The sequence below is a fragment of the Hemicordylus capensis genome, chromosome 6, assembly GCF_027244095.1.
Source record: "Hemicordylus capensis ecotype Gifberg chromosome 6, rHemCap1.1.pri, whole genome shotgun sequence".
Classification (NCBI taxonomy): Eukaryota; Metazoa; Chordata; class Lepidosauria; order Squamata; family Cordylidae; genus Hemicordylus; species Hemicordylus capensis.
The window spans coordinates 142,052,864-142,124,773 of record NC_069662.1 but is presented as its reverse complement, the minus strand read 5'-3'; the positions used below and the strand labels follow the sequence as shown (position 1 = coordinate 142,124,773).

At 44.4% G+C, this 71,910-nt stretch overlaps 2 protein-coding genes across 16 annotated transcripts; one reads left to right on the top strand and one right to left on the bottom strand.

Moving 5' to 3' along the window:
- Nucleotides 1-46,365: 46,365 nt before the first annotated feature.
- THNSL1 (threonine synthase like 1) lies at nucleotides 46,366-60,185 on the bottom strand. 14 transcript variants are annotated; one of them, XM_053266515.1, is made up of 4 exons: nucleotides 59,925-60,185; nucleotides 52,816-52,894; nucleotides 52,070-52,201; nucleotides 46,366-48,714 (listed from the first exon to the last, which is right to left on the bottom strand). In XM_053266515.1, exon 4 carries the CDS (start codon nucleotides 48,670-48,672, stop codon nucleotides 46,453-46,455), a length of 2,220 nt encoding a protein of 739 aa, XP_053122490.1. In that variant the 5' UTR covers nucleotides 48,673-48,714; nucleotides 52,070-52,201; nucleotides 52,816-52,894; nucleotides 59,925-60,185; the 3' UTR covers nucleotides 46,366-46,452. The 14 variants fall into 14 exon arrangements, with proteins under 14 accessions (XP_053122490.1, XP_053122492.1, XP_053122491.1 ...); XM_053266517.1 differs by having other exon boundaries at nucleotides 52,089-52,201; XM_053266516.1 differs by having other exon boundaries at nucleotides 52,103-52,201.
- A 58-nt stretch (nucleotides 60,186-60,243) lies between these two features.
- ENKUR (enkurin, TRPC channel interacting protein) lies at nucleotides 60,244-70,422 on the top strand. Of its 2 annotated transcripts, XM_053265700.1 has the most exons (6): nucleotides 60,246-60,495; nucleotides 62,619-62,712; nucleotides 65,260-65,405; nucleotides 67,387-67,607; nucleotides 69,159-69,305; nucleotides 69,720-70,422. In XM_053265700.1, exons 2-6 carry the CDS (start codon nucleotides 62,636-62,638, stop codon nucleotides 69,891-69,893), a joined length of 765 nt encoding a protein of 254 aa, XP_053121675.1. In that variant the 5' UTR covers nucleotides 60,246-60,495; nucleotides 62,619-62,635; the 3' UTR covers nucleotides 69,894-70,422. The 2 variants fall into 2 exon arrangements, with proteins under 2 accessions (XP_053121676.1, XP_053121675.1); XM_053265701.1 differs by lacking the exon at nucleotides 62,619-62,712 and having other exon boundaries at nucleotides 60,244-60,495.
- The last annotated feature ends 1,488 nt before the right edge of the window (nucleotides 70,423-71,910 follow it).

Here is a 71,910-nt window from a genome sequence, read left to right as displayed (position 1 = left end):
GTCCAAATGTAGCCCATCTGTGCTACTGCTAGGTGAGATGCAAATGTGGCAAACAAAAGGAAAACATTTTCCCTCCCCTTCAGCCATCTGTCAGCTTGCCAGTATTCCATTCAGATGCAGGTAGTTTGGCATATTTTTATAGGCATTGAAATAGAATTGGGTTCATTATAGCAGCATTTGCCTACATTAGCATCACCAGTGGTACAGAACATACATATATTTATCCATCCTCATTTTCAACAAGATGTCAGTCAGCCACCTACAAACTTGGCAGAGAACTCCAGAGGCAAAGAGAATATTCCATCCCACCGTGCTACTGTCATGTATTTGACAAACATTATTGTATCAGGCAGATGGCTTATCTTACTGCCAAGCAGTTCCTTTGTCACTAGAGTAGGAAATCTCCATTTTAATACATATGCACACAGAAGAAAATACTTTGCAGCAGAATCTCAGAGTTATAAATAATCTTGGAAACAGGACTTCTTGTAGCTTTCTACTAATCAGTGCTCATCCCCTGAATGTTCTCCTATTGCAATCTCACCACCACATTCCCAGTATGCCCTTAAGCAGAGGCAGCAGCAGGGGGTGGGATGAATGTGAGGAGGAGCCAGAAGGGGCAAGGTATATTCCTGGGATGGCAAGTTTTGTCCCATGTTAGATTTTTTGGGAAAGAAATAACAGTGGAAGACATCCAGACTAAATTACTCCTGAATGGTCCTATCAAAATTAAATATTCCTTTACAGTAACTCCTGAGTAATAATACTGAGTCTGGATGTCAGCCAGAATATTTTGGCTTTGTTCATACAATAATTTGAATCTAGGTTTAATGTGGGATACCACATTATCCCACAAATATCCCACATTATTCCACAGGGAGAAGGCTGAAACGTAAGTGGAGGAAGACACAACTTAAATCCGATAAGACACGACACAAAGACCATTTGAAGGCTTATTCTGTGGCAATACGTGCAGCGAAGAAACAATTCTATTCTGCATGTATTGCATCCACAAGTTCATGTCCAGCAGAGTTGTTCAGAGTTGTGAGGGGATTGACTCAGATTCCCTCTTCTCTGAATTTAGATTTGAATTTTTCAAGCCGACTTGGACTGCATAATTACGGCGGGGTCAACTGCAGAGGTGTCCAGTAACTCCTCTGGTTCAATTAGAATGGATCAGTTTCAATTTGTGACTCCTGAGGATTCTTCTTGGAGCTGTTCAGCCTATCACCTGTCCTTTGGATCCATGACCAACATAGCTTATAACATCTAGCAGGGAAGGAATAAGTGGTACTGCTCTGCAGTGTTTCTGTTCCTAACTCTCAGGTAGATTCCAGTTGGTGTCACTCGGATATAGTTTCCCTCTGAAATGAGAATTATTAAGGTGGTTCCCATGATCAGTGGGAACCGCCAAACGGGGAGAGCGGGCTTAGCCCACTCTCCCCGCAGATGAGCACCTGCAGAGCCCTGGGCGGCCAGATCAGCCACCCACATGACTGCTGGCTCCATCACGAAGCCGTCACAGAGCCGGCAGGGGCTGCGGGGATTGGGGGCTGCGCGCCCCCGGAAGTTCCAGCATGTCCTGTGCATGCACGCAGGGCATTATGAAGAGACCCCCAAGCCGGAAGGGTTACCCGCTTTGGTGAGACCGGGCTCGGCTGCGAGCTAGGCTCAGCCCGATTTTGCCCGATCGTGAAAATCACCTCGTCGTATGGTGTCCCTTAGGGCTCCTATCTCCAGTGCTTTTTAACATCTACATGAAACCACTGAGTTATATCATCAGGGGATTTGGAGCAAGGTATTATCAATACGGTGATGAAACCCAAATCTATGTCCTGCCTCCGTAACTAGGAGTGGTGGCTTTTTTGTCCGCCACCACACATGCACAAATGGCCTCTGCGAGGCCTTACGGAGGCCCGAATGGGCCAGAAAATACAGTAAAATGGGTCGCACCAGTGATTATCAAGGCTGGCGGGTGGGAGGGGCAACCTTCACGGACACACATACCCTGCGGCCCTTAAGAAACCCCCCTGAAGGGGCTAGAGGTAATTTTTAAAAAAATAATTGGAAAAATAAATCACGAACTGGCTGGGGGGTTCAGTCCCAGTCCGGACAGAAAGGATGTGGGGGTCGGTTCAACCCCGAACCATCAAACCTCTGAACCAAACCCCCGAACTGGTTCGCACATCATTACTTAAGACACATCTTTTTAGACTGGCTTTTAGTAATCTGTGAATGTTTTAAATTGTTGTTTTATTTTGTCTTTATTTTATTTACTTTTGTGAACTGCCAAGAGCCTTCAGAGTCACACGGTATATAAAAAATAAATAAATAAATAAATAAATAAATAAATAATGCCAACATTCGTATGATTGTGTGAACCCTCACCAAGGTGGGAAACTCAGATTCATCTCAGGACGTAAAACACCTTAGAGTGGTTTCACATGATTATGCTAATGTCGGTAACACACATTAAACCCAGATTTGAATGATTATGAGGCTATTCACATAACCGCCAGTTGGTCAGGCGGTGGGTGGGGGGAAAGACTGCAAAGAACTTACCTTCCCTCCAGATGATCCTCCCTCATCAGTGGGACGTGCAGATTGTGCTCTGACACTGTCCGTGCTGCTTGGAGCAGAGTGGATCTTCGGAGCCCAAGACAATGTATCTTGGACTTTAGATATATCCAACAATGTGACGAGCACCATGGGAATCCCCTAGGAGTCGGGTGCTCTAGGCGCCCAACTCTGTGCATACCCGGGTTGCATGCAGCCCGAGCACCCACACAACCCAGGTGACAGGGTTAAGGGCACACTTGCATCCGTAAAGGCCAGAGTTAAAAGTAGGGTTAGGCAGGTGGGCAGCACCAGGATCGGCCCCATTCCCAGTGCTGCACATGAGCTGGGCTGTCCCAGCCTGGGTTAGGCTGCTTGTGTGAATAGCCTTATAGTGAACCAGGCCTTTAGATTAATACTTCCCATCCTAAACAGAACTGGAAGTGATCCCGTGGGGAAATGCTTGATCCCCACTAATGCTCTCAATGGCCTGGTTCACACAATTGTTTGAATCTAGGCTTAAAGTTGGGCTAAGCCAAACTGTGAATTTCAGCTTCACCACAGAGTGGTGTAGTGGTTAGAGTGCTGGACTAGGACCGGGGAGACCCGAGTTCAAATCCCCATTCAGCCATGATACTTACTGGGTGACTCTGGGCCAGTCACTTCTCTCTCAGCCTAACCTACTTCACAGGGTTGTTGTGAGGAGAAACTCAAGTATGTAGTACACCGCTCTGGGCTCCTTGGAGGAAGAGTGGGATATAGAATGTAAAAATAATAAATAATAATAATCAGTAATCTTGGGTTCACACAATTGTGCTAATGTCAGTTACCAACTTTAAATGCAGATTCAAACAACTATGTGAACCAGGCCTATATGTATTGATTGAGAGAATAAGGAAAAACAATTCTCAGAAGTGCCATTTCTTCAGGTAACCAAAGGAGTCCAACAACTGGGGTGGGGGGAGGAGTTACTTGCCTCAGGGTAATTGTTCCTTTCTGGTGCAACCTGTGTAGGGTTGCCAGCTCTGACTGAAACTATTCCTGAAGGTTCCCATGTTTTTCATAATATCAAGCTATTAACATTTCCAGGATTGCTTTCAATAGCCATGTGGGGAATTACGCCAATTCCTGCAGAGTTGAGGGCAATCCTGGAAGGTTGGCAACTCTACATGTATACTCTGAGGGCATCTAGAACCATCACCACCGTCCCTTTCCTCCATTAAACAAAACAATTTTCCTGCAATGATAATAGAAGAGTAATGGAGTCTTAATCTCTACTTCAGGTGAACTTTGTATTTGAAGCTGTCATATACTGAATGGACCATAGGTCCATCTATGTCAGTACTGTCTACAGCAGGCTTGTTCACATGACCCCAAACCTAGTAGGAGAGCCATGGGCACTCCCAATTGGTGGTGGTGAAAACCCAAACAGCAAGGTCAGCGGAGGGGGGGGTGACCAGTGTTCCCTCTAACAGGGATTCCCAGATGTTGTTGACTACAACTCCCTAAATCCCCAAGCAAAAGCTATTGCCGCTGGGGATTCTGGGAGTTGTAGTCAACAACATCTGGGAATTTCTGTTAGAGGAAACACTGGTGGTGATCATGTGAGAGGTGCAAGCTGGTTTCCAGCCCACATTCTGTCTCCAGGATTTTATCAAGGGTGGGCGGAAAACCGTCCTACCCAGTTCCCGCCTCCCATGCAATCACTCTCCCCTCCGCCTAACTCGTTGTTCAGGTTCTCACAACCGCTGGCCAGAAGTGTACACAGTTCTCCTACCCTAGCTGGGCACTTCTCCTCCCCTGTTTAGGGTCATGTGAATGAGCCTACTGAGTAGCAATGGCACCCCAGAGCTTCAGAGCATGGGTCATTCCCAGCCCTAGCTGGAGACGTCAGGGTCTCTCCATGCAAAGCGAAAGGTCTACAATTAAACTAGCCCCCTCTCGCCTTTTCTATTCTGATAAAGTGCTCTGTGATTCCACCTTCAATATGAAGGGTTCCATCAAAGTTGTGCCCTAGTCCTTGCACTGCATAATTGATCCACATATATGCTAAAAGGAAAACATCCATCTACTAGCACTGAAGGCTATTGTTCCTGAAGTGCCTGGAATCTTCCACCCGATTTTTCTGGACTGCTGTCTCAACACCACAGATCATCAGATCTTGTCAGCAGACGTGCTACTCTGTTTTTGATGTCTTAAGAAATAGGTTGTTGCCTGCATGTCTCATTATCTATGTATCACAAGATCACATCAAGACTCTTGACTTCAAGCTCTGCCTGTGGATTTCCCAAAGGAATCTAGTTGGCCTTAGAACATGAAACTTGAAGGACCTTTGGTCTGGTCCAGCAAAGTCTTCTTGTGCTGTTTGTTTGTTTGTTTGTTTGATTTTTAGACCACCCTTACAAAATAGCTCAGGGCGGTTCACAAACATCAAAGACCCTCTAAAACAATTTAAGAGCACTGGAAGGCCAGGCCGAACAGGTAGGTCTTTAGGGCTCTCCTAAATTCCAATAAAGAATTCAAACTACAGATGTCTGCAGGGAGCGCATTCCACAGTCTAGGAGCGGCTACAGAGAAGGCCCGCCTCTGGTCGCCACCAGACAAACTGGTGGCAACTGGAGCCGGATCTCCTCAGATGATCTTAGCATGCGGTGGGGATCAGACTGAAGAAGGCGCTCTCTAAGGTAACCTGGACCTAAGCTGTTCAGGGCTTTAAAGGTAATAACCAGCACTTTGTATTTTGCTTGGAAACATATCGGCAGCCAGTGCAGCTGTTTCAAAACAGGCATAATATGGTCTCTCCGGGTTGCCCTGGAGACCAGCCTTGCTGCCGCATTTTGAACTAACTGAAATTTCTGAACTAAGTACAAAGGCAGCCCCACGTAGAGCGCATTACAGTAGTCAAGCCTGGAGGTTACCAGCTGGTGCACCACTGTTCTGAGGACATCCTCCTCTAGGAATGGACGCAGCTGTCGAATAAACGCCATTTCCTGATGAAGCAGATGAAAGAGAGAAGTAGATTTGGGTGTCATCAGCATACTGATAACACCCAGCACCAAATCTCCTGATGACCTCACCCAGCAGTTTCATGTAAATATTGAAAAGCATTGGTGACAGAATGGAGCCCTGAGGGACTCCATATAACAGCTCTCGTTGAGAAGAGCAACTGTCACCAAGCTCCACCATCTGGGATCTGCCCGAGAGCCAGGAGCGGAACCACTGCAGAGCAGTGGCTCCTATCCCCAACTCAGCCAGGCGACCCAGAAGCATACCATGGTCAATGGTATTGAACGCCACTGCGAGATCCAAGAGAACCAATAGAGTCACACTCCCTCTGTCGATTCCCCGGTATAGGTCATCCATCAGGCTGACCAAGGCTGTCTCAACCCCATAGCCCGCTCCAAAGCCAGTTTGAAATGGGTCTAGATAATCAGTTTCCTCCAAAACCGCCTGGAGCTGGTCGGCCACCACCCTCTTGATCACCTTGCCCAACCAAGGGAGATTAGAGATTGGCCTATAATTATCCATCGCCGAGGGATCTAGGGAAAACTTCTTGAGAAACGGTCTAATTATTGCCTCCTTCAAGCAAGGAGGCACCTTACCCTCCCTCAGCGATGCATTTATGATATTCGCAAGTCCTCCTCGAATAATCTCCCTGCTAGATCGAAGCAGCCAAGTTGGGCAAGGGTCCAGCCAAGTCGGGCAAGGGTGATGTAATGGGTAGAGTGCTGGACGTGGATGGCAAAGGCCTGAATTCCTGACTACTGGTCTTCATGACTATATGTTGCCTCCAGGTTCAGAGGCAGTATGCAGGGGAAATATGACAGGCGTGCGGGAATACCTTCGTCTTCTGCTTGTGGATTCCCAGAGGCATCTGGTGGGCCAGGGGCGTAGAAACGTTAAAGCAACTCTGGGGCAAGCAGTAAATATGGGTTCCTGGGCCCCCTGCCTCCTCCTTATCTCTCTCTCCTACCCCATGTCTTTGCTGAAGAAGAACTATGGAGATAACAAAACAAAACACAGTGAAGAATAAAACATTCTTGGCATGCCTTTCCCCTCACTCCTATGTAAATAATTTCACACATTCCCCACACTCTGATCAGAAGCCAGCAGCTTGCCAATGAGGCGGGGAGGCAGCAGGGGACAGCAAAGAGCAACTGACCCCCTCCCTCTGGGGTTTTGGGACATCCCACCCCCTTGTTCAATTATAGCTATGCCCCTGTGGTGGACCACTGTGGGAAACAGGATGTTGGAGTAGATTGGTGTGATTCAGCAAGGCTCTTCCTATGTTTTTATAAGTTCAAATCCCTCCTCAACTATGAAGTTCACTCGTTGACTTTGGGCCAGTCACTCTTTCTCAGCTTAGCCTCCCTCATACAGTTGTGATGAAGATAAAAGGGAGTCGCCCTCATGTGCACAGCCTTGAGCTCACTGGAGGACAGGATATCTACAAATCTGCCTTCTCCTGCATGAACCTCCCGAAGCATACTGTTCTTCTGCAGAGGCCCTTTGCGGGAGGTGAAGTGGTTGGTGACCAGAAATAGGGCCTTTTTGGTTGTGGTCCCCTGATTCTGGAATGGTTTCCCCAGCGAGGAACGGCAGCCACATCTGTGAGAAGCTTCAGCCAGCACTGGGTTCTCATCCTGGCTGGGAATGCATCTCTCTGCCTTTCGAGGCAGGGAAAGGCACTCCCAGCCAGGCTGGAAACCCAGCATTGGTTGGAGCACCTTGCAAATGAGGCTGTGCAGCCCCATTTCTGCATATGGCCACCTCACCCCCTGCATCTGACATTAGGAGCCGATGGCCACCCCCCTAGGAGCTGGTGGCAGTGGGTTGCACCCACCCCGCCGCCCAGGGCTGTCCTTAGGGCATGGCAAGCAGGTTGACTGCCCCAGGCCTCACTCTTTTAACCCCCATTTGAATTAGTTGGAAGGGGCCCCGCACTGGCTGATTTGCCCCAGGCCTCAAACCCTGCCAGGGCTCTCTAAGGACAGCCCGCTGCCATCAGCTTCATACACCTCAGGTGTTATGGTTCCTTAACACTGTACGTCATGCCAGCCAGTGAGACTTACTGTGGAGCAGACATGCATAGGCTTGTGCTGTGCATGTGATAAAGAAATAGATATGAAAAGCACATTTGATGTGCTTTCATATTAGACAATGGGATTCAAGGGAATGTATGAAAGGAAGCAGAAGAGAGAGGGAAGAAACACAGAAGCAGCTAATTATCCTATGAGTAATCTCTGCCTCTTTGCAGAGAAATGACTTCCCTCTTTCCAAGCTGGAGACTTCATTGATCATGAAGTCCAGAGGCTCTCTGGAGACCAGTAATTGATGTCTGCACAAACAAGGTGGCTGATGAGCCTATGGTTTCTTTCCAAGACGCTGTGGATAACTGTGTGTGTGTGTGTGACAGCCTCTGCATTAACAGCCAAGCAGGCTCTGTTTCCACTCTCCTAATGGAGAAAAATCTGTTATAGGGGAATAATAAAAGAGGGGGTAGTGAGAGATCCTCTCAAATAGCTGTCAAAGCAAAAGCCAGGTGTCATTTCCCAAACAATGTTGCTGCATTCGTTGTGCACTCTCATATGGTACATTATGCAAAGCAGGCAAAAGATGGACAGCCTGGCAGAAATTCAGTTACCTCCGGCGGGCAAAATTCTGCCAGCTGATCCATAGGGTATCTGTGTTTGTTAATTCGTAGAAGGGAGAGAAAGAACGGGGTTGAAGTCTTCGTGCCATGTAGCAGATATGAAAATTCCCACCAGCTATGTTGTACTGAAAGATGCATGATAATTGGGAGAGATCTCGAGGGCAATGGGTCCAGCAGATCTGGCCCCAAAGAACAGAGCAAAAAATAAATGAGCAGGCCAACCGACTCATTGGAGGGGTGCTGTGCTGGGGCTGGATAGGGTCAAGTGCTCTCTCCCTACTAAACATAAGAGATGTCCAATCTATTTCAGTCAGGGATCTGTTCACTGCCACCAGAGCAATTGGGAGTCAGCTGATCCGGGTCTGTGCACACCTTTCTGATTACTTACAGTTGGTTTTCAAATCCTGTTTCTTCTCCTCTGTATTGGGCAAACAGATTGTAAAATGGCCTTCCTCTGTGGCAAGAGCTTTGAAGAGCCCAATGCAAAACAAATAAATGCTAAGTGAAAGGAAAGAAAAAGAAAAAGAAATAATTTCTGGCACATGGAAGGAAACATAAAATAGCATTCTAACTATTTCTCTAATTTCCCTTCTAGCTAATAAATAGGAATTAGGGCTCCCATATAAAAGAGCCCATATTTGGGCTCCCATTAAAAGTTATAGACTCTAGTTTATCAGGGAACAAAAATGCAATTTTATAACAGTTTGTCAGAGACTGACAATTAGAGAGTGTGGAGCGAAGCTGGTCAGCTAATATGAAAAAGAACTAGTGCACCAGGCAGACTCTTTCCTTCTCAAGGGAATAACAATAACCATCATGGGACAAAATTGTTCCCAGATAGTTGAGTATTTATATTGATCCGGAATACCTGTGTACTACCAGGCAGGAGAAATTACTTATTGGAATTTTGTTACCAGAACCAGAATTTGTCTTATAGTCATTATCAATCCAAATTATTCAGAAGGAAATTAGAGCTTGAGTTCACGTGAAAAACAAATAAAATATGAATTTTTCAAAATACATTTAGGGGGGAAACAGTAACATGTGAATGGCACAACTTTTGGTCCTATGTGATTGTATGATTAAGACAGCTGCAAGAATTAATGCAGAAAACTATTTTGCCTTTTCCAGTTTGTTTCAGGCACACAAATCCTGACTTTGTGAATCATGCTATTATTTGGATTTATTCTAAAGGAACATGAACAAAGTTCAGATTAAGCTGGCCTGAAGTGGAGAGATTTTACCAATGAGTAAAGATTTTGCTAAAAGCAAAAGCTAACCTTTGCAGAACTCTCCTCATTGTTTTGCTTAGCTTGGTCTACCCTGAAACTAACCAGGGTAGCTATCTGACATAGCAGCAGAGATATGATCACCACAGGCTTCACGGGTCAGAAATGCCAACTGGAGATGGTGAGTTTTTAAACAGGCACTGCTGAATGCTCTTCAAAAATGTGGTGTGTGTAGGAAAATGTCACAGTCCTCTTCTCATGGTGCCAATGGTTATTTTTCAAATGCCAGAGATAAAGAAAGCCCAGCTGCTCCAAGAACTGTCAGCAGCAAGGGTCAAGAGTCCTGAATCTGGCTGTAAAGAGAATTGTGCTCCTCCCCACCCCCCACTTTTTTTTGAATCACTGCTGAGAGCTTCAGCTGCAGGATGTCTTGACTTTTTAAAAAGGTATGGCAGAAAAATAAAGACACCGTGGAAAAGGAGACAAGAAGCAGCAGCAGCAGCATAAATTGGCTGCACAGTGTCTTAAAAAGAAAACAACATGAGAGATTGCTTTTGGTATGGAGCTTCTTACTCACTCTGGAGCCCAGGCAGAAAGATTACCAGATAATAATAAGCCCTATATAAAGGACTGCAAAGAGAATATACTGGCCAACAACAACAACAACAGGGCTTTCTCCAGAAGCATTTCTCTGTCATTTATTGATCCAGGGCATTAGCTGACAACAGATGTCTTCACTCCTATGTTGATCTTCACTTGCTGAAACAAATTGCTTCCAAGGTATCACACATATGCATAGGAAGGATATAAGGAATTCCCACTACACCAGTAGTTCTCCAACTCTGGGGCAACCTGCCCCCCGTCCGATGGTGGTTACAAGACTCTTGGAGAGTGGTTGAAGTTCCAGAGAAGAGGATCCGGCAGCAGATGGTGTTGGAAGTGAAGGACTCTGCACTCTCTCGTGACAGAGGGCGACTGATTAGTGAGTCAGAGTGCTAGAGGGGTCAAGACACTGGTCATCCCTTCTCTACTGCTCTGACACTATCCTTTTGATATGTAGATTGCTACTCTCAGGGACTTCCTGCCTGCCTGCCTCTTCCTCTTCTCTTTTCTTCTCCCTTGCAACACACATGCTCCTCTCTCCCTGCACTATGTGTGCAGAGATGCAGAAAAAACCATCCCTCTGCATCCAGCTAGCTAGCTAGATTAGAGATCCTATCTCTCCACTTTCCTATCTAGAATGGAGTTCTCCAGTAAAGATTCCTTATATTGATGTGAAACTATGAACTGGCTCCAAGTTTCTTTTACTCTTAGCAGACCCACATGCCTAGGCAGACTCCGCTGTGTTGTGCCTCAGTGCACTCTGTTGTAATAGAAGGGTATCTCTTACCAGAGAGAATTCCCAACAGATGGAACCAAAGGAACTTTCTTTCCAGCAGCCAATAGGCTTGATCCCATAGTCGTTTGAATCTCAGTGTAAGGGAGTCAATAGGTGCTTTCCCCTTTTATGGGCACCTGTGTGCCTGCCTGGGAAGGTGTTTGCGCCACCCTTTCCCTCCTTCAGGTTCCGTTCTGTACCTAATTCAACCCCTCCGTGGAGGACCTGGAATTCCCGCTGCTTGTCATCACTGGCACAAGCCCTCCCTTAAAGATGACTGTACATCTGTGGCGGCCCTTAAACGAACACTCTTCCTCCTTGCTTGTCTCCCTCTCTTTGGGCTCAGTCCACCCCTACTCCCTGGTGGCTAGTGGGGCTGGCCTCCAACCACCAATCAATCCCCTTTCCCTGGTGGCCCGTGGCAGCTGGTCTGGCTGGAATTCAGTTGCATCAGGAAGGAGTGGCTGCTCAGTCTCTCCTCCCTCCCACCCCACACTGACTCCCACCAGGCCCACCTCCTCGCACTGCAGCTGACTGTCAGGGGGGGTGTCCCCCCCAACATAAGCGCTTCCTTCATCGTGTCTTCCACTATGGCTGGCAGGGCTGCAAGGCTCAGCAGGACTCTATCCAGTTCTGGGGAAGTATGCCCCAGACACTTGGTTTAGTGTGGGTTACCAACACTGAAGTGATTGGGTAAACTACTACTAGGACATATATACTGCTTTTCAACAAAAGTTTCAAAAGTGGTTTACACAGGAAAACAAATTCATATGAACAACAGCACAGAGATCCTTTTGTCTATTGCAGCAGCCTGCATACTTGTGACTGTATGTGAGGCTGCTGTGCATTCTCTTCCAAAGAGATGGCTGCCAACAGTTGGGGAGCACAGGAGTCAGTTTATAAGGGAGCCCAAAGTTTTAAAAGTCAGAAACAAAGACACAGTTCTATGCCAAAGACAGACAGACTATAGGCTTCTGGAATCTACTCTGTTTTTTTGTTAGAATCCCAAGTCTGTAGGGACATTCTGAGGAACATGGGAACATAAGAGGCTGCCTTATGCTGAATCAGTCCATTGGTCCATCTAGCTCAGTATCATCTACACTGATTGGCAGTTTCAGCGCTTTCCAGATTAGACTTTGCAACGGAGTCACGACTATGCTATGCTATGATGTAATATATCAAGAGTAAAGAAGTTGCTGTTTGTTCCAGTTGTTAGTTTTCCCGAGACTGCTCCCCCTGTTGTTTACATTTTGAATGCAATTTGCCCAAACGGAAGCATTTTGCTGCTGTTGAGCGGCTAAGCTGGAAAGCGCCCAGGAGTCTTTCCTAGCCCTACCTGCAAGTGCCAGGGATTGAAACTGGGACCTTCTGTATGACAAAGCAGGTGCTCTACCACTGAGCTACAGCCCCATCCAAATACAGGAGGCAGGTGCAAAATAAAGGGTTGGAAGAGGTGGACATATGCTTAGAATTAAGGGACAGGGGGCTTAATCTATGCTCCACCCAGGAATTTGTTTTCAGTACCAGAACTGAACTCAGTCCTTTCAAAAATCCACTCCAGGTTTCCCCCTAAGCTTTCTTCATTTTAGCAGTCTAATTTAGAAAGTGGGAGAGGGAAATCTTTGTTGATGCTTTTTTGGTTAAAAACAAATGACAATCTGATCTACAGCAAATCGTTCAGAAATCTACCACTAGATCCCAATCAACCTTGTGCCAGCCCTTTTTCTGTAGTCATCAGAGTTCCTGAAAACTGAATATTCAAACAAGCCTGTTGTGGAATGACAAAGGAATGACACACACCCAAGGACATCTCTGAAGGACAGCTGAGCAGGTGAACTGTCAGCTCTGGAAAAAATACAGTATTGGATTGATGGATAATATGAAAGCTGCCAGATTTGTGACAGCAGAGATGCCACTAAACCCTGGTGAGCCCAGTCTCCCATTAAACCAGTTACGAGGCTTATCCCTCTAGGGGAAAGAATATCCAGATGCCAAGAAGTTTGTTTTCTGAGTGTGTTTCAAACAGAGTTTAAATTGAAGTTTTTATTCTTTGTGTGGTTAGGCTTATTGGAGTTGGAGGGGTTTGATTACATATCTACCCCCAACTGCAGCAGATTGTGCACAGGTGAGAAGAGTACTGCTAACTATCTGGACTAGAGATGCAGTGCTAGAGTTCTAAGTAAAGAGGTTTATTAGGGAAATACAAACTGGTATGTTTCCCAGACTATGGAAAACACCTATATCGGGCAGCAGTGATACAGGAAGATGCTGAAAGGCATCATCTCACACTGCGTGGGAGATGGCAATGGTAAGCCCCTCCTGTATTCTACCAAAGACAACCACAGGGCTCTGTGGTCGCCAGGAGTCGACACTGACTCGACGGCACGCTGTAACATAGGTCCATCTCGCTCAGTATTGTCTACACAGACTGGCAGCGGCTTCTCCAAGGTTGCAGGCAGGAATCTCTCTCAGCGCTTTGGTAGTTTGTTGGTTCAATTAAAAAAATCTTGTCCTATTAAAAAAAAAAAAATCTTGTCCTATCTTGGAACCTGATGCTATTCCCAGAGTGGCTCCACCCTTTAAGGGGAATATCTTACAGCATTCAAATGCAGCCAGGGCAGACCCTGCTTAGCAAAGGGGACACGTCATGCTTGTTACCACAAGACCAGCTCTCCTCCTTATTCCAAAGGGCTCACAATCTTAAAAGATACATTAGGTAGACACCCACAATAACCACTGGAGGGATGGTGTGCCAGGGTTGGATATGAAGAGTTGCTCTCCCCCTTCTTAATATAATTGCCACTGAGGACGATGAGGGTGGGGAAAGAGGCACTAAAAGGCGCCTCTTTGCTCAGTGAGCAGGGTTTGAGAGGAAGCTGCTTTATACTGAGTCAGGCTATTGGTCCCTCTAGTTAGTGTTGCCTACACCGACTGGCAGAAGCTCTCCAAGGTTTCAGGCAGGAGTCTCTCCCAGCCCTTCTTAGAGATGCCAGGGAGTTAACCTAGAACCTTTGCATGCAAGCATGCAGATGCTCTTCCACTGAGCTATGGCCCCATCCCCTAAGGGGAATATCTTAGAGTGCTCACATGTAGTCACTCATCCAAATGCAAACCAAGGCATGCGCAGTGGACATTTTTTTTTTAAATGGCCGCTGTGCATGCGCAAATGGCCTCTGCAAGGCCTCGGGCAATGCCAGGCCTCGCAGAGGCGATTTGCACATGTGCGGTGGCATCCAAAATGGCCACCGCACCAAGAAATGGAGGGCTGGATGGGCCAGAAAAAGGTGATGATGGAGGCAGGAGGAGGAGGGGCCTCATGGCCTAGATGAAGCCCCCTAAAGGGGCTAAAAGATGTGTGTGTGTGTGTGTGTGTGTGTGTGTGTGTGTGTGTGTGTATATATATATATATATATATATATTTCCCCCATGACCCCCCCCCCGCTCCGGACTAAACAGGAGGGGGTGCGGAACCAAACTGGGCCTGTCAGGTTCGAGTCCAGTTTGGACTCGAAGACTCAAACCGAACTGGGCCAGCCGGTTCCATGCACACCCCTAGAGCATAAAACCTCGTATACCTCCACTGTACCAGAAAGATGGTTTTATTGGAAGCAAAAGTATAATTATAAAGCACTATAAACATTTTATAGCTATGGTAATTTCCATCTTTCTAATTTATTTCCAAAGCAAGAAAAAGTTTGCATATTTATAAAAATTAGGCATTACTAATGATCTACTCCCTTACTCTTTGTTTTCTTTGTTATAATTGTAGAAGGTATTACTGTATTTGTTATAATTGAACTGTATTTTTCTATTACATTTTTTAATTAAAAAAAATAGGCTGTACTGAACATGTAAATACATATTTTCTGTTCTCCTGCACTGCCCTAGAGAGCAGAGATACACGATATGGACATTTTTAACAATAACATTATAGTATCGCAACTAAGATGTGATATCCACTAGAGGGAGTATTGGGTCCTTCCATGGGGTTTAATTTTTTCAGGACAAAGGAGAGGAAATTGCCGTTTGCCTTCTTCTCCAGGGAAGTGGGGTGTGGGGCTCTGCTTAGCCAGAAGAGAGCCAGCATGGTGTAAGTTCAAGGCTGTGCAATTTTGGCCTTCTGCAGGTTGCACTACAACTCCCATCATCCCCAGCCACAGTGGCCAACATACAGGGATGATGAAGTTATAGTCCAATAACATCTGGAGGGCTGAAATTCTGCAGCCCCGCTCTGGAATGACAGAGGTTCAAACTCCCACTTAGTTAAGAAGCACATCAGATGATGTTTGGCTAAACACATCATTTGACTGGGCGAAATGCTCTTATTGGCACCAATACGAGCATTTAGTCCTTGCTGAATAGCAGCCTTGTAGGGAGATAGTTATCTAGATCAGGACTGCAGGGGGCAAAGAGAAATTTCTCCACCTCCACACTATGGTCCCAGTTTAGAATGGAACAAGAATGGCTGCTATTTACATTTAAAATGAAGCAAGCTAGCACCAATCACATGATGGATGTATCATCTGTGAGTTCCAAGGCCCATCTGCCTCACTTCCATGGGTTGCTGCCCTATACTGAGTCAGACCATTGGTGCAGCAAGCGCAGCATTGTCTACACCAGGGGTTCTCAACCTGAGGTACTCCAGATATTGCTGAACTACTATTCCCATCTTCCCCAACCAAAAATAAATTGTAGTTGGAGATTATGGGGATGATGGGAGATGTAGTCCAGCAATATCAACACTACAACTCCCATCATCCACAATGGCTGAAGGCCATCGTGGCTGGGGATGATGGGAGTTGTAGTCCAGCACCATCTGGGGACCCAAGACCGGGAATCTAGGCAATGGTGTGTTTTTTTTGCCTTGAGTGGTTTCCATTTGTATGCTCTTTCCTGTATTGTACAACCAGAGTAAATTCAGGGACTCTTTCCAAGGAATGCTTGGAGGCAAATATTTCTTTGTAATAAATAATTTATATATTTTCTCAAGAGGTATTGACATATATCAACAGATACAGCCATTCAGAAAATGTATAACATTTTCTATATCAATTCTCTATAACAATTTCTATAATAAAAACCATAATAACGAAATTAATCCAAGAAACCAAGAACTTGCAGGAAATAAGTCCCACTATAGTAACAGTCCTTTACATTCTTGTCCAGATCTGAATCAACCTTCTTCTTCTTCTTCTTCTGAACAGTAATTCAAACTCAAATCTACCAGGCCCCCAGTTGAACCCTATGAAGCAAAAATATTACAGAACGGAACATGCCGAAATATATAGGGAAAAGGTTCTACAAAGCTTTCCTTTGCTTTGTTTACCTACCAGAGCCAAGCTGTTAAAGGCTTAATTATCCCCAAAGGGACAGCTCTTTTGATTTCCAACAGCAACTACCTCAGAAGGAAAAAGGCTGCTCATCTTTTCACCAGAGACATTGGGGGGGAGGGTACCAGCTGACTCAGACAGAAAACATCCATCCATGACCATGTGTTACCACTGTATATTCTTCTCCCTCCCTTCACAGGACTTGCATGGCCTATACATATTCCTTCCAATGTTTATTACCAGGGCTGCATCTTCATTGTACTAGGCTGTGACCAAGACACTTTTTCTTCATAGACAGACAGACAGAGACAGAGTGTTTTGTTTTATGACTGCGGTCTTAGGTAGTAGTTTTATTTATTTATTTACCACACTTCTATACTGCCCCAAACTCACATCTCTGGGCGGTTTATGAGCTTGTTATCCACCCCTATGCCCCATGCACACAGACGTATTTGTAAATCTAAATAATTTCTTCACCCCAGATGCACTTTTTCCTCCTTTCTCCCTAATTGGCAGCGAAATTCTGCAAGCTGTTTTCCCATGGGAAAGCGAAGGAATTAACTGTAGCCCATGTAAGCCGGCATCCTTGTGCGTCAAGCAGTTTATTTGCATTAAGGGTGACAAAACGGCACCCAGCGTGAATGATTTGTGAACTGTACCAAGAGTCAATGCAACAAGGTGCTTGAAAACAAAAAGGAAGGGGTTTGGCCAATTGTTGTGCCTGTTGTAAATAAATAATAATTTTAAAAGGTGTGTGTTAACAGTTTGGAAATAAAGAAGAGCTTCTTTTGCTGCTGGGAATGACTTCTGAAAAGGCATAATCAATCCACTGTCACAACGAAAGCAGAGCTGTCATCTGCTCTCTTTAAGGAAGCAGAGGAGATGCGTTGTCTGAAGGGGGAAATAAGGATAGGGAATTATTATTCAAGAGAAAACAGAAGCCTCTGGAAGGATTATCTAAATATGGTGGGGTGGGGGAGAGAGACGGAGTGAGAGAGAGTGGGATTATGAATAGCTCGTTTTCAGGTTTCCCCCCCAACCTACACACTTCAAAGACTCAGTCTGGGGACTGGAAGTTAGCAGTTTCTCAACAAAACATTAGTCTCAATTAACTGACTATAATGAAGATGACTGAGCCAAAGAAGGAAACTAAGCTAGATAAAATTGACAGAGCCATTGCTGATCCATAGCCATTGGAAAGAGGCTTAAACCCAGAAAGGGTCACATTAGAATATCTATAATCTTATTACTTATAATAAGATAATAGTAATAGAATATTACTTATCCATGTATAGTTTTTGTATTTGTATATTGTATATTTTAATATCAGATTGTTTTTATATTTTTAGCTAAATATTTTCAATTCATTTTCATTATGTGTTTTAACTTTTGTAAACTGCCTTGTGATTGTTTTTAATGAAAGGCGGTATATAAATCTAACAATAAATTAAAAAAAATAAAATCTGCAATGGGGTCCAAACCAGAGTGGTTTGGTGAAAGGGTTCCTGCTTCAACAAGCAAAATGACAACTCTGGGCAGAGCCTGACACTTAGCTGTGGGATACTCACGGAAAATACCCTTCTCCTGTGGCTTCCTCTAGATGTCTGTTCTCATGATAAATGTCCCATCACTGACGTAGGCAGGCCCTTTTTTCTATGGCGCGGAAGGCTGCATGTCCTCCAAGAGCTTCTTCCTTATGGGCAAGATCCTTAATGAATTTAATAAAACTAGCTGGCCCGGTGCAGAACATCTGCACCCTAGATCTCCCAGTCTCTGACCCCTCCCCTTGGCTCCTGCTCTTCCTCAGCAGCAGCTGTCCACCTCAGCCCGTCTCCTGACTTCTCTCTCCTCGCCCTCCCTCCTCCACCACACTCCTGTGCTTCCTCGGCTGAGTGTGGGTGAAGTGTTAAGTCCCCGACGGAGATTGCCATGAAGGCGCTCCCCACCCCCCGCCCCAGCTCTCTCTCGTCACGCATGCGCTTAGTGCTGAGTGGGCAGGGCTTGTCACATACAATCTTAGTGTAATATATAGATAGATAGATGTACAGAGAGGCAAGTGCAGACTCCTTTTCAGTGCTCTTGCTGCTGACTGTTTGTTAGCCCCGCCTCTACTCCAGGACTGGAATACAAGTAACAAAAGCACCATTCAAAAGCTGGCCTGGATCAAGGAATGGATTAAACACAATAGAGCTGTACACACATAAGTGTTGTTTTTTTCAGAACTGCCACCAAATATGCATAGACATGGGCGTCTGGATGAGGGGGCAAGAGGGCAGTTGTGCCCCTTGGATTGTGCGAATATGCAACGCAAAACTTCTCTGTAGGCCTTTACTGTTTTGGTTTGAGGCCTAGATGATTAGTTTCAGAATAAGTTTCAGAACAGGACTGTTCTAGGACCTTCAGCCTTCACCTTCCAAAGCTGCTTGCCTTCCTTCAACTTCTGATTGCCTCCCAAGCTTACTCTAGAGCAGGCCTGCTCAACTTAGGCCCCCCAGCTGTTTTTGGACTACAGCTCCCATAATCCCCAACCACAGTGGCCAATAGCCAGGGATTATGGGTATTGTAGGCCAACATCTGCAGGAGGGCCAAAGTTGAGCAGCCCTGCTCTAGAGTCTGGCTACAGCAGCCTCATCAAGAGCTTACCAAGGTTGGAGTGGGCCCAGAGATGGAATTTTGAAATGGGCCCCTCGCTTCCTTTCGCTCCTTCTCCTGGCCCCATGTCTCTGCTGCAGAAGAATATTAAGGACATGTGTGTTATAGTGTAGCAGATTAACAGAGGACAGTAGACTACAGTTACAAGGTGTAAACAACAACAGAACCAAATAATACAACAGTATCAGCTTTGTGAAATACAAGAAGGCAATTCATGCTTGCTAGCACAAGACCAGCTCTCCTCCCCTTCTGTGGGTTCCAAGGGAAGCTTCTGTTCCAAGTTTAACCATTTTTGTCAGGGCTGTGGCATGGTGGGATTCTTTTTTTTAAACCCAATATTTTTCATTTGGAAAACCGGTTTAAAATTAGCAAACTATCAGGAAGAATGCTAGGCTAGCTCCACTCTTCCCCAACCCTCAAGTATTGTGAGCCACTCTGGGAGCAAGAAACAATTTTTTTATTTGAGAACTTGTTTGATTGAAAAAAATTGAATATATTTTCAACAACCACGGCTCCATCAAAGACCCAATCAATAAACCCCCTGCCACCACCCCTTTCCTTTCCACAGAGAGGAAAATGACTCATTGCAAGTTGTAAGAAGATCACTTCCCATGGGTCATCAGGACTTAGAGGGAAGAACCCAATCATTTAAAATCTTTTTTTTAAGTTAAAAATAGCTCAGGCACAAACAATCTCTCTCTTTCTATCATACACACATGTACACACACACACACACACTCCATATATCTGAGAAGCAGGATGAAACCCAAGCACAAAGCCCCTCTGCCGCTGCTGCAGCTGCTACTGCTCTCCTCTGCTCTGACTGACAAAAGAGAAACCGGTAGTCACAGAGAACCTGTTTGCGGGGGGCTGCAGCTCACACATTCCTGGTTATGGGACTGAAGAGATGGCAAGGACTGGCCTTGGGAGCCCCTCAGAGGCTGTGGGCCAGGAGACATTTGTCTCCCTTTGACTCATTAAAGGTACGCCCATGAGTCTCATCATTGACTCTGTTATATACCACACCCGGGCTCACTGGCCCCACCCGTTCCTCTCTCCTTGTCTCTATATGAACTTCCTCTTTTTCCGTTACCCTCTCTTTATTCCCCTCTTTCACATATAGCAGCCCTTGTTTATACAGCAAATCTTTTCCTGATCCATCCCAGACACCCATTTCCTTCCTGACCACAGCCAAGTAGTCCTTTGGAAAGCTGCTGCTTGGCTATGTGCTGCTTCGAGGGCATGATGCAGTATTGCCACACCACTACTTGATTTCTGCTTTGTTTGTGTATATTTTGCCCCCCATCCCCAGAAAAAGTCCTGCAGATGCCCTTGCAACATGGGTTGTCACAGATGAAAACTCAGGAAATATGTTTCTGATCTAGTACCTTTCATGCACTTCTTTCCAAAGCTGTTTGGAACTACAGTATCTAAAACCATCATCATGACTCGTGAAAATAATCATCGTGACAGAAAGGCCACTTGGGCAGGCAGATATTATAAACTGATATCATCCCTGTAAAAAGGGTAGGATCTGCCCTCGGAAAGAAAATATTATCCCTGTCCATTTGCTTAAAACAAAGCCAAAGCAACCTAATTGAAGAGATTCTGTTCCCACAAGGGGCCCACGAAAGCATGAGAGAGTAAAACGAGGATACAGTGAACAAAACAACCTTTAGGTATTAAGGGACATCAGAGTTTTCAGCCACCTTATATATTTGCAATATGATATCATTTTGGAGCAAGTGGCTCAGGCACTTCCTCTTGGGAACCATTATATTTGCAACAGAAGAGTCGCAGGAGGCTGGCAGATGGAGACAGGGGATGTCATATTGCTTGGGAAACGCTGGATAAAACAGACATGCAAGAGAACTGAGCAGCTGATATTTCAATGAAAGAATGTTAACGGTTCCATTTGAAATTGTAGCAGGCCTACAGAAGTCTTTGGAGCCAGAGAGATGTCAGAGAGGAGAGTCTCTTCTGTGCTCCTGTGAATATAGCCTAGACCTCACAACTGAACAAAAGGCGACTCCATTAGGCGGTGATGAAGAAACCGATATGTCCAGCATCATGAAGATGAAAGGGCAATCTCTGTGTTGCTCCCTCTATTTGAGTAAAGCCTGCCAGTTCTTCAAGCTGGTCCCCTTCACGGCAGAGAACAACTCCAGAGGAGTAGCAAGGTTGGAGTGCGCCCTGGGACAAAAAGTGAAGGTGGGTTCTTCCTGCCCCCATCTTCTTCTTCAGAGAGGCAGGAAGCGGAGAGTGAAGAGCAAGCTCTTGCCCAGCTGGAAGATCCCGTCTTCTTTTAGTGGTCCAGGGACATTTTTCATTCCCCCACCCCTGACTGTTCCATTATACCTACATCTATAAACAACGCCCTGCTGCCCATCTCATGATGGGCTTTGGGGATTCTCTCACTGCTTTCTAGCCAATAGAAGGACTGGCCCAGTGCTCTCTAGGTAGTGCAGGGGTGGAGTCAGCTGCAGAGGTGAAAGAGGGCAATCCTTGATGGAGACCCTACTCAGTAGCGGAGCCAGACCAGCGGCAGCCCGTGTCCAGCCGTGGCGGCGGCCCTACTCGCCCCGTCCCCTACACCTGACGTCAGACACGGGAGTTAGCCATGCCTCCGTGTCTAATGTCAGATGCAGGGGGGGCGTGGTCTGGCTCCTGAACGGGGCTACGTTCGGGAGTAAGATTCAGGCCTGTGCTGCGTTCACAGGAGTGGCTCTTCCCTGCCTTAAAACGCAGTGTGAACGCAGAACTGGCCATCTAACTCCCGAACGGGGCTGCATGACTCCATTTGGGAGCCAGACCACCACCCCCATCTGATGTCAGGTAGGGAAGATCCACTCCTGGCCATGCTGCGGACACAGCGATGGCCATTTAACTCCCTAACGTGGCCGCGTGGCCCCGCTTAGGAGCTAAACCAGCCTCCTCCCCACATCTGACGTCAGATGCTGGGGGCATGTCGGGGCAGCAAGGCACGGCCCCTGAGGAGCAGCGGCCTGGGTTCTTTGAATCCGGTCGCCCTATGGTGGCTACGCCCCTGACCCTGCTTTTTAATATCTGGTACTCTTCAGGTCTTAGGAAGGAAGGAAGGAAGGAAGGAAGGAAGGAAGGAAGGAAGGAAGGAAGGAAGGAAGGAATACTGCCCCTGTGGAACCTATGCAGTCCTGTCCTTCTCAACAGTCTAGCAGCAATGGGGGTGGGTGGGGATGGAGGAAGTGTAGGGTGGCACCACACTAAAAGTCCTCCATATCAGACCAACAGGATCAGAGATAGCCTTGGTGGAAGGAAGGGCTATGAAAGTGGAGGGAATTAGAGCTCTTGCCTCCCAGCTGTAGAATCCAGAGGAACGAGTTGTGTGCAAGGACAAGACAGTGGAGTTGAATCAGGAGTATTAAAGGTATAATGAGACACACCTAATGGCACAGCAGGGAATGACTTGTTTATCAATCCAGAGGCTGCTGGTTCGAATCCCCGCTGGTATGTTTCCCAGACTATGGGAAATACCTTTATTGGGCAGCAGCGATATAGGAAGATGGTGAAAGGCATCATCTCATACTGTGTGGGAGGAGGCAATGATAAACCCCTCCTGTATTCTACCAAAAGAAAACCACAGGGCTCTGTGGACACCAGGAGTCAAAACCAACTCAAAGGCACACTTTACCTTTACTTTAATGAGACATATTATTTTCAGAGAGGCAAGTGCAGTCTGCCTTCTCTGCTCTTGCTGCTGGCTATTTTTTTTACCCCCACCTCTACTCCAGGACTGGAATAAAAGTAACTAAAGCACCATACAAAAGCTGGCCTGGATCAATGAATGAATTGGCCAAAACCACCACATCAGCCTTTTGTTTCCCTTTGTTTAATTTGTAGGGATAGAGCTGTAGCTCAGTGGTAGAACATCTAGGTCCCAGGTCCACCTAGTGCTGGGGAAGACCTTTCTGAAACCTTAGCAAGCTGCTGCCAGTCAGTGTAGACAATACTAAGCTAGATGGAACAACGATCTGACTCGGTATAAGGCAGCTTCCTAAGTAACCTATGCAATTTTTTCCTGTTCTTGTCTATCTACATAAATAAGCTGGGGTTACACATCCACCCTGCAGCCTGCTTCACAGGGAAGGCTCCACAGAGCTGTCTCCCCATAGAAGAGCAACGCAGGTGACCACCCCCCAACCCTTTCTACCTCCTTATGAATCAAGTCACGGCTGCTCTGCAACAGAAACCATGTGCACCCTCAGGAAACGTGGCATTTCACCGATCGGGGAAATTATAACAACATGTCACCCAAGAACCAGACGCCCATGAAAGATTAATTTCATTATCAAGCTGTTGAATGTCATTTCGCTGACTCTATTATTGCTGCCGTTTGTTTAAAAGGTCCATATCTCTCCCTTACTTAGCAGGTTGATCGTTTTTCCATTATATTTTAACCAGCTTTTTATATATCAGTATTTTCTAAGAAACCCCAACACATTTATCATACGGCAGGGGCTTGTGCGCCATATGGTGCTCATTCAGAGATAATGAAATACCTGCTAAAGCGCATAATGGCTCTCTTTTGTCAGCACATGCAAAGCCTCTTTGTTATTCATGGGTCTGCTTTCCAGTATTTCCCAGGCCAGTGCACAAAGGATGGTAGCTCCTCCTTGGGCAGTTGCTGGAAGACACGGTAGGGACATTCAGACAAGACCAGAGGAATAATCTGTCAATTTGCAAAGCAAAAACAAAAAACAACCCTAGAAGTCATATTGAAAAATATTTTACTTTCCATCGTATAAAACTTGCTAACTTGATCTAGTGGGATGCTTGGCTTTGCAGATATTCCCAGCAACATATTGATGGATGGATGGATGGATGGATGGATGGATGAAGTGCCGTCAAGTCGGTGTTGCCCCTTAGTGACCACATAGATAGATTCTCTCCAGGATGATCTGTCTTCAACTTGGTCTTTAAGGTCTCTTAGTGGTGCATTCATTGAGGTCCTAATCAAGTCCATCCACCTTTCTGCTGGTCGTCCTCTTCTCTTTCTTTCAACTTAAGTCTTTCAAATGGCTCTGTTTTATCTCACCGAGAAACCTTTCGAAGACCCTCTTCAGCATTTCACACATCAGGGGCTTTCCTTGCTTTTGTTTCATGCTGAAGATGGGGAGCTGCCTATTTGGGAGCTGTGCTTGCTCCTGATTGGCCACAGTGATAATTCTACAATCAAGGTAGAAGGACAGGGGAAATGATCATCTCTGAGCTGGGTGTGGTGGTAAGTGGCATCAGCAAGCCCAGAACTTATACCCAGCTCCGGAGTGAGGGTGGAGGGAAAGCACTCCCCACACTTCCTGCCTCTGTACCTGCAGACTACCATTCCCCCTGTGGTGTTTTTGATTAATCCATTCCTTGACCCAGAGCAGCTTTTGAATGGGGACTGAGTTACTTGTATTCCAGTTCTGGAGTAGAGGCAGGGCTAACAAACAAAATAATAAGTACTAGCTGGGACGGACACAGAGCATTTGTGCCTCTGACCAGCCCACCCCCCTCCACACACACACACCCAACACCGGCATGCCCAGCTTTCTGGCTGGCCACTCCCCCTCCTCTCGCTACCTGCTTCTTGCCCTCCCTCCTCCTCTGTGCTTTCTGGCAGGCCAGCCGGCTGGTCCACTTCCTCCCACCCCCACGCTTTCTTGCTTGAGGGCCAGATGGAAAGCCAGCCCGCCACCTTCTCCCACTTCCTCCTCCCAGCAGGTGGCTGGGCCAGGCTGGCCTGTCACGCCTTCCTCTGGCCAACCAGAGGTCAGGCCAGGGCCAGGTTGTCCCGCCACCTCATCCTCCCACCTCCTCCTCTCAGTGGGCAGCCAGGCCAGGCCATCCTGCTGTTGCCTCCTCTGGCAGCCGGGCCAGGGACAGGGCCAGGCCAGCCCACCGCCACTTCATCCTCCCGTCTCCTCCTCCCGGTGGCTGGGCCAGGCCGGCTCGCCGCCACCTCCTCTGGTTGACCAGCAACCGAGCTAGGCCAGCCTGCCGCTGCCATTGTCTCCTGTCCCCGTCGCTATCCCCAGGCAGCTACTCTCGCGAGATCTGCCACGCATGGGATTAGTGACAGGAACATTTAAGAGAATTAAATATATAGATTTTATTTTAATTTTTTTGCCTTCTTGTTAAAAGGCAAAGGTCTACTTGTTAGAGTTCTCTTTGGAATATTATATATCACTGCCCCTGAAGAAAGCCGCTTGTGGCAGAAAAATGTTGGACTCTAATAAATGCTTCATGGCACCTTGAGATTTTGTCAGTTTTGCTTTTTGGTTGGGTCAGGTGCTTCCTGATTTTCTTGTTGTTGTTGTCATCTCCCCCCACACCCCGATCTGCTTTTGCATGTTGGAATACAAAGGCCATTGTGGCTGGGGATGATAGGCCTAACAACATATGGGGACCAAAAACTTGGAACTCCTGCTTGTGGCTGAGGATGGTGGGAGTTGCAATCCAACAGCATCTGGGGGTTCAAGGCTGAGAACCCCGGTATCCAAAATTGCTCTTAAAGGTACACTTAAATTTCCCCAATTTAAATTTTCATATATCTAATTCTAGAAGCAGACATGAACGAAATATGAGTATATTTGTTACTGAGCTTCCCTTCACTTCTTGCTCTTTAACATAGGTCAATTTCCTGTGCAAGAATCTATTAGCTATTGCCAAGAAGAAAACAGATTAGAATTGGACTATCATCTACCATCCACATGCCTCATAAATTGTTCTTATTATGCCCTTTGTGTGTGATGGGTATATGGTATGCATGTGTGTCCACAGGCAGCAAAGAACTGGCTGGGAGTTTAGTCATTTTGAAAAGCCTATACTCCATCATTATTACACTGTGATATTCCAGTCTCCTCCAGGGCACAATGCAGTCTCTACAACCCTGAGCTGTTTCCCATTGAGCAGAGCTGAGATCTGATGACCAGATAAGGGACAAGTGACAACTACATAACCAATTGCAAGGTTCTTCTCAGTGACAATCTGTGAAATTTGTGCTCCTATGACTGGCTACTGTTTTCATTGTCAGGACAATGAAAAGAAGAATCTAGTGAAATAATGAAACCTGAACGCCCTCGCACTTTATTCTCACAGCAAAATTTAAGGGTCAGGGGGCCATCTCATTGGGAAAGCAGATTTCAGATCAGGCGTATTCAAGATGAATTTCAGATTCTTCAAAGAATTTGTTTGGGGTGGTCTACAAATTCAAAAAATAAATAAATAAATTCTGGAATATTCTAGAGTGAGTCTATTTTAGATTTAAGATATCAGGTATGTATCATCTTTTAATGGTCACCATGTGTTCATGGTTGTTCAGGAAACTATGAGCGGGTTCAAATAGGAGACTCTGTAAACCAGCTCTGGTCTGTACAGAAGCCTCCAGCTGATTGTATCAGGTATCAGTTCTGGCACTGGCTCCAGAAGATAGAGAACCCTATTCTAGCCCTCCCAAATCACCCATTCACCAGAGATAGGCAAAATACTTCTAAAAAGTATTTTAGATACAAAACACCGAGTACCTGAGCAAATGTATTTTAGATTCAAAATACAAAATACTTGGTAAACAACCAATAAAACTACAAAATAGTATTTTAAAATACATCTTAAAATATAAAATACAATGCCTGACAAAAGGAAACAATTTTGAGACTTTCGTTACTTATCTGAACTTGTTTTAATTTCCTTTAAGCAATACAGTTGGACCTCATCTACGTGGGTTACATTCCAGCATATTACAGTGTATAACGAAACCACGGGTAGAGTCATTGAGTTTATGGGAAAGTGGGGGTTAGGTTCCCAGACTTTAAAAAAATAAAACACCAAAGGAACACACAAATCCCACAAAAATGGGCCAAAAAGTGCCCTACTGTGCCCCACAGGTCTCCTGGTGTCCAGCAATGCCCCCCCCGTCCCCCAAATCATGGATTTTTTCCACAAAAAAAGATTTATTTTATTTGATTGCTGAAATGAGCCACAAAAATGGCTCCCATGGACAAAATGTTGGCTGGAAATGACCTCCGTGGTCACTTCTGGTCCTCTAGGAAATGCGGATAAATTTTTAACCCTTTCATATCCACGGATAATGAAACCTGGTGTTAATTAGACACCTGTGAATACGTGGAACCACGGATATAGAATCTGCATATAACGAGTTTCTCGTGTACAAGTTTTTCAAAGATTAAATCACTCAAGTTGTGCCTTCTGGGCCTGTGAATCATCCCAACAAAGGAAAATAACTTTTCAACGGGACCACTTGATGTTAGACTTGTATTATAGCTATAAAAATAGCCATTGGACAATAGGATAGCCATCCAACATACTAATGTGCTTGGATTTGTCCTGAAAAAACTGGAGAATTTCCAGCTATTTAAACACTCAATCAGATCAATAATTCAAAAACAACATAATACCCTGTTTCTGTTTGCTATGTTTCTCCATTCTCACCACCCTCCATGGGCATCTGCAGACTTTTTTCTGGGGGGAGGGAAAAATGTACACAAAGTATGTCAATAGAAATCAAAACACAACTGGATGTATCCAATATTAATCCTATTTAGTATAGACCTACTGAAATAATTGAATGGTAGTCATGATAAAGGCTGAAATCCTATAGCTGTGCCATAGTCGAATGAGCAGCAAGTTGTATTTATGGTGAAGCAATCATATGGTCAAATCATATGGGGAGGAGAACAATTCATTTTACCCCAATTAATCCACTCATCCCTTTCCTCTCTTTCTATGCTATTCTTATTCTTGAAGCACTGGGAGCAATTGGGTATGTGTGGGTGTGGGTGTGTTTTACAGGAGTGACTCAGAAGGATTTCCCTAAACCCAAGCTATTATTCAGTAAGAAAGCTAAAGTGTCTAGTTTATATACAAATCAACATGATTTATTTGTATATCCTCCTACAAATCAGAAAACAAGGAAGATTCTAACTGCCCCATAAGCCAATTTGGTGTTGTAGTGATTACAGTAGTTTGTTGGATGAGGACTGGGAGACCCAGGTTGAAGCCCTCACTCAATCATGAAGCCCTCACTCAGTCAGATCACTGGGTGATCTCAGCCACTCACTATTTCTCAGCCTAGCCTACCTTGAAGGATTGTTGTGAGGATAAAATGGGGGGGCAAACTTGGGATACTGTACATGGAATCATCTGCTCCTGTGAGTCTTCCCCCCCCCCCACAAACTCTATAAGCAGTTGTGAGGGGAAAGATGACTTCTAAAGTTTTAGATGCTTTTAATCCAGTCTAAGCAAGCATGGCTGCTTGATTTCCTGTATTGTTCTGTGTGTCCCACACAGGAAAGGAGTATGTTTTGATCCTCAGATTTCACTACTATGAACATTCCAAAGAGGTTGTGAGGTAATTTTTAATTCCACAGTAGATTTTAAAAGCATAATTATGAGAGAGAGAGAGAAACTTTGCTGTTATCCAGCCTTTGCCTTAGGAAAGCTTCTCTGGCAACATCTCATCTCTGATTGTGATAGCATGTGTGTTTTTGATGGGTACCACTAACATCCCCAGCACACTGGATTTGTTTTTCTAGTCAGTCAGAAGAAATGAAATTCTTGCTGAGCAGTGTTCTGGTCTCTCTGTCATCTTCCAAGAGGGTTGTTGTAGAAGGCCTGGTAGATATTGTAAATGCTGGTGAGGACAGGATGCCTCCTTGTATTAAGGAGGCAGTCATTAGACCTCTTCTGAAGAAGGTTGCATTGTGTCCATGAGTTAAGCAACTACAGGCCTTCCATGGCTTCATCTTCCACGGCTTTCATCTTCCATGGCTGGACAAGGTAATTGAGAGGGTGGTGGGCTCCCAGTTCCAGGTAGTCTTGGAGGAGACTGATTATCTAGACCCATTTCAAACTGGTTTTTGGGTGGGCTAGGGAGTGGAGGTACTTATTTTGTGGGTTCGGAACTCGGGAGATGATTTTGATCTGCTAGTTCTGGATGGGGTCACCCTTCGCCAAAAGGAACAGGTATGCATTCTGTGGGTGCTTCTGAATCCAAACCTCTCCTTGGTGTCAAGTTTGAGGTGGTAGCTTTGGCCAGCTGTGCCCATGTCTTGAGATAAACAACCTCAGAACAGTGGTACATCTGCTGGTACCTGCAAACTTGACTACTGCAATGCACTCTATGTGAGGCTGCCTTTGTACATAGTCCAGAAACTGCAGTTGGTACAGAATGGGTAATCTTGGAGAGACCATATTACTCCTATACTAAAAGAGCTACACTGGCTACTGATAGGTTTCTGGGCAAAATACAAGGTGCTAGTTATAACCTTCTTTTTAGCCCTGTGGTTTTCTTTGGTAGAATACAGGAGGGGTTTACCATTACATTCTCCTGAGCAGTGTGAGATGATGCCCTTCAGCATCTTCCTATATCACTGCTGCCCAACATAGTACCAGTGGGGATCTGAACCAGCAACCTTCTGCTTGTTGGTCAAGCATTTCCCTGCTGCGCCACCTAAGGTGAGGTACAGCTTTTAAAATACTTGCATAGCAATAACTCAGCAGCACAATAAAGGATGAAACAAAAAACCAAAAAAACCCACATAAACACAACCACAGAGGTTTTGGACATATTGGTGTGCCGGTCATGATGACTGAAAGAACCCCTAGCATTCCTGTGCTGAAAATATTGACTAAATAATCCATCCCATTCATATTTCTCATAATATGAATAATAATCCATCCCATTCATATTTTTCATACAAAAGTCTTCCCTTAAGCAAATAATTCTTTCCTAGTTCTCATTCCTATCCAGATGGGCAACAATGTGAACTCAACATATTCCAGGTATAGATGCACCATGGAGTTCTATATGCTCACTAGAGGCATAGCTATAGTTGACGTGTGTGTGTGTGTGTGTGTGTGTGTGTGTGTGTGTAACAAATTACCTTGGGTCCAAGAGAGGGCTATAATTGAATGGGGGCAGGACAAATGTCTCTAGGCCCACTGGCTGGGAAACACTCTTCCCTCATCACTCTCCCCACTCCCTGACTGCTGGCTCCTGATTGGAGTGTGGGGAGTGTGTGATATCATTTGCATAGGAGTGAGAGAAAGGGCATGCCAATAAAGTTTTGTTTTTCACTATGGCCTTACAGTTCTTCTGCAGCCTTACACAGGGTGAGAAGAAGATGGCATGCAAAGCTCCCAAATTAGAAGAGGAGGTTTCTCCCACCCTAATGTCAACTGGGTGAACTGTCCTAATTTGATGGCCCTCCGAAGGGAAATAGCCTTCCTGCCAGCCAGCCGAAATGTTGGCACTGCAGCTCATATCTTGCCAGATTTGAGCAAGCCCACAACATTCCTGGATTCTAGTCCATGCAATTAGCCTGAGAAGAACTTAATACGTTAACCACAAAGCTCCTATTAATAGAATTATTTAAAGTTTATGATTCTAGCTCTTTGAGTTTATTATAGCATTAAATTTACTCTACAAAAGATGGTTTTAAATTCTTTTGTCAGGGCAGATTAGAGAGAATTAAAAAAATGTTCTGCTGAAATGACTTTATGATAATATGTGACAGTGAAAGATTTCACTGTGTTACCCAGACAGCTGCTTTGCAAACAAGAAAATTATCAAGGTGGTTTCAATGACACTCCAAACATTCAAATGTTAGATGTAAGATTTCCATACTAGAGTTGTCTAGTACAGTTAAAAGTGTAAGTGTGTGTGTATATATACATACACATACACACACATATACAGGACACTTAGACTAAACATCTTAATACTGTTTCCTATGGACAGGCAACAAAATTGAGATGATAGGAAAAGTTTTAAGGAATAAAGAGAAATCACATGGGAGATTAGAGAAATGAAAATCTGAACCTGCCATTTGAACAGACCAGGTGTGACTACAGAACGTCTAATCTGGAGGAGTGAAGGGGCAGCAAAGGCCTTTATTAGGGAGTGAGGATTTTGCTGTACATTAAATACTCATACAGATAAAGTAATAAATGAAGTAAATAAGCTAGCATTAATAAAGCTTGCTTGATATTTTCAAGCATTCAGAAAACAAGCCAGATTCCTCTCAGAAAATACTGCCTTTTTGGACTGTGGAGAGAGGTCAGTACCAACCTAACTGAAATCTGCAGGGGAGATGACCCTGAAACCCCTTGCACACATGGAGGCTATTCCCACGATCACTGGGAAGTGGGCTAAGGGAGCTTCACAGGCAAGCCCGGTGCTCCCACGGCGGATAGCCTGCCTAATTCCCCCTCCCCTTAAATGAGGTTAACGGAGTGAGTGCTCCGTTAACCTCATTGTTTTGCCCGTGTGTTGCCGCGGCGTGCCACAGCACATGAGTAGTAGACCCCCAACTGGCCCCAGATCCCCAAAGCCCCCACCGGCTCCATGACGGAGCCAGCAGTTGTGTGACAGAGCCGGCAGTTGGAGCCGGCAGGGCTTCACTTTGATTATCTATGGCAGGGTTTCTCAACGTGTGGGTCCCCAGATGTTACTGGACTTCAACTCCCATAATCCCCAGCCCCAGTGGCCTTTGGTTGGGAATTATGGGAGCTGAAGTCCAATAACATCTGGGGACCCACACGTTGAGAAACCCTGATCTGTGGGGAGAGCAGACCCGACAGAAGTGCTTCTCACGGATCGTGAGAAGAGCTTCACTCTCTCACACAGCCCAGTTGCTGGCCAGGAAGGAAGCTAAGCGGGGTTGGCCTGCCTCCTGGAGGCTGAAGGCGTCTCCTAGCTACATGGCTGCACTGGCTTCTGCTGCTTTTTCTGGAGGTGAGTGAGTGAGTGAGGCTACTTTAAACAATGAAGGCCTTTTAAAATAATTAATTCAAGCTATAGAACCATGATATACTATGACTATATTGTCTGACACTCTACCGTAAAGTTCCAGTTTGGGTGAATGGGTGAGCAAAAAATATTTTTTGCGGAGCACCCACTCCTCCTTGGTAACAGGACTTCTGTAACAGACTTCTTAAAGTCTTGCTTAAGGAAGGGAATTGCCATAGAAATGAGCATCAAAAGGAAGCAAGACCCAATGGCTGGCATGCATTCTCCACCAAAATCTGTTAATGGAACTGCCCTGGGAGGTTTGGTCAGCATACCAATGTATGGGCTTTGTGGGGGAATGAGCTCTTAAAGAGGATCGGCTCCACCAGTTTTAATTTGTGTAAACGTTTGGACTCAAGAAATGACTGGACTAAGACAAGACTTAAATTTCAAAATAAAAAAGAAGATATTTATTGTAGGAGAGTGTACATAAAAGAGAAAAATGTGGTTAACCGCAATATTACTATCAAAAATAAATTTAACTGCAATGAGGCATTTAGCCAGCGTGGTGTAGTGGTTAGAGTGCTGGACTAGGACCGGGGAGACCCGAGTTCAAATCCCCATTCAGCCATGAGACTTGCTGAGTGACTCTGGGCCAGTCACTTCTCTCTCAGCCTAACCTACTTCACAGGGTTGTTGTGAGGAGAAACCTAAAGTATGTAGTACACCTCTCTGGGCTCCTTGGAGGAAGAGTGGGATATAAATATAAATAATAATAAATAATAGTTTAAGGTCAAATTGGTTAAGTTCCCATGTGGGCAAGAGAAAGAGGCTTGTGAGAGAGATAGGGGGTAGCTTAGATCTATGAAAGGGATAGAGAGGGCCTAGTTGCAGGGCAAATGTTCACCTTCACCTGATCTGAACAATGGGACCTCAAGACTCCAGACTCCTCAGGACTCCAGGTGCAGAATCCCGCCCTCCAAGATAGCGTGATTGGAAGCAGGAGGGTTACATGGATTATTAGAGGGAGAGGTGCCCATGAGAAGGGTACCTCTGTGGGGCTAGCTTCCTATGGCAGCTAGGCAAGCTGGATGGATCAGCAGAAGGACCGATCCAGAGAGTAGCACAATAACCTGGACACCCCTGGTTACGACAGCGGATGCACAGCAGCTTGCCCAAGCTGCTAGTGATTTCAAGCTCTTTGTAGGTTGCAGGAGAGCACAAGCAGTGCTCAATGGAGTCCCAAGTATAGCACATGATGCAGTATACAAGGACGCGCTCCTAGTGAGAGGCACACAGAAGCAGTTGTTGGAGTCCCAGGTAGAAAACCCAAGGGAGCACACTGGTTCATGTAATTGGATACTTATTGATTTGATAGATTAAGTGCCGTCAAGTTGGTATCGACTCTTAGCAACCACATAGATAGATTCTCTCCAGGATGATCCAGGACACTTATACCCAAATTCATATCCTGGGGCAGAATTCCCACTGCCCTACGTTTCTAATTAGAAGTACCAGGATGGACTTGCATAGAATGCATTATGTCTGATAGCTCTTTCCAGTGTTTAACAATGTGAGAATTGCCTTCTGTATGCAAGACTGATTGTGATGAAAATCAGAGTATGCAGGTGTGCAAAAGAGTATCTGTGCCTGGACAGACTCTCCAGTAATCTTATCAATAATTTTCAATAGATACACCACTGGGTGTATGTCACTGACTCATCTTCTTTTGTGGTGGGAAGACCATGGCCTACTACCTTATCTACTTTTCTTACTGCTTGGCATAATCAGCTCATTAGTCATTATCTCCTGCAAAAGGATAGGGGGATGAGGCAGTTCAACTTCACTCTAAGTGCAGAGTGGCCTTGGTCGAAAGTTATCCTCAAGTTAGTTCTGGGGTCTGCTTAGATGGGGCTCTCACATAGGGAGGGGGCATGCATCTGATCCCCATTCCAATTTGCTTTGTATGCAGCAAAATCTAGGGGTGACTAAGTGACTTGTCCTCATCCATGTGTACCATGAACAGAGAGCTCACATTGCTGTGAAGCTCCTGGGCATAGCCAAAATGCACTTTCCAAGCCTGGAGATCCAACTGTGCAAACAGGGAGGCTTCTGGGAGCCAAGAATTTTATATGCTATTTGCCAGCATGATGTCGTAAATCTATTGGCACGGCTGACCCGACAGGATTTACAATCCCTTCAGCTCTACTTCTGTGAGTTAAATAGAAAGTCTGGAGATAAGTGTAGCAGCTTAGCTGAGTGAACGAAAGCGAAAAATGACTCACAAATTAGTATAAACAAAATTAAAGTCCCTTGAACTAAACTAGGCACCCCCCTCTATGATAACTGAGTAATAACTGAAAATAAAGAAGCAAGGCATGAACAGAACAAGGACAGGCTGAAACAAGAAAGGCTGAATAATTCTAAGTACAAAGAACACTGTCTGCGGTAGGTTGCTGACAATAATTGTCCCAGGAGCAGCATCTGCTTAATATAGGGCTCAAGATAACCGGCAGCCAATCAGGCTTTCCTGACTCAGCACTTCTATTTTCTCTCCTGTGAGATCTTGCGCCTGCGTGTCTCCCACTGAGCCTTTCTCTTGAGACGTCTTCTTAACACAGGTGAAATTCTAGCTTCTTCCTGATCAGTCTCCTCAGCCCTCATCTCTGCCAGCTGTCCAGATTCCCCTGTCTGCTGCCCTTCCACCCCAGCTTCAGCATCTGGTCTCACAGCCAAGTCCTCCTGCTGTGCTTCTGAGCCTGCTCTTCCAACCAAGTCCTCCCGCTCCTCCTCTGACTCTTCTTACACAGAGGTCCTGGCCATGACACATGAACAGCTTAACTCTTATTAAGAATGAGCTATAATTGTCCAACATTTAACCTCATTTTTTAAATAAATAAACAAACAAAACAGTTATAGAACTTACATATAACAGCATGGCACAAATTCTTGTGCCAGCTTTTAGACAAGCATTTGTAGAACAGCGTTAGTGATTATCTTCCCTCTGCTCACAGTTTTGATCCAATCCATTATTCCTTTCTGTTCTTGGGCCTACCCAACTGTGAGGAATGCAGTCAAAAAATGTTTCATCTATGATGGCTGGTTAACAAAGGAAATAAGAAAAAGCAGAAAAGTTACTCCTGCTAATGGAGCAAAAAAGGGACCTTTAAAGGGGCAATTCTTTTTATATTAAGCAGGGGGAGAGCAGCTGTCCCTATCCAGCCGCAGCACCGCATCCCTCAAGAGGTTGTTGCGGGTGTTTGCCTCATCTTTCTTCTTAGTTTGTGAGCCCTTTTGAGACAGGGAGCCATCTCATTATTAATATTTTTTTTCCTGTGTAAACTGTTTTGATAACTTGAGCTGAAAAGTGGTATATAAATGGTAGTAGTAGAAGATTGTGGGGTTGCCACCTATTGACCAATCTACAATATGAGAACATAAGAACGGCCCTTCTGGATCAGGCCCAAGTCCCTTCAAGTCCAGAGTCCTGTTTCACAAAGTGGCCCACTAGGTGCCACTGGGAATCCTACAGGCAGGAGCTGAGAGCATGCCCTCTCTCCTGCTCTTACTCCCCTGTGACTGGTACTCAGAGGCATCCTGCCTCTGAGGCTGGAGATGGCCTATAGTCCTCCAACTAGTAGCTGTTGCTAGACCTCTCCTCCATGAAGTAATCCAAAGCCCTCTTAAAGCCATCCAGGTTGTTGGCTGTCACCACATCTTGTGTCAGAGAATTCCACAAGTTGATTATCCATTGTGTGAAAAAGTATTTCCTTTTGTTGGTCCTCAATTTCTTGGCAGTCAGTTTCATGGGATGACCCCTGGTTCTAGAGTTATGCGAGAGGGAGAAAAAATTTCTCTCTATCCACTTTCTCCACACCATGCATGATTTTATAGACCTCTATCATGTCTCTCGTCTGTCATCTTTTTTCTAAACTAAATAGCCCCAGGTGTTGTAGCCTTGCCTCATAAGGAAGGTGCTCTAGGCCCCTGATTATCTTGGTTGCCCTCTTCTACACCTTTTCCAGTTCTACAATGTCCTTCTTTAGGTATGGTGACCAGAACTGTACACAGTACTCCAAGTGTGGCTGCACCATAGTTTTGTATACGGGCATTATAATATTAGCATCCCCCGCCCCATCCCCTTCCTAATGATTCCTGGCATGGAATTGGCCTATTTCACAGCTGCCACACACTGAGCTGACACTTTCAACAAGCTGTCCACTACAACCCCAAGATCTTTTTTCTGGCCAGTCACCGACAGCTCAGATCCCATCAGAGTATATATGCAGCTGGGTTTTTTTGGCTCAATAATGCATCACTGAACCGCATTTGCCATTTTGTCGCCCACTCACCCAGTTTGGAGAGATCCTTTTGGAGCACCTCACAATCTTTTGTGGATTTCACTACCCTAAATAGTTCAGTGTCATCTGCAAATTTGGCCACTTCGCTGCTTACCCCAACTTCTAGATTGTTTATGAATAAGTTAAAGAGCACTGGTCCCAGTACAGATCCTTGGGGGACCCCACCTCTTACTTTCCTCCTTTGGGAAAACTGCCCATTTATTCCTACCCTCTGTTTCCTGTCCTTCAACCAGTTACCAATCCACAATTGAACCTGCCCCCCCATTGTGTTGTCTAACCTACCTCACAGGGATGTTGTGAGGGGAAACATAACTATGTACCCCGCTCTGGGCTCCTTGGAGGAATAGCGGAATATAAATGTAAACATACATACATACATACATACATAAATGAACCTGTTGGGTGGAGAAAGTCAGGCTGAAGTCGGTAAGTTCAGTCACAAACTGGAGGTTGCTGGGTTCAGATGACACGCCGAACTCAGTAACCTCCAGTGTGATGGGAGTTGTAGTCCAACATCTGCAGGAGAGCCAAGGTTGTGTAGCCTTGGCCTAACAATACAGCACATGAAGGGAAATAAAAATGAAATTATAAGAACATTGTCATTTGAAGGATCACACAACAAGGCTATTCACACAGCGATCCTGGGGCTTTAAGGCAGGGTCCAACTCACCTTCCCCCCAGATGACTGCTGTGTGCTTTTCTTCGGGTGCGCTAGGCCATGCGCCCACATGATCAGCACTGCTCCAGGCAGCACAGATCTCCGGAGGCTGGAACAATGTGCAATCCAGGCCTCTGGATATCCCACAGTGCACTGCGTGATGAGCTGGACTGCCCTAGCCTGAGCTAAGCTGTTCATGAGAATAGCGTTACTAATTGCCATCATCATTGCGACGATGGGTAATGCCTTCTGCAGATCTTTCCTTCCTGTCTGCTGTCATGACCATATGGCAAGCTTAATGGTGCAGGTTCCTCGAGAAAAACCCTTTTGTCACTTGGACATTCTTCTCTTCCAAATGCCTGCATGACGACTGTGAGCTTAATAAGCTTTTCAAAATATTAAAAGCTGCCATTTCAGAAACTTTCTGAGCAGCCGCTGTCACGCATTGTTTCAAGGAAATAACCCTGACTAGCCCATTATGCCACTTGCCTGTCCTTCCTGCTTGGGCTGCCTCTGCTCTTTGGAGTCCAGGGGGTAATGAAATTGATGGAATCTCTGCTCTCCTTGCTTCAGAGAGCAGCAGTCCTGTCAATGCCAATCCCTCGCCAGCTTCCAAGAGTAAAGGTGGCAGCGGGAATGGAAGGATGTGCTGACACAGACATGCAGCCTCGGAGCTGTGATGATCTGGAATTAGCAGAGCTCAAAACTTAGAATTCTTAAGCCTCCAACTACCAGGATTTATTCTAATGTACACTTGGAAACATTTTGTGCTGAGTGAGAGAAAATTGTGCAATGGAAACCAAGTGTTTGTGCCGTTGGGCCTATAGAGTTTAATAAGCAAGTCCATTTTTTCTTAAAAGGAAAAAGAAACAGAAAATAAAGACACTGTTTCCTTTCAATCTTCATAATCTTACACAAATATATATATATATATATATATATATATATATATATATATATATATATATATATTAGAACCTTCTCTTACTCTCTCTGCAAGGCACCTCCATTTCTCTTGCTTCCTCTGTGTCTTTCTCATTTTCCCCTCCCCTCCCCTCCCCTCCCCCTAGTTGTTTTCTCTCTCTCTTCCTCAGTTTCTTTTTCTATGCATTCTCATTTTCCCTTCCACCTTTCTTTCTGTAGTAAGGGATGAGGATGGGCTGCACCTGATGCTTGTGCAGTAGGAAACAAAGCTTAGAATAAATCTTGACAACCACTTGTAATGGTGCATGAGTGTGTGGGGGGGATGTGTGTACATGTACACACACACACACACACACACACACACAGTCACATTGGGGGGGTGGGCAGGGAAATATTGTAAAGGAGAAAAACATGAGTTGAAGTCCCAGTATACCTGGACTTCCAAAAAGCTTTTGACAAAGTTCCTTATCAAAGACGCTTGAGAAAATGTAGCAGTCATGGGATAAGGGGACAAGTTGACGTGTAGATTGGTAACTGATTGAAGGAGAGGAAACAGAGGGTAGGGATAAATGTAGAGTTTTTATAATGGAGGGAAGTATGAAGTGGGGTCCCCCAGGGAATTGGTACTGGGACCAGTGCTTTAAAATTTATTCATAAATGATTTAGAAGCAGGTGTAAGCAGCGAGGCGGCCAAATTTGCAGATGACACCAAACTATTTAGGGTGGTGAAATTCAAAACTAAATACTAGTGGAGCAACAGGAAGAGAGAGGGCATGCCTTCACCTCTTGCCTGTGGGCTTCTCAGAGGCATCTGGTGGGCCACTGTGTGAAACAGGATGTTGGACTAGATAGGCCTTGGGCCTGATCCAGCAGCGGTGTTCTTAACTTCTGTCCTAGGTTACAAACCTTGGACTGAAGCTGGTAAGTTCAGCTGGAGGTTGGCCCGTTTCTGACAACATGCCTACTGGGAGTGCATTTTCAATGGGAACCAGGTTCCCAGCTACCAGACTTTCAGCAGGTTGTCTGAACCCACCCTCTGCACCAGCAGACCAAATCCCAATCCTAAGTGAAGCTGGTAGAAAGGTTGTTACACCAGCTAATCCAGACCCCACTGTACTGACCAAGGCACAGGACACTTCAACACAGGACACTTCCTTTATTCTAAGGAGCCAGCTTGTAAGCATGGAGGACGGCCCCACAATAGCTGCCCCAACAATGACTGAAAGTGAAGTGATTCTTTACATTCCTACAAAACTTACTTAAGCCATTACTTTCCTCTGTACTTATTGAGAGGGTAAAAATCAGTGATTTAAATAAAACAAGATTTTCTAAAAATTAAATCAGATTTCTAAATTAAAATTGGATTATTATTATTATTATTATTATTATTATTATTATTATTATTATTATATTAAAGATATATGTAATCATGAAGAGGGTAACTTCTAAGGGCATATTATGAACATATTTGTTAAGAGTAACAGACAGAAATGAGAAATAACAGACCTGATTAGCCATCCCTGAAAGTCTGAAGAGGTAGGGAGGGGGAGAGAGAAAATGAGAACACATCTCTTCAGGCGCATACTGTAGCTATGGGGGAGTGGGCTTGTGTTCACCCCTCTCCCTGGTGACCCCTTGCGCAAGCCAGCCATGGCCCCTGCATGTGACATCACACAGGAGGCATGGCCAGCACCTGGAAGGGCCGACGTGGCCCTCTGGGCTCATTTCCCAGCTAGCAACAAAGCTCTGGCTGCTGTTTTTCTTTGTTCTCTTCTTGAGCAAGGGAAAGAACAAAGAAAACTTGCAGGCGACAATGAAGCCAGCTGGGAATGAGGACAGCCGGAGCTCAGAGTCAGGTAGGACTACTCGGAATTTAGAGTAGTCCCCGGATACTGGTTCCTCCACCTGGCCGCTAAATTCCACCTGGATTTACACAGATTTCAAATGCACTGTCCAGATTCCCCAGATTTTACTCTGGATCCGATCACATGGGAGGGCAGAGAAGGAGGGAAAAGTATACAAATCTGTCAAATAAATAAATATGCAAACTAGTTGCTGCATAATTTGGAAAATATGCAAATTAGGCCACCCAGATTTGGGAAGCTTGAATATGGAAACCTTAGAGTCAGGGGAAGGGGCAAGCCAGGTGGCTCCCAGAGCTGGGCGGCTTATATTCTTTGAACCTGTCTGCCCAATTATAACTCTGCCCTGCCTCTCTCCAAAAGTGCAAAGAAATAATGAATGGAAGAGTGTTTGGGGTTGGGGTGACCCAAGGTATTGTGGCACCTGAGATGAAGCACCAAATGCTGCCTTGCCCAGTACCCCTGGTGGGGGCCAGCCCTCTTTCAAAATTGACGCTTGTAAGCTTTGAAAGTGGCAGATGGGCGAGGGGAGAGAAGGTTGCCAGCAGCCTCTTCTTCTCTCCTCCTGCTCCTTGCTGTTCTGCAAGGAGTGCGAGAAGAACTCCTTGCAAAACTTGTGAGAGTCAGATTGGTCCTGAAGAGCTGCCCTGATGGCACCCAGTAAATCATCTGCCGCTTGGAGTGACCCCACCCTTTTGCCATGCCTCCCGAAAGCGCTGTCACTATCTGGAGTATGTCTGGGCAAGGAGGAGAATCCTAGAGACAAACTCAAAGAGGGAAGGACATTGAAACAAATGTCTGTTTGGGGACAATGCTTGTCCTTCTGATAAAGCAGGGCAGAAACATTCCCCAAATATCCTGGATTAACCAGCTGAATTGGAGATGGGTCAACCACCCCACCGCGGCTTCACAAGTAGCTGCTTGACTGTTGCTGGTGTCTACCTTGTTATTCTTGTGAGCCCTTTTGGGACAGGGAACATTTTAATTATTATTTATTTTTCTATGTAAACTGCTCAGAGAACTTTTGTTGAAAAGCGGAATATAAGGTATATAAAGGTTAGTAGCAGGAGCAGCAGCTTTGGTAATAAATAAAATGACCACATCATCTTTCTTTTGCTAGATGTTGCTCTAAAATTAATCTGAAACATAATTCAACATAAAGCACTGTAAAGATGAAATCTACATCTATCTCTGACTAGTGAAGAATATGTATTAAGAAAGAAGATTATATCAAGCAAGACTGCATTTCCAGTAGAAAACAATGCTTAAAGGAGAGGAGTGCTGGTCTTGCGGTAAAGTTGTGCTGTCGAGTCAATGTTGTCTTTGGTAAAATACAGGAGGGGTTTACCATTGCCATCTCCCGCGCAGTCTGACATGACACCTTTCAGCATCTTCCTATATCGCTGCTGCCCAATAGAGATGTTTCCTATAGTCTGGGAAACATACCAGTGGGGATTCGAACTGGCAATCTCTGGCTTGCTAGTCAAGTCATTTCCTCGCTGCGTCTTGCAGTAGTGGGCATGAATTGTCCCCTTTGCTCATGAATTGAGAGCCAGCGTGGTGTAGTGGTTAGAGTGCTGGACTAGGACCGGGGAGACCCGAGTTCAAATCCCCATTCAGCCATGATACTAGCTGGGTGACTCTGGGCCAGTCACTTCTCTCTCAGCCTAACCTACTTCACAGGGTTGTTGTGAGGAGGAACTTAAGTATGTAGCACACAGCTCTGGGCTCCTTAGAGGAAGAGCGGGATATAAATGTAATGATAATAATAATAATTGTGATCATGACCCACAATCTTTGGGTCTTCTTTGGTTTGCACTTGGATGGGTGGCTACATGTTAGCACTGTAAGATATCCCCCTTTGGGGATGGGGCCTTAGCTCAGTGGAGGAGCATCTGCTTGCATGCAGAAGGTCCCCAGGTCACTCCCTGGCATCTCCAGGTAGAGCTGGGAGAGACTCTTGCCTGCAACCTTGGAGAGCTGCTGCCAGTCAGTGTAGACAATACTGAGCCAGATGGACCAATGGTCTGACTCAGTATAAGGCAACTTCCTAAATCCCTATGAATCTGACAAGTGGTTTAAATTGTGAAATAGCCTTACAAGTGATTTAAATCATTTCAATCAATGTGATTGAAATCAAATCTATCTTCCTAGTAATACTTCGTTTTAATGATATAAAGTCCTTTAGCCCAAGTCCCAACTTTCAAAATATTAATAGTAAACTGTTATATGTGAACTGTTAGGAATGCCATCTTGTGGTTGAGAGTTGCATATAACAACGTTTCTATTAAAAGCTATTTTCTTTTACAAATAGCCTTCACAAACTGTTACTTACGAACAGCAACTCGCAAACTGTTTCCCAAAAACTATTTATGATTACTGACTGGCCAAATGCCAATGAAATAGGTGGTTGCCAGCAAAAGCTTATGCCACAATCAATTTGGTAGCCTTTAAAGAGCTACAGGTCACTGCCATAAACAACAGATTAACACAGCTGCTCTTTTCAATTGTACAACCATATGCTTTAAAAGTAATAGGCGCATATAAGAGGATGCTGTACATTTTCATTGCCCAATGGACATATTAAAATATATACAAGTTGTTTTGGTAAGAACTAATCGGACTACTTTCCTTTCACTATAATCTTAATTTATAATTACCATCCTCATGAGTTAGCCACTTCAGTCTGAAATGTTCACACATCTGCCATCTTGAATTGGGGTGGATGACATCATCACAAACTACGCCATTGAGCCGTTCCTATGTGTCCCTACAGCTGTAGCAAATTTGGTTCAAATCAGTTAAGGATTCACAAGTTAGTCCACTTGTGCCTCAGACATTCAAGTGTCTGCCATCTCGAATCAGGATGGATGATATCATTACAATCTATGCCAGGGCTGCTCAACTTTGGCCCTCCTGCAGATGCTGGCCTACAACTCGCATAATCCCTGGCTATTGGCCACTGTGGCTGAGGATGATGGGAGTTGTAGTACGGAAACAGCTGGGGGGCCCAAAGTTGAGCAGGCCTGATCTATGCCTTTGAGCCGTTCCTATGTGTCCCTACAGCTGTAGCAGATTTGGTTCAAATCGGTTAGGCAGCCCACAAGTTAGCCCACTTGCACCTCAAATATTCATGCGTCCACCATCTTGAATCAGGGTGGATGAAATCATTACAAACTACACCACTGAGGTGTCCCTATGTGTCCTTATAGCAGTAGCAGATTTGGTTCAAATTGGTTAGGTGGTCCACAAGCTACTCCAGTTGTGTCTCAAACGTTTACATGAACACCTTCTTGAATTGGGGTGGATGACATCATCATAAACTACGCCATCGAGGTGTCCCTATGTGTCCTTACAACTGTACCCAGTTCGGCTCATATTGGTGCAGGCATTGCAAAGGTGATGGTGGGGACACACACACAGAATGCCAGGTGATCTCATAAGCTTACTTTCCTTAACGGAAGCAGGCTAATAATTGATTTTATTAAAATCATCAGCTATTCTACCCAGTGTTTGGCAAGTAAAGCTGGGATTTACAATCTGGTTGGGTTGCAGATTTGAGGATTTGCAGTTCAGCCCAAATAACATGGGGTTTCATTTCCCAAAACACAGTCACTGAATGTTACCATAAAGGAGTAACTACTGGAAATAAAGTCACCTTAAGTGGCGTAGCGGGGAAATGCTTGACTAACAAGCAGAAGGTTGCCGGTTCAAATCCCCGCTGGTACTATATCGGGCAGCAGAGATATAGGAAGATGCTGAAAGGCATCATCTCATACTGCATGGGAGGAGGCAATGGTAAACCCCTCCAGTATCCTACCAAAGAAAACCACAGGGCTCTGTGGGCACCAGGAGTCGAAATTTGACTTGACGGCACACTTTACCTTACCTTACTGGAAATAAAGAAACCGTGTGTGTGTGTGTGTGTGTGTGTGTGTGTGTGTGTGTGTGTGTGTGTGTGTAAAAATTGTGTTGTACTTTCCTGCCAGCCAGTTCAGGCACAATTCTGCACCTCTACAAGGTTATATTAGAAGAAACAGTGGACTGCCATTCAGCTTGACTGTCTGTATCAGTGATGGCCACTGTTTTTCAAGAAGTGGCCACTTTGGCAAAAAGTCTTCACTGCGAGAATCATTAACCACTCTGCTGAGCTCTGCCCAGTACTGTGCTTTCCTCAGTGCTGGTAGGGCCCTTTAAGAGAAACAGAGCCCTCTCTTAAGAGCTCTGTGGGGAAAGCCCTAGGAAAGGCTACACTTCCCAGCATTCTGTGCATGCCTTCCAAGATGATAAGTAGGCTCAAGAGCGCTCTGTTTCCCTTAAAGAAACCCCACCATGTTGGACAAAGTGTGGCCCTGCAGGGTGAGAATGGTCACCTCCACATGGTGCCAGCAGGGAGAGGGGCTGTGCTGAGTATTCAGCTTCAGCCAAAACTTCACTCAGGCCCAGTAAACAATTATTCAGGGGGCCACACTTAGGACTGATGCAGGCCACCAGCATTTGCCCCTTGGGCTTACAATGAAACCACTGGTCTATATTATATTTGGGCTTCCAAAATGAAGGTTCACATTTAATATGGTACCAGACGTTTGCCTGATCTGCTGCAGTCCCAGGAGTGTGCACTTTATCCTCCCCTCCCAGTGTCGTAAATCTGTTAGCTCGGCTAACCCAACAGGATTTACAACCCCTTCAGCTCTCCCCCTGTGAGTTCAACAGAAAGTAGCAGCAAAGCTGCACGAAGGAAAACGAAAGACTCACACACAAAAAATAGTAGTAAACGAATAAAGTCCCCTGAACTGAACTAGGTACCCCACTCTACAATAACTGAGTAATAACTGAAAAGAAAACAACAGAGCAAGGAATGAATAGAACAAAGGACACCAGAGCAAGGAATTAACGGAACAAGAAACAACAGAGCAGGAAAGAACAGAACAAGGGCAAACTGGAACTCGAAAGGTTGAGGAATTCTAAATAGGAACACGGTCTGTGGTAAGCGAAAGTTGGTAACAGCAATCTGTGCAACTACCCTGTTTCCCCGAAAGTAAGACCTACCCCGAAAGTAAGACCTAGCAGTAATTTCTGATGGGGCTAAAATTAATATAAGACACTGTCTTATTTTCAGGGAAACACGGTAACAAACGGCTTAATAGAGGGCTCAAGATAACCGGCAGCCAATCAGGCTTTCTTGAGTCAGCACTTTTACTTCATCTCCTGTGATATTCTGCCCCTGCGTGTCTCCCACTGAGCCTTCCTCTTGAGACGTCTTCTCAAGACTGGTGAAATCCACGCCTCCTCCTGATCAGCCTCCTCAGCTCTCATGTCTGGCAGCTGTCCCAATTCCTCAGCTTCAGAGTCTGTTCTCCCTGCCAAATCCTGTTGCTGTGCTTCTGAGCCTGCACTCCCAACAAAGTCCTCCCATTCCTCCTCTGACTCTTCTGAGTCAGAGGTCTGAGCCATGACACCCAGGTGCACGCCGTCTTCATTTGTAGGGTAGGATATGCCGAGATTGGTTGGATGTACAAATCCACCAGTCTTGGAATATTGCTTCAGGGAACACGAGATCTGAAACTAACTTGAATGGATTTTCAGATCTCGGGTTCCCCGAAAGAATATGCCAAGACTGTTTGTATGTTCAACCAATTTTGGTATATCCTAGTCTACAAACAAAGTAGGCAGGCGTGTGGGGATGGGAGGAGGAGCTTGGGTTCCTGGGACTGAGACAGATTGGGCAAACTTCAGGTTCTGCAATAAATGTGAACCCGCCCAAGATCTAATACAAGAGAACCTTGTTATTCGCAGTTCCGCAGGAAGTCAATTTTACGTATTTATTTATTTAATTTAGGGTTAGGGTATAAAAACCTCTAGCCAGTGTATAGAATTTAAAACATAAAACATAACACATTTAAAATTCATAACAAGATAAAATCATAACAGATAAAAACACATTCATAACACCTTACTTTTTTTTAAAAAAAAGACACCAGTTTCCAGTATCTATGGGTACAAAGGGGTTAAAACCCATAGGAACATAGGAAGCTGCCATATACTGAGTCAGACCATTGGTCCATCTAGCTTGGTATTGTCTATACCAGGGTTTCTTAACCTTGGGCCCCCAGATGTTGTTGGACTACAACTCCCAGAATCCTTAGCTGCAATGGCTTTTGCTTGGAGATTATGGGAGTTGTAGTCCAACAACATCCGGAGGCCCAAGGTTAAGAAACCCCGGTCTATACAGACTGGCTATGGCTTCTCCAAGGTTGCAGGCAGGAATCTCTCGCAGCCCTATCTTGGAGATACTAGAGAGGGAACTTGGAACCTTCTGCTCTTCCCAGCGTGGCTCCATCCCCTAAGGGGAATATCTTACAGTGCTCACACATCAAGTCTCTCATTCATATGCAAGCAGGGCAGACCCTGCTTAGCTAAGAGGACAAGTCATGCTTGCTACCTCAAGACCAGCTTTCCTCTTACCTGGGTGCTCTTACCCATGTATCCGCAGCTCCTTGAGGGCCAGAAGTGACCGCGGAGGTCACGTCAGCCCACCATATTGTCTACAGGACCCATTTTGTGTGTGGGGGGTGGGTGGGTGGACTTTTTCCCTTGATTTTTCTGGGCATTCCATCCTTTGGAGACATTCCTGGGCACATGGGGAGATTCCTGGACACATGCAGACCTCGTGGAGCACGCCACAGTAATTTTTAGTGGGTTTTTTTTTAGCTGTTTCCCCTCCTCTCTGGAGCCTAACCCCTCTTTCCCCATAGCCATAATGCCTCATTACTCGCAGTTCCATTAATCAAGGTAGCAGGCGAGGAATGGAACCCCGGTGAGTAACGAGGTTCTCCTATAATTCCATGTGGTTGTTATGCCTGTAATAGGAATATGCTTTTATACATCTTGACAGCATCCCCCACCACCATCTCCAACAATTGATCACTTTTAGATTGTTTTCATGTACTTCAATCCGGCTATGTAACTGTTTAAGAGAAAATGTTCACTAAACCGATTTACTAAGTATTTATTAAAAATGCTTTGGGGAACACGAAATAATAAAACGGCATGCAGGGCAAATGCCAAGCAAGCCTATGGCTAAAAAACCTTCATGAACCGGTTTTGTATTAAGGCTTCAACGTGGTCCATAAGGACATTAACGTCAGCGGCACAAGCCTGATAGTTCTGCTTCTCATTCTTTTTCAGTGTCTCTAATAGGCCCCTATGGACTGGTGGCAAAGGGTTGTAGGAGTTTAACAAGTGAAGCTGACTTAATGGCGTCTGCTTTATTTCTCCAATTCTCAATGCCTGCAGGATAGCAGGTGCAAACTTGGAATAATGAGCAGTCGATGAAATGACAACTGGGCAGGTTTTATCTTGCAGTCGGTCAGCAACTACTTTTGCTACAGCTGTGTGTGTGTCCAAAATGTACCCCGTGGTATTGAACACGGAGTGAATTGCGCCCAGACAGTCTTCCTCGGAGCACCAGTCGGCCACCAAATCTTGCTGAAGCTTTTCAAGGAGCTCTTCCCGCAACTGATAGCAATGCTGATTTTCTAGGCAGCTAAATAACTCTGTCACCAGCTGTCCATCACTGTTTGCAATCAGGTGCAAATGTCTTTCAAGGTTGGAAGACTTCAAGATGTCTATTGCTGGTGACAAACTCTGCATCAGTCGCCTTCCCCTCAAATCATACAGGCCTGTTTTTATAAATTCCGTCAGTACATTGTTTTGATTGGAAGCACAGATACATTTTCTTATAGGGATTCCCATCAGTTTTGCATACATAGCTGTCAGTATGTTGCCAAAGTTTCCCGTAGGAACACAGATGTCTATGGGGCTCCCAAACGGAATAACCTTTTGCTCAACAAGGTCAAGGTAGGCAGAAGCATGATAAACCACCTGAGGAAGCAATCGTGCCCAGTTGATAGAATTTGCTGCACTTAATGCTGTCCCATATTCCATAGTGAGAAAACCAGTATAATCTGAATTTGTAAACATTTGTTTAATGGCTGACTGGCAAAAATCAAAATCAGATTTTACACCAACTGTTTTTGCATTTGCTTCCTGGCAACCAATCATCTGAGATTTCTGTATCTGGCTAACTCCATCATCAGGAAAGAAGGTCATCACGGCAATCCTTTGCTTATCAGTCTCTTTAAGCCTACTGAAACCATCTAGTACTGCACTTCCTGTGTCACCAGAAGTAGCTACCAAGATCACATAATTGCAGGTTTGGGGAATGCAGTATGCAAACAGATGAGGCATCAACTGTAATGCCAAATCCTTAAATGAAGCTGTTGGTCCATGAAACAGCTCCAAAAGAAACTGATTGCCTGTCAGGTGCCTAACCGGGGCTATTTTAGAACATGCAAAATTTTGTCCATACGCAATCTCAACCATTTCCCACAATTTGGAAGCAGGCAAATCAGCAGGGTGTATGCACTTTTCCAATATAGTCTGAGCTCTTTCAGCATAGGTTGTCCCTAACAAAGTCTGCCATTCTCCAGCGGAGAATTTTGGAAGTCCCAACTCAGGAACAAAGAGTCCACCATCAGGCGCTAAGCCTTCAACAACAGCATCACTGAAATACTTAGTGGGGCTTTTTTGCTCATCTTTCTCATCATACCTTGGCCTTCTGGTTGAAACGAAGCCTTCCGCTTCTGAGTTTTGATGCCACTTAACTGCATGGAGCACTTTATCGGCAACAGCCTCGGCCGTAATCTCATTTTCGCAAAGAACACGGACATCGTACCACTTTTTGTAAAACTGCTTTCTAAACTGAAGTATGTCTCTCAGAGAGGTTCCAGGACCCTGCCCCACAATTCGATCCACCTTCATTAATTTTAGTCGATCCATTATGCTTTGTGTAGGCACATCCAAATATACGACAATTCCATTTTTCTTCATGTGTGCCATGCTGGCAGCATGCATTGGATTAGACCCAGTAAGGGAAACCACACTTCCAGATACTGAAAGACTTAACAGAGCTTTTCCTTCCTCTTCTAAAAATTGTTCATTACCAAGATCTTTCAATTTTTCTGCCACACTAATATTCCAAGCTGTTTCAAGGACGTCGTCGTCCACATCAATGAAACAACAGCCTAGTTTCTGCCCTACTATTTTTCCTACTGTTGTCTTCCCAGCACCCGGGGGTCCCATCAGGATGATATTCTTGTCCCCAACAAGGGAGTGGATTGACATCCATGACTTCCATGCAAGGACAGAGCTTCTTGAAAAGATCAACTTTAAATATACATCAGAAACAGCAGTGCGAGTCATTAGCTTCAGATGCCGATTCCAAACCACACGAAGCATCTTCTCTTTTTTTTCAAGCCAATTTCACAAGAAGTTGAAATGCTTTAAAGAAGACGGGGAGGAGAGCCAATTAGCCACAGAGGAAAAAGAATACTTTAAAAAGTTTAAAAACCTAGGAATTTAAAATGCTTACTGGAACACAAAGACATTCCTCACTGCTCCTTTCCTAACTTAGGGGGGCATCTTTTAAAGTTTGACAAGAGTCTTCATCCAGAAAATGACAAATTGAGGTCAATGACAGATATGAGGTCAATATTTTGCTGAATTTCATCTCCTGCTAAAGGTGCACAGAAAGTAATGCAAATATGCATCTGCTGCAAAATTTCTAATCTCAACATGCAAAAAAAAAAAAAAAGCCCTTGTGTTTTCAAACATTGATATAGTGGGCATAACAAAAACCTGGAGGAACAGTGAGAACCAGTGGGACACTTATTCCTGGATACAAACGCTACAGGGGGGAAAGGGGAGGGGGGATTGGGGGTGGAGTAGAACTGTATATTAAAGAAGAAATAGATTCTAACAAGCTAGAAAACCTAGGTAGACCGGAGTCCTCCACAGAATTATGGGTGACAATACAAGGACTGAAAGGAAATGTGTTACTAGGACATGCTACCATAAAAACATAAGAACAGCCCTGCTGGATCAGGCCCAAGGCCCATCTAGTCCAGCATCCTGTTTCACACAGTGCCCTCAGGATCAAAATGCTGAGAGTGACCTGGAGTTGGAGAAGCAAATCAGAGAGGTATCACAGAGAGACAGAGCTGTAATAATGAGTGACTTCAATTACCCACACATAAACTGGGCAAAAGCACATTCAAACTCACACTGACAAAGAGGCCACATTTCTAGACATGCTAAATGACTGCACCTTAGAACAGTTGGTCACAGAACCAAACAAAGCGAAGGCGACCTCAGTCTTAATCCTGGGTGGTGACCAGGACCAGGTGCAAGATGTCAGAGATGTAGAATCAATGGGGAACAGTGACCATAGAGTGATCCAATCAAACTTTTATGTGAGTATAGCATTGCCAAGAAAGCCCAACAAAGATGTGTTGGACTTCAGAAGAGGAAACTTGTCAAAAATTAGGGGACTGGTAAAAAGGAAGTTGAAAGGGAAAGTCTGGAGGGTCAGATCATGCCAGAAAGCATGGAACCTATCTAAAACCACAATAATAAAAGCTCAGTTGGAAAGTATAACAAGAAGGAGGAAAGGTACCACCAAGTTCAGGAGGACACCAACCTGGCTAACAAGTAGAGCCAGGGACGCTACAAAAGGGAAGGAGAATTCCTTCAGAAAATGGAAGTCCTGCCCAAATGAAGAGAACAGAAAAGCACATAAACGCTGGCAAAAGAAATGCAAGGAGACAAAAAGGGATGCAAAAAGGGAGTTTGCGGAGGAGATAGTTAGAAGTGTCAAGGGAGAGGAGAGCTGGTCTTGTGGTAGCAAGCATGACTTGTCCCCGTAGCTAAGCAGGGTCTGCCCTGGTTGCATATGAATGGGAGACTTGATGTGTGAGCACTGCAAGATCTTCCCCTCAGGGGATGAAGCCACTCTGGGAAGAGCAGAAGGTTTCAAGTTCCCTCCCTGGCTTCTCCAAGATAGGGCTGAGAGAGATTCCTGCCTGCAACCTTGGAGAAGCCACTGCCAGTCTGTGAAGACAATACTGAGCTAGATAGACCAATGGTTTGACTCAGTATATGGCAGTTTCCTATGTTTCCTATGTAACTAACAAAAAATTTAAATATATCAGAAGCAGAAAACCTGCCAGAGAGGGTGATGGTGTGAAAGGGATTATTAAGGAGGATAAGGAGATTGCAGAGAAGTTGAATGGGTTCTTTGCATCTGTCTTCACAGTGGAGGATACTGACCATAAACCTGCTCCAGAACTGAGCTTCTCAGGTTTGGAGGCTGAAGGACTGGGCCAATTTGTGGTAATGAGAGAGGATGTTCTAAACTGATCTGAAAAACTAAATATTAACAAATTGCCGGAGCCAGATGGCATCCACCCAAGAGTCCTTAAAGAACTCAAATGAGAAACTGCAAGCCTCCTTGCAAAAAGAAAAAAGAAAAAAGTAACTTTCCCCTACAATCAGGCTCTGTGCCAGAGGAGTAGAAAGTAGCAATGTAACACCGATTATCAAAAAGGGATCCAGGGGGGATCTGGGAAACTACAGGTTGATTAGCTCAATGTCTGTGCCTGGTAAATTGATGGAAAGCATGCTTAAGGACAAAATTGTTATTAAATATATAGAAAAACAGGACTTGCTAAAGGAAAACTAGCATGGCTTCTGCAAGGACAAGTCTTGCCTCACTAACCTTGTTAGTGATAATAATTGTTAGGGAGCTGCCTTCTACTGAGTCAGACCATTGGTCCATCTAGCTCAGTATTGTCTACACAGACTGGTAGCAGCTTCTCCAAGGTTGCAAGCAGGAGTCTCTCTCAGCCTTATCTTGGAGATGCCAGGGAGGGAACTTGGAACATTCTGCCTGGAAGCATGCAGATATTCTTCCCAGAGCAACCCCATCCCTAAGGGAAATATCTTACAGTGCTCACATATGTAGTCTCCCATTCAATTGCAAACCAGGGTGGACCCTGCTAAGCAAAAAGAACAATTCATGCTTGCTACCACAAGGCCAGCTATCCTCCCATTGTTACCCTAACCCTGACCTAACCCTACCCTGACTTTCCTCTGTGCAAAAACGATGGCAAGTCTACTCCAATTGTTTGGGGGTATAAATCAAGAAGGGGATATAGTACAGATAAAACAACAATAATATCACATATTTTTCCTCTCTAGGGTTCAAATCCCCACTGGTACTATATCGGGAAGCAGCAATATCGGAAGATGCTGAAAGGCATCATCTCATACTGTGTGGGAGGAGGCAATGGTAAACTGCTCCTGTATTCTACCAAAAGAAAACCAAAGGGCTCTTTGGGCACCAGGAGTTGAAACTGACTTGGCAGCACACTTTAACTTTAGGGGAGCAAACATTGACAAAAATCACTATGAGCATTCTTCCACCGAGATGGTACAGTGGTCAAAATTTGTGGGCCTGCTCATGGATGAACTGTGGGACATGAACACAGTGAGAAATGCTTACACATAAACATGTAAAGTCCACAATACAGGGCTAACACCACAATAGCCAAAATGGCCACTGAATGTGAGGAAGTAAGGATTACACTATTACTGCTGCATTTAAAATCCCCAAGGGTGAAATACACCTCCAACTGGTGAGTCAAATATCAAAACCTCCAAGTGATTTTAATGGAAACAGAGGAGCCTTGACACTTAAATATTAAAATATCCTTCCTAGTACTCAGACACATTTTCTTCCTTTGAAAACAAACAAGCTAATAATTCTGTTTAAATTAACATGCAAGTCACAACTTACTGTTACAAGAGTAGCTCACGTTTGTCCAGTTACCTTCTCAGTAGACATTACAAAATCAAAGAGTATCTGTGAAGTGCTGTTGTGCAGGAGCCATGTTGAGTTTTCTTCCTTCCTTTTAACATTCAATCTAAACTGCATGGAGTAAAGGAGAGAGTGAAGTGAATACCACATAAGCGATTGCTCTCCGGAGGGAATGGATGAACAAGCACAGGGCAGAAGGGCTCCCCGGCACTGATAAACGTGCATGTTGCCAAGAGTGGGTTCATTTTGTTTGCTCAGGGAAATCAACAGCAGCCTCAACATGAACTGCAAAACAAACAGTGCACACTATTAAGCAACAGCTAGGAGTAGTGTTCTCTCTAATTTTTTTCATCTGTGTGCGGAATGAGTTTTGTTCTGGGCGGCAGTATCTAAGCAGTGTGCGAGCACATGCTTTAGAGAGCTGGACTAGGACCAGGGAGACCCAAGTTCAAATCTCCATTCAGCCATGATACTTGCTGGGTGACTCTGGGCCAGTCACTTCTCTCTCAGCCTAACCTACTTCACAGGGTTGTTGTGAGGAGAAACTTAAGTATGAAGTACACCTCTCTGGGCTCCTTGGAGGAAGAGCAGGGTATAAAATGTAAAATAAAAAAATAAAAAATAAAATAAATTCAGAGTGAGGCCTTCCCAATTCAACCTGAGTGGGATCTAAAATTAACTGAGTGGGCATCAAAAAATGTGTGAGTGCATGCACGTGCACATACCTTAGAGGGAATACTGGTTAGGAGACTGGAAAAACCGTGCATGGCTTCTTTTCCTTTCCAAAATGAAAACCTTTTGGCCCTGAAACAACATAATGCTGCATTTGCAATACATTATTTACTTTGTCCATGCATGTAAAAGATTAAAAAAAAATTTTTTTAGTGAAAACTGTCGGGGGTTTAATGGGTTGCAAATTGCCTCATTAGAAATCATTGACCATTTGCAGACCACCAGTTAAAGGGTTAGTTCAAGATCAAGCCTGGCATGAAGTCACTATGCTCATACTGGGTATTGCGATAGGAGTGTCATTCAAGGCTACACTCTTGAGTGGATGGACATTAATGATAGCATTAGTAATAAGAATATTAAGGGGTTAAGTATTTGCATATTAGTCCATGCAGTATAATTAGGCAGCAAGATCAGTTTTAAAGTTCATAAAAGATACTTACTACTACTTCTGCTACTAATAAAGGTAAAGTGTGCCGTCAAGTCGGTAATCAACTCCTGGCAACTATTTATATACAGCTTTTCAGCACAAACGTTCTCAAAATGATTCACATAGAAAAGAACAAGAAGATAATTCCTTGTCCCCAAAGGGCTCACAATCTAAAAAGAAACACAAGGTAGACACCAGCAACAGCCCCTGGAGGGATGCTGTGCTGAGTCTGAAATGCTGCTCCCCTCTGGCGCAGTGAGGTGGGGTTGTGCCTCCGGCCTCCGAGGCAGACACGGTGGCCGCCATCTTGGGGCCCCTCCATGTGGCCAGGGCTGGGGAGAGGGGGCAGGGAGAGACTTGCCCAGCAGCCACCATTTCACACAGTTCCCCAGCAGCCAGGCACCCACCCACCCACCCGCCCACTACTCTGGGAATGGCTCCCACTTGCGGGTGGTGTGACTCACCACCTCAAGAGCTTTGGCAGCTTGGTTTGGGGTGGGTCGGGCTGCTCCCCGCTCAGCAAGGTGAAGCCTCGCGGTGAGAGGAAGTCAGGACATGGGGCCTGACCGAATCAGTACCCGGCCCTTCGCCGTGGTGTGGGATGGCCCTCACTAGGAGGAGGTGGCCACCACACGGGAGGAGTACTCACACTCTGATTAGTTAGGGACCTTGTTGCAAGTTTGTTATCTGCTGTACATTAATAAAGTGGCCCTTATTTACTCCAACTAAGCATGTCCCGTCTTCATTGGGGCCTGGGGGTGCAAAGGGCCAGTTGCTCTCTCCCTGCTAAATATAAAGAGAAGCACCACTTTGAAAGGTGCCTCTTGGCCCAGTTAGGAGGGTATTGAAGAGTGGGGACTTACTCCTATTTACTTAGGACTCAAACAGAATTTACTCCTATTTACTCATGTTTGAAAGCAAAATGCCTTTAAAAAAATATATTCACGGGAATATGGCAACAGGTTTTTATGAATGATTTTTAGTTACTAAGAATAAGGAGAAGGTACAAACTCGTTTGCAAAGTGGTGATATTGTACATGGCATTTGCTCTGTTCTCTCCAAGTTCAGATTTTCCACACCATCCCCTTTCTGGCTTTATGGTTTACATGGCATTTGCACAAGAAAATTAACTGACACTTAAAAAAAACAAAAACAAAAAACAACCTAGAACCCTGAGATCCACCAGAGCCAGGCACTAACAGTGGCAAGTGGCGGAGCCAGATGCAAAATGTTAACTCAGAGGGCAGTGCCCATCTGTACCATGGTTTAATCTTAGTTTGTTTAACCTAACTGATTAAACCACAGTTCCCTGTGTTTGTATGCAACACAGAACTGTGGTTTGTTTCAAAGCAACACAGAAGGTTTCCGTCTCATCCTCTTGCAGGTAAAAGGGGAGCATGTAATCCCACAGCTCTCTCAGGCTTGTTCTCATAGCAAGAAGCAATGGTTTTTCATTCCCTGCCCATAGCGGAGCTGCAGTTGTGAAGGGAGCAATGCAAACACATTTGCAGCCATATTTCATTCAAAGCTGTTCTTTGTCAGCTTGTAGAGCTTACGAATGTGGCAAAAATCTGGAGCCTATATAGAATAGGGCAGGGCTTCTTAACCTTGGGCCCCTAGATGTTGTTGGACTACAACTCCCATCATCCCCAGACATGGCCTTTGTGGCTGAGGATGATGGGAGTTGTAGTCCAACAACATCTGGGGGCCCAAGGTTAAAAAAAACTCTGGAATGGTGGTTTTGTAGGAGACTGCAAACTCTGTGTACTTCCCAAAAAGCAATTCATTTTACAAGACCAGTGTCAGGTACCCACTACTGTCCAGTAAAACTGACACAGGCTGAAACCTGAGAAATACTGAAGTACCTGTTTACCTAAAGCACACTCAAGTGCATTGCTATGTCAGTTCCAGCCTCCAGTTCCAACCTCTCTCAGTCAAAAAGCAAACACTTGCATATTATTCTTATAGCCATTATTCTTCATCTTCTTTGTAAGATTCACCAGATCTACTCCAATTCATTGCCCAGAAACTACCACAGATCTAACTAATCCCCCCTTGACAACCTAATGTTTCTCTCTTACACATTACTTTAACCTTATGTTAGCAATGCACTGCGACATCCAATGTAAAGCTTACAAACTCATTTGTTTCAGAATTCAGGTCTATTCAATTAAAATCCGCATACTGGGACTTGAAATCTAAATATGAGATTGCCACAAATCATATCCAAGTCATGCCACATAAAATAACAACTAACTGACCCCGCACAGAGCATCTGTACAATTGTGCACTGAGCCTGTTGCATCCGCCCGCAGTGCTCTCGCTCACTCTCCCCGCCCCCGCAGCTGGCTCACCCACCCTCTCCCCCCCGCAGCGCTCTCGCCCACCCTCTCCCCCCCACAGCTGGCTTGCCCACCCTCTCCCCCTGCAGCTCTCCTCATGGGGCGGGCCACGGCCAGGCCATCCCGCTGCCGCCTCCCACCTCCTCCTCCCGGATGGTAGGGCTTTGCCCGCCATCTGCCCACCTCCTCACCTCCGCCATTATTTCTCCCTGCCACCGCCTCCTCTTCCTGTCTGGCGGGGCTTTGCCCGCCGTCCACCCTCTTCTGGCCAGAGGGGTTTCGCCTACCAGCCCTCCACCTCTGCATCCTGACTGCCGCCATTATTTCTCTCCACATCAATGCTGGAACTCTTGCACGCTCTAGAGCATCTGCGCGTTAGTACTTGATTGCTCCCCTCACCTCAGAGATCTCCCCACCCTCACCAGAGCTGCACTCCTGATCCTCCTCCATCCCATTGCTTCCATCCCCCTCACCCTTCTTAGTTATGGCTGCAGCATTGCTGCTGCCTATTGGCCAAGCTGCAGCTCCCTATCCCCAGAGACCTCCCCACCCTCACCTGAACCTGCTCCTCCCCCCAGGAGCAGCAGCAGTGGTTGACCGGGCTGTTCCTCGCTGCTGCCACCACCATGGCCGCTCGTTTCCCTCAGGCTGCTGACAGGCCCGGGCCCGTCCCTTGCCTGCCTGCCTCCCTGACAATGGCCTCGGTAGCCCCGAACAGCAGCAGTGGTTGACTGGACCCTTCCTTGCTGCTGGTGCTGCCATGGCTGCTCATTCCCTTCAGGCTGCTGACAGGCTCAGGCCGGTCCCTTGCCCTTCCTTCTGTCTCTCTTCCCCCTCCCTTCTTTTTCTCTTTCTCTCTCCTCCACTTGCTCTTCCCCACTCTTTCTTCTCTCTCCCTTCATGTTTTTTCTCTCTTTCCCTCCCTCCCTGAGTTACCAGATTTTGTGCATCTTGTTTCCTCATTTAATTCACACAACGGTGTCCTCCTTCTCCTGAAGGGGCTCTTTCCTCCCTCACAACCTGTCGTTTTGCAGACCCCTGCCTGCTGTCCATATATATATATATATATATATATATATATATATATATATATATATGCATTCCAACTGACCTTAAGCATCACAGACTCCTCCTCCTTATCTGCATAGGGAATCCCCACTGCCCAATCACCATGGTGCTTCTGCTCTCACAGGCTCCTTCTCCCTATCTGCATATGGAATCCCCACTGCCCAATCAGGTGCTTCTGCTCTGTCAGCCAATCGCCTCCTTTCTACCACGTCCCCACGCATGGCCCGTCTTGGAGAATCAATAATATAGATGACTGTGATGCAACATTATTGCAATAAGATATTGTCTCCAATACTTATCTACATCATTTCCAGGGGAAATTGTATACTGCAATTTAACAGTGAAAACCAGAATTTGGCAGCTTTGTTCTGCACCAAAAAAACTGTGTGGGCAAGTTTGAAAAACATTATGGACAAGTTTGTTTGTGAGAAGAAGAATTTCATCAGGATTTTAAAGAATAGCCTTGCAATAATTATCTTCGATCTCTCAAGCCAACAATGTTAAGCAATCAGACCATAGTTCCTAGATACTTCCTATAGGGCCTACAATGCCAGAGTAGTTTGTGAGAATAAAATAAAAAACATGCTTTGTAATTCTGAGATGGGTTCAGAATTCCAATTCATAGTGGAACCCAAGTGCCAAGAAGGTTAGATGAAAGAATTGTGGAATCATCAGGCTCATTCACATGTTATGTTCAACACTCGTACAAGTGTAGAGTGTACACAGGTACAGATCTGTAAACAGATACAATCATTCACACGACATTGTGCTGAACACAGGTACAGAAGTGCACTTCTTATCTGTACCATGCTTTTGAAGGACCTGTACTGCATCTGGGTTCACTTTTAAAATGAACACAGGTACAATCATTCACGTATATATGTGTACAGACATCTGTCCACATGTTCAGCATAATGTCTGAATCAGGCTATTGTAGTCACTATTAGTAGTGACTACATGTTAATAGTTCATAGTTAACACATTTAGAACTGCCTTGGCATCACTACTGCTTGTGCAGCAGGGCTTTCCTCCATAGTCAACATGTGTGTATCACTTCAAGCATTGTTGCCCAGCAAGAATGAAGCAGATACAGTCATTCTTACAAAAATGTGTACAGTGTACAGACACCTGTACATTCGTTCAACATAGTAGTCTCTTAGAGAGCTCCTTCTTCTACATGGTCCCCACCGTACATTAAGGACATCTGAGAAAGTCTGTCTCCAGTTACCGCCTGTTCGTCTGCTGGCGACTCAGAGGAGTGGCAACTCAGAATACTCAGCCTCCTCTGTAGCTGCCCCGGGGCTGTGGAATGCACTCCCAGTAGAAACCCGTAACCTGAATTCATTGCGGGCCTTCAGGAGAGCCCTTAAAACCTATCTGTTTGGCCTGGCCTTCCAGGGTTTTAATTTGTTGGAAATTGTTTTTAACTGTTGTAAAGGTTCAGCCTGGTTCTCCAGGGTTTTTAACTGTTTAAATGTTTTAATTGTTATTTAGTTTTATGCTGTTGTTATAGTTTTGTTTTTAATTGATTGATGTTAATTGTTTCATTTTGATGTAAACCGCATGGAGCCATTTTTGGAAGGGTGGTATATAAATAGAATATATATATATATACAGGTGAAACTCAGAAAATTAGAATATCGTGCAAAAGTCCATTAATTTCAGTAATGCAAATTAAAAGGTGAAACTGATATATGAGACAGACGCATTACATGCAAAGCGAGATAAGTCAAGCCTTAATTTGTTATAATTGTGATGATCATGGCGTACAGCTCATGAAAACCCCAAATCCACAATCTCAGAAAATCAAAATATTACATGGAACCAAGAAGACAAGGATTGTAGAATAGAACAATATCGGACCTCACATATCAGTTTCACCTTTTAATTTGCATTACTGAAATTAATGGACTTTTGCACGATATTCTAATTTTCCGAGTTTCACCTGTGTGTGTGTGTATGTGTATATATATATACACACACACACACACACACACACACACACACACACACATATGCCTTAATAGGGCTTCAGTCTAGCCCTATTCAGGCATTATGTTGTATGAGTGTACAAGTCGAGTGACTATACACTCATACATGTTTTGATGTGAATGAACCAGCATCTTCTATCTTCTATCTATTTAATTCTCTTAAACATAGCCATAACTAATCACATGTGTGGCAGCTCTCGCGAGAGTTCACGAGCAGCTGCTGGACTCTTAAACATACCGCAGCTAATCCCATGCGCGGCAGCTCTAGGGAGCCTTTGTGAGCAGTTGCTGGACTAGTTGACAGGGGAGAAAATAGGGATGCCAGCCAGCGGGAGGAGACAGCAGTGGGCCGGCTAGCGGAAGCGCGGGAGGAGGCAGTAGGCCAGCTTTCTGGTCGGCCATCAGCTAGAAAGCGTCGAGGTGGGGCGGAGAAGAGAAGCGGGTGGGGGCTGTGGGGAGTAGCAGGTTGGCCAGAGATGCAGATGCCTTGTGCTTGGCCCAGCTAGTTTGTTTTAAAAGTGAAGCTTGGTACAGGTCCCGCAAATGCACAGTACAGATAGGAAGTGTACTGCTATAACTGCATTCAACATTACAATATTATTATTATTATTATTATTATTAATTTGATTTCTATACCGCCCTCCAAAAATGGCTCAGGGCGGTTTACACAGAGAAATAACAAACAAATAAATAAGATAAATCCCTGTCCCCAAAGGGCTCACATTCTAAAAAGAAACATAAGATAGACACCAGCAACAGTCACTGGAAGTATTGTGCTGAGGGTGGATAGGGCCAGTTACTCTCTCCCTACTAAATTAAGAGAATCACCACGGTAAAAGGTGCCTCTTTGCCCAGTTAGCAGGGGTAACATGTGACTCACTTTACCGATGTACCGATCTGCACCTCTGTACACTGGTACAAGTGTTGAACATGATGTAGGAATAGGGCTCCTGTGTCACAGGAGTGTGTGTGGATTCACTACAACCAATACGGCGATCCTTCCGGAGTTCTTCAAATATGGAACACCCACCCAGTCTTATCAAAGGAAGGAGCTCCTTCTTCTTCTGCCCAATGAGAACTGGGGTTGCCCCTCACTGCAATAAAGACGCCTTTACTCCCATCACCCCAGGAACGTAGGTCTGCCAACCCCACCCCTGCACGCTTTATTCCCTATCATCCAAGAGGCTGCACAAAGGGGAACCCCCTCCTCGTGTGCAGGGAGACCAGTCATATCCAGCAAAACACACGTTCACCTAGGCAAGCCCCAAACCTACCCAGACAGAGGGGTGGGAAGGGAGAGCCCGCCGGGCAAAGCAGTGGGGAGACTCCGAACAGCAGCACACAAGAAAACCCTCCCCTAAAGAAGCTTCTTCACCACTGCTTAACCCACCAACCAGCTTCTAATCAGCTGCTCAGGCGCATGCATGACTCTCACGCCAACGTCCTCCATAAATCTTTTAAAAAGTACTTTCTAGCTTTAGCGCTAGCTCTGTCTCTATGGTGGTGGCCGCGACAACATAATCTCTGGCTGCGCCTGCGCACCATTCTTTCTCCCCCCCCCTCCGCCCATTGTTTATCATGGCTCCGGAAATGGCGTCACAAAGGCGCTCTCCCGTTCCACACATACACGTTACTAAGCAATCGTTTCCCCGAGTAACCAAACAGTGGAAGGAAAGGTTCGAATGAGAGCCAGCGGAGGACGGGTGGCTGAGTAAGGCTAAGAGAGGGACGCAGAGAAAGGGAAGAGAGGGGAAGTGGGGAGAAGTGAGGAGGTGCCGGGAAGACCTGGTGGGGGAGGAAGAAGCTCTCTCGGTGCATTCAGACGGCGTGCATTTAGCTTGCGAGGTAAGTAGGACGTCTGAATTGTGAATTGTGCCAATTGGTCTAGAGAGTCTGTCCATTACCCTGGATTTGAGCCAATGCGCCTGCATTATAGTAGATCTGATAACGGATCCAGGGTGAGTGAACACGCTAAGAGGGGAGATGTGTAGCCCTATTCAGACTGACAATATGTTGAACATTTGTACAACGCATGTACAATGTACACAGGTACAGATATGTACACAGGTACAGTTGTTCAAACGTTATGTTGAACACAGCTACAGCAGTACACTTTCTATGCCTACCATGCATTTGGAGTACCTAGGTTAACCTCTATGAACTCAAGTACAGTCATTCATACAAAAACATAGAGGCAGGTCTGCAGGATCATGGTTCCCAATTGTGTGAGTGCCTGTGTTTGTACAGCTGCATGTGTGTAGGCTCTCTTTGCAGATCTTTCCCCAATGGAGGCAAAGGGCGTGCCTGATATCTGTGGTTTCCTCCTCAAATACTCAAATGAAAATGTGAGGCAAGGTGTGAATAGGGCTCAAATCGCATTCACTTGAATGTCTGTAAGGAGGTAACACATATATAAGGCTGCATACATATAGGGCTCTTTCCCCACAATCAGGAACCCTACGTTTCCCAGTCATGTGGAGAGACCCTTGTATGTGTACCGTTGTAATGAGTTTGACTCCATTCAGACATTCAAATGAACATGTATAGATCTGGGGTCGGGGCCTAGAGTCGTGGTCCTGCAACCCCCTGTGTGTGTTCACTCATCCTGGATATGCTGTGGGAAAAGGAAATCTGACTATCTAGTTTAGTATTGTCTACCCAGTCTAGCAGCAACTCTACATTATCTCAGGTAGAGATTATTTCCAGCCCTGCTGCCTGAGATCCATTTTATTTTGAAAGGCTGGGGACTGTATGCTCAATAAATAAATAGTAAGAATCATAATTATATAGCCTGGAACCTTTTGCATGCAAAACAGGTACTTTACCAAAGCTATGCCCCCCCGCCCCAATTTCTGCCACTTTTTCTGATGACTACTGAAAGATTGCCACACATCTTATTTGTAGTTGATGTGTGATAAAATGCACCTTATTACTTGCCAGGATCATACAGACAACCAACCACCTCATGTTAGCTTGGAAGTCTGTATAAGCTTCTAAGCCAGGAGCATAAGTCCACTTTACAAGGCAATGGCATGCCAAGACGTTATATGCAGATTCCCCCTCATTCTTAAGCATTTGAGGAGTGCCTCCCTCTCATTTTACTTAACTCCTCCTTCGAAACCTAATAGCCATATCTCCTCTACAAAAGTATTCAAAATACTCTACTTCCCCCGCCCCCCCGCCGCAAAAAAGATTAAGTAAGGAATTGCTCCTCAAGCTTTCCCTCTTGTTTGCACCCCTGCTCATCATGCAACGTTAACTACTTGGTGAATGGCCGTCCATGCAGACCCATGCAGGAGGGTGGGGATGATGATGATGTCAGTGATACTTTGGGGTGCTAACTTGGCGAAGAGGCACCTTTTAGCAATAGCAATAGCACTTACATTTATATACCGCTCTATAGCCGGAACTCTGTAAGTGGTTTACAATGATTTAGCATATTGCCCCCAACATTCTGGGTACTCATTATACCGATCTCAGAAGGATGGAAGGCTGAGTCAACCTTGAGCCCCTGGTCAGGATCGAACTTGTAACCTTCTGGTTACAGGGCGGCAGTTTTACCACTGCGCCACCAGGGTGATTACATGGTGATTTTCTTTATTTAGCAGGGGGAGAGTAACTGGCCCTATCCAGCCCCAGCACAGCATCCCTCCAGTAACTGTTGCTGGTGTCTATCTTACTTTTCTTTTTAGATTGTGAACCCTTTGGGGACAGGGGTCCATCTTGTTTGTGATTTCTCTGTGTAAACTGCCCTGAGCCATTTTTGGAAGGGCAGTATAGAAATCAAATTATTATTAATAATAATGATAATGATAATAGGAAAGCAAGAAAGAAAAGAATGTACAGTGCAAAATGAAACGAAAGAAGTGTGTGAGGGGGGAATGACGAGAAAAAGAAACAATGGGTGAGAAAATATGAAGGGCAGTCTGGTTAATAGTCTGAGCAATCTAAACTGAAATTATCTACAGATTTTATCAGTGTGAAGATGGCTGCAGTATGCATGGAAGAGAGCATTTACAATCTTCTACCTCGCATCCCGGAGAAGTCTTACAAGGGACCTAGGTATGGCAGTAGGAATATTTCCCTCGGGAACCATTTTGACACAGCTTTGTGTCAGTGATGTACCATCTCCTATGAATTTTTATACTAAAATAAAATGAATTCAGCATCTTCCATCACGCCTTTGGAGTGAGAGGGGTATCAGTGACATTCATCAAGAGAAAATGTTACAGTCTTTGTCTGGCAAAATAACTCAAAATGCTAATTTAATGAACATCCTAGATTGTGGGTCCTTTATATGTGAAATTAAAGAATATCTTGGGGCTCACTGTTTGGAAATCATTTTCATGCACCAACAGAACACACAGAGGGGAAGACTGTTCCCTGTGCTTGCTTACTTGGGAATAAATGCCATTGGACTCAGTAGAACTTACTTCTAAGTAAACATTCATAGTACTAGACTGCATAGTGTACGCTGCTACTCTGAGGACCTTTACATTTATTTTAAATATTGTTCGGTTTTTATACTGCCTTTCATAAGACATCTCAAGGCATGTTAAAATACCATTAAACTCCATAAAAATCATATTAAAAACCTTAAAATCAGTTAAACAGTAAAAACCACAAAACACCAAAAAACTAAAAAAAACACCCAACCATTAAAAAAGCAACAGAAGCAGGAGAACTGAGAGGCCTGGCAACCCCTAAGGGGTAAAAGTGTGAACAAATAAAAAGGTGTTTAGTTGTTTTTTAAAAGCACCCATAAATGTCAAAGAGCGGACATTCACTGGGAGAGCATTTCAGAGTCTGGGGTCAACAACGGAGAAGGCCCTGTCCCACACGAACAACAATTCAGCCTCTCTCAACATTGGAACATGGAGCAAAGGCCCCTCTGACAACCTTGTTGGGCAGGCAGAAACCCTTGGGAGCAGGTTGTCCTTCAGGTACCCAGGACCTGTGCAAAGGCACCCTTGGCTACTGCCTCCACCTAAGCATCCAAAAGCAGAGCCAGGTCCAGCAGCACCCCCAAGCTGCTCACATGCTCTTTCAAGGGGAGGACAACCCCATCCAGAACTGGTTGAATCATCCTATCCTGATGGGCTTTTCTACTGACCAGCAGCACTTTTCTCATCTGGATTTAACCTGTTTGCTAGCCCACATCCAGCCCATCACCAGCTCCAGCTCCCAGTTCAGTACATCGATTGCTTACCTAGGATCTGATGCCAGAGAAAGGTAGAGCTGAGTGTCATCTGTGTACTGATGATACTTCAGTCCACTATAGGAACCACTCCAATGCACCACCCCCAATCCCTATGCCTGAGAGGTGGTCCAGAAGGCTACCATGTTCGATGAGAGGTCCAGCAGAACCAACAGGGATGCACTCCCTGTGTCTAGTTCCCAGTGTTGGTCATCCACCAGGGCAACCAAGGCAGTTTCAGTCCCAAACCCAGGGTGAAAGCCAGATTGAAAAAGGTCTAGATAATCCGTATCATCCAAGACCCTTTGCAGCTGCACAGACACCACACGCTCGATCACCTTGCTTAAAAAGGGAAGATTTGAAACAGGCTGATAGTTTTCAAAGTTGGTGGAATCAATGGAGGGCTTTTTCAAGAGTGGTCTTACCACCTCCTGCATGAGGATCGATGGCATCGTGCCCTCCGCTTAGAAAAGAAGCAATTGGCTCCAACCACCTACCTGTTCCTTCCCTGGCAGATTTTACTAGCCATTAAGGGCAAGGGTCCAGAGCACATACTGTTGCCTGCACATTGTAATTCTACACAATTACAATTCTTAATAGATTTTTTTCCTCATTTTCCCAATGTATATTGCTATGCACATCTCTTCTTAAGAGCTATGCTACTGTATTCAGTTCTGTTTAAATTCAGTAATAGTGGCACATCAGGTTTCTCCTCCTGAACTAGTCTGTCAGCATGAAGGGAAAGGTACCATCAAAAAGGCAGGAGGGAGAAGTAAATAGACTGGGGAACCTCCCCTTTTCACTAGGAACTGCATAAGGTGCAACATCTGTATCCTGCTAACTAAGCAAAGAGGCACCTTTCACAGTGGTGGTTCTCTTATATTTAGCAGGGGTAGAGCAACCGTCTGTAAATCAATGACAGTATTAATCTGTGAAATAAATGAGAAGCTATGTGATCAGACATCATACAACAAACATTAACACTCTGACGTAGCAGTGTCCTCTTGTCCTCTTTCAGCTTACCTTTCTTCCTTTACTAATTGAACTCTGGGCAGATGCAAAACATACTCATCAGCATTATTATTTCAGATTTGAACAGAACAATATTGTTCATCTGAATATCTTCTGTTCTCTTAGCTAGAATTTTATATTCCTTGGGTTTTAGACTGCAGGTGTTTAGAGTGCATTACTCACAGGCATAACAGTCTGTGGCAAGGTTTCTGAACCTTGGGCCCCCAGATGTTGTTGGACCACAACTCCCAGAATCCCCAGCCACAAAGGCCATGTCTGGGGATTCTGGAAGTTGTGGTCCAACAACATCTGGGGGCCCAAGGTTCAGAAACCCTGGTCTGTGGGAAAAATTAGTTTGCAATTTCTCTGATTTCAATGAATATTTGTATATTTTCTTTAAGATATGTATCAACATTTAAGCCATATGTGAAGTGTACAATACAGCAAAACAAATCACAGTGGAAAACTATGGGACCCGTGAAAGTACAATTGCCCTCTCCAAAAGACTTCCTTCAGAAACATTCAAAGGAGCCAAAGCTACCAAAGAGTATGTTTTTTGCATCACATTGATATCCGAAGACATTTTATTTCTGTTATGTATCTGTTAATTTATACATTTATATGCCCCTTTTCCAGTACATGTTCAAAGCAGCTCAAAGCAACAAGATAAACAAAACACCAGTCCCGTAAAAACAATATAGTACGATAAGAACTGAACAATATCACAAAGAAACTAAAATACATAAATCAACCAATCATAACAATCTCTTTATTGAGAAATCCCAAAAGCCCAAAGATAAAGTAAGGTTTTTACACAGTTCCTCCGAAATAGATGCAGAGTAGAATGATGCCTCAGTTTTATTTAATGTATGTATATATGTATGCATGTATTATTTATTTATTATTTCTAGAACTTTATGAAGTTCTGCACTGCTTTTCACAAAACTGAATGCAATTTACAACAAAATAATGTTTTAAATCATAATTAACGAGTATTTTGTATAGCTTACACTGTTAGGAAAGTTCAAGAAAGTAAATATTTAATAGAATTTTTTATTGATATGCTTGAAAACAGGAAGTAAAAAAACAATTTTAAATTTATAGGATTTCAACTTGAAACATTCATTTCATTTAATAATTTCCATATATAGTAAATCAAATCATTGTAAATTTGAATCTGAGAATTATCTTCTGCTCCTCTTTGGCATGATGTTTTAAAATTATTGATCTGATTACCGAGTAAAAATCTTCCAAGATCAAATTATTGATCTGATTACTGAGTAAAAATCTGCCAAGAACAATAACAGTTATAATATTATCAATATATTCAGCATTTCTGCTAAAAAAAAATACCAAAAAAATTATTTAAACCTTTCCCCCAGCATATTCTGGTGTAAAAGGTAGTACATTCAGCTAATTTAATTGTGTATTAAATTATGTGTATGCTAAATTTGGTATCTGTAGGTAACTAAGAAGCATAACTTTATTTTGCACAAACAAGTCCACAAACTCTTCTATCTATCTATGAATGATAATAATAATATTATAAAGCCAACAGTAATAGAAGCAATTCTAAAGAGCTGTCTTCTCATAGCTTGGGGCCACAACTCTACAGGCCATGCTTGGGTGACATGCAAAAATGGCAATTGATGAAGGAGCAGAGAAAGAGAGAGAGAAGAGATGATCTCAAAAGAATATTATATTTTTGCTCTGCCCTTTCTCAGCTGTCCTCCCACCCCCAGTTAAGCTTCACAATAGCCTTATGAAATGGGTTAGGCTGAATGATAGTGACTGTCCCAAGGTCATCCAATCATCTCCATGGCTGAGTAGGTATGGGGCCCTAGTTTTCTCTAGTCATAATCCTAAAATAACCAAGAACATTAGTATTGTGATCAGCAGCCTTAATACTGCTGCCTTCAAATGTTTTTAATTTTGAGCCACTTCTTCAGAATCATGATTTTTTTAAAGCACAACTACAGAATTTCTAAAAATGTACGAGTTTTTGAAACTTGACAGTGGAATGCCTTCATGTCATGTCAACAATGACGAGAACTAGAAATGTACTTTTTTATCTGCACAAAAATGTATTGAGCAGTGAACTACATGCTGTGGATTGAGAGAGTAGCCAGTGGTGTTCATGTTTCAGGCAGGCCAAACCAGGCCCACACTTACTGTAACCAGCTAGCCAGAGGCTGGCACTTCTCTTTTGTTATGCATCACAGGATATCCCTGCTGCCCCCAATAGTGACCCTTCTTAAACTGCACGATGTCACGAGGAAACATTAACATGCTGGCTTGGGCTAGAGGACCAGAATCCATAGAGAGCAGCAGAGACAAGCTAGTGGGAAGAGTGAAGCTAGAAATATAAGCAAACGTTTAGAAAGCCAAATGCAGTCCTGTGCCACTTGTTGAGAAACAGAGCTTTAAATGTTTGGTGTTGATTTCTTCTTTCTGAGAAACCTGAAATATTGGAACATTTTGCAGCTGTAATTACAGTACTATCATTTTGTGGGGGGGCGGAAATACAGGGAAAAAAGATAAAAAGAAAACGATAGAACTCACCGTGCCCCGAAGAACAGATCACCCAGTGATGGGAGTTCACAGTAACAAGAATTTCGTAACCACAAATGCAGCTAATGCTATCATTGGAGTGCCTAAGAAACCTCAACAACTTTGTGTTGACAGACAACAAGGAGACAAATTTCTCCTTGAAACTTCAGGACTTGTTCCAAAATATCTCAAGAAAAAGGTATGTTTTCTTAATGCTGGTAGTCAGTCAGTCAGTCAGTCAGTCATGTTTATTTACGGTCATAGACCAAAATTTAAAGCATACATAATAATACACATATGATATAATAGTAATATATACAGAGATCCAGTATTATCTCATCCTAACCAGCAGTTTCCAGTTTACATAATCTGGTCTTAATGGTAGTAAAAATGATGGGGCTGAGGAATAGGGCAATATAACTTAAGAAGTTGCCTTATACAGAGTCGGGATCAGTGTTCCGTCTAACAGGGATTCCCAGACGTTACAACTCCCAGAATCCCCAAGCAAAAGCCATTATAGCTGAGGATTCTAGAACTTGTAGTCAGCAACATCTGGGAATCCCTGTTGGAGGGAACACTGGTCGGGACTTTGTCCATCTAGCCCAGCACTGCGAACACTGACTGGCAGTGGCCCTTTGAGACCTTCTACATTCAAAGCATGTGCTCTGCCACTGAGCTATGGTTTCCCCACAACCCCACTAATCATGATGACCTAATCCCATCAACAAAGCATGTCATCTAAGTTTCCAAACCATGTAAAAGGAGCCCAGTTTCTAGAAAAGAGTAAGAAACTCTTGAAACCAGGAGTTCCTGTTTCCAAACATTTTTATGGGGATCTCTAGTTAAACACTTCCAGATTGCTTTTTAGTGAAAACACAGTACAGTAGTGACCAGAAGCAGAAAGTTTCTTATACTGAGTTTTTTAGGCTGCAGTTCAACAGGATTACTAGTGAGTAAACTCCATCGAACACAATGATACTTACTTTTAAATAAATATGCAGAGGATTGCACTGTTAGATCTTTAATGCTATAACTCTAAACATGTATACAGTGTGTACAAAAAACTGTAGTATACTGAATAAGGGAATGATTCAGTCCCCCATGTGGGGAAATTCCTTTCTGGCTGACTCCCTGCTCCGCATGTGGTATTGTGCTGGATTATCCCTTTATAATTCTAGGGAACATAGGAAGCAGCCTTATATTGGGTCAGACTATCAGTCCATCTAGCTCAGTACTGTCTACCCAGACTGGCAGTGGCTTCTCCAAGGATATAGGCAGGAGTCTCTCCCATCATGATCTGGAGATGCCAGGGAGGGAACTAGGAACCTTCTACATGCAAGTATGTAGATGCTCTTCCAAGAGCAGACCCATCTCCTAAGGGGCATATCTTAGAGTGCTCACATGTGGTCTCCCATTCAGATACAAACCAGAGTGAACCATGCTTAGCAAAGAGGACAATTCATGCTTGCTACCACTAGCAGGCTTCCTTTGTCCATAAAAATTACAAGAAAAAATTACATCAAATAAATGGCAAAATTTTCTTGCAGGTATTCATTTAGAGGGAGCTGATGGGTTCTCCATAAACAGTACTGTAGCGATTATGGTGGGTGGGGATTTATATTTATTTATTTATTTATTTTTAATTAATATGAATTAATACACATGGTTGTTTTTCTCTGTAAACATCAAAGACTTAAAAGATTAGGCATGGGTCTTTTCTTGTTTTGATGACATTTTAAATGTCTTCTAGGATTATGGTATGACTCCAAAATATGTAATTAAGCGAAATGAAGAAGCCAGGAGAGCCCAAGAACGTTATGATTCCTATGTCAGGGAGACTCTTAGACAAAAAGCCATGAAACGGCTCTCTGATGAAGAGAGGGACAGTCTTCTTGAGGTATGTGAGTCTCCTTAAATTATATATTCTCAAAAATAAAAGATAAATTGTACATCCCTACAGCCAGAAACAGGAGAGGGTTTATTATAAAGAATTACAATTGGAATGGGTAGATTTTCACTAGATGGAGCTCTAGAATGTAAAATTGAGCAAGTCACTGGATGAGACAAACATCTGAAGGGTTTATAGTGTTATTAAAGATGGATTCTATGGTATCACACCATTCATCAGATCCACATTAGGGGGCTCTTGTAACATAATTGGAATTAGATGTGTGTCCAAAGGTTTTGCCCTACTTTAAAGAATAACCTATGGTCTTCTGTTTTCTTATGTTACACTGATTGGAGAAGGGGACAATGTTGCTGTATACTTCATATACATTAAATTGATTTTCTTTTCATGTAATTCGTAAAGGGTCTCAAGAAAAACTGGGAAGAAGTACATCAAGCATTTCAAAGCCTTTCAGTAGAAATAGATACAATACCAAAGAAGCTTCACAAAGAAAGACTGGAACTGCAGATGAAACAATTGGAACATGACATCCAGACAATTGAGAAACACAAAGTCATTTATATTTCAAACAAATGAGGACATCATCATTAGAAATATTATTTTCATGAAGATGAAGCAACTTTCAACAGGGAAGCAAAACATACCTATTTATTTGAAAGCAGAAAAACAGTTTTAACAAATATCTTAGAATCTTAACATATTTTACTTTTTCAAGAGTTTTACATTTGTTGTCTATTTTTTCTAATAAATGTCCACTTATTTTTGTCCTAGATTTTTCAATTAGTTATACAACACAAAGAACCCTAAAGGTTTCAAATGTCTTTATAACATGTAACATCATGTACTTTAATGATTTAAGTAGATATGTATATAAAAAGGTGGGAACGATTTGTGGGATAGTTAATAAAGAGTTCCTGACATTAAGAATTCCAGTTCCTTCTGTGTATAATTTTTAAGCACAATTAGAGCTAGATCAGGGCAAAAGTTGTTAAGGTGGCAGCTATGCTTGTATAACTGTACATATGCACTCAGTGTGAATTCTGTTGCACTTATTACCTATATTGTAGACGCTTTCTTAAGAAATATATTATTTACTTATTTACAATGTTGAGATGTTGCTTTTCTGCCATTGCGCTCAAGCAGTTCATAGATTTAAAATAATGGCTTAGAATTGAATATACACAATACAAAAGGGAGAAGGAAAGAGGAAAAGAAGCAAATTCAGATACCATGACCTCTGTATAAAACAGGAGTTCCCAACCTGTAGTACTCCAGATGTTGCTGAACTACAGACACAAAATGTTGTAGCTGGGGGTGATAGGAGTTCTGCAACATCTGGTTGGGAACCCCTGGTATAAAATATTTCTGGGAGTACAGGAGCCAAAAGGTTACCGCTAAATACATGGAGAAGTCCAATTGATATTATAGTATTATAATCCATGACAATAAGGATATGATGGCAATTTCACAAATGGCATTATCCTAGAGTGGATAGCATCCCCACTTGAACCCCCAATCCAAGCTCTAATTCCTGGATTAGTAAATATTCTCACTGAAAAATATGGAGTTATTCACTTGGAATTGTAGCAGCTTTGGAAAAAGTGGAGTTCTACTCTGCTAACCATAACAGGGTGGGGGATGGATCCTGGGCAGTGAACAGTAGCAGAGTTAACACATTGAGCCTCTTCTCACGACCGCTGAGAAGGGCTCCAGAGCAGGCTGCAGGGAAAGCGTACTTTCCCCGCAAACGGACTCTCCTCCTGTACTGGCTGTGCTCTGCGTGCCCAGATGGTTCCTCACATGCCCAGGCACCCCCAGAGGGTCGTGATGTGTTGTCCTGCCCCCAGAAATACCATAATGCACTGTGCAAGTGCACGGTGCATCATAGGGATCCCCCTCCGCTCCCCGCCATCTGGCAGCCGCGGCTGATACGACCACAAAAATGGGGTTAAAGGAGTGCTCGCTCCCTTAACCTCATTTTAATAGATGGTTCCACAGGTGGATTTGCCACCATGGTGCTGCCGGGATCGAGTCCAATCTCAGCGGTTCATACGTGTGTGTAAAACCGGGCTGGGCTCCCTTAGCCCGGTTTTGTACGCGTGTGTGAATAGCCTCATTATTAGACACTTGCTGGTCCATCTCAAGGGCTCAGGTTTGGTAACAACATGTTGCTTCTACCCTGTCCCTGGCCATCAAGAGCCAGTTTGAATAAAAATGATGTACAATTCTGCTTCTAGAAGATGCAGACTTGGACTCTGGTAAATTTCCAGAGAACTTAATGGGTAACCACTGCTGTCTCTGCTGCATGCTCACAGTAAAAAGGCATGAAGGAGTTTCTCATTACAGGAAGGTATATATCCATGAGTCCCCATTAAGGGTGGAGCAGCATTTGAGGATGTTGGGAGAGACCAGAAGGCATACCCCAAAGTGTTGGTTTTGTGGGGAAGCTCAGAACTCCGCGCAAGAACGAAAACCCACTTCTGAAGAAGCAGAAAGCACATATGCTTTGTAGCCATGGAATGTTTGAATGAAGGTTCCAAAAGGAGTGGTTCTCCTGTCGATCTACAGGGCACAGCCAATAACACTGGAAGTT

What these genes read in the sequence shown, in the direction of transcription:
- THNSL1 (XM_053266515.1), bottom strand. Translation starts at nt 48,672, where the DNA reads ATGCTTCGTGTGGTTTGGAATCGGCATCTGAAGCTAATGACTCGCACT.
- ENKUR (XM_053265700.1), top strand. Translation starts at nt 62,636, where the DNA reads ATGGCTGCAGTATGCATGGAAGAGAGCATTTACAATCTTCTACCTCGC. An exon ending in AAGTCTTACAAGGGACCTAG is followed by an intron (nt 62,713 to 65,259) that starts GTATGGCAGTAG and finishes ATTTTCTTTAAG; the next exon opens with ATATGTATCAACATTTAAGC. An exon ending in GGAGCCAAAGCTACCAAAGA is followed by an intron (nt 65,406 to 67,386) that starts GTATGTTTTTTG and finishes GCGGAAATACAG; the next exon opens with GGAAAAAAGATAAAAAGAAA.